Genomic DNA, 72,089 nt, shown 5'->3' with positions numbered 1-72,089 from the left:
CCACCACACTGTTACGAATGGGGATCTTAAATGGTTACATGAATCTATAGCTACTTATCACAATGTTCGCATTTCATTTGTAAGTCGCAATAGTGTAGATCAAATACCGCAAACGAAAAATAATCAAATAGACAGCCTTTTCACCGAAAATCCCGTGCAATTCAACTGATTTCATGCTGAAACATTCAATTAAGTTAAACTTGACGTTTAGCCAACCCGAGTACCGTTACTGGAAGAATTTTCATAATTGTACATAAAGAGCGATAAAAAAAGTTTATTATCTCATAAACGATCATTTGACTGATCATCGAGAAAAAAAATCAATTCGCATCACGGAAACAATTTTTCATAAAAAAATGTTTTCCTTTTCATAAAATGTACTGCATGGGCATATAATATTTGCTTACAGTCATTTTTAGCGTTACTCCTGATTGCAGTTGCGCTATTAGAAAAAATACTGCGGTTACAATTTAAAGCATTACTTACTGTTCTAGCAGCAACTGTAGATCTATATTTCGGAACTTTGATTTCATTGCTTATTCGATATTTTAAGGAGCTGCACTTGCGTACCATTCACTCAGTTTCAGGAAAGATGTTAATTTGGTGTAATAAAAATAAGACTAGTGCGGGTGGGGTTCGAACCCACGCGGACATACGTCCATTGGAACTTAAGTCCAACGCCTTAACCACTCGGCCACCACACTGTTACGAATGGGGATCTTAAATGGTTACATGAATCTATAGCTACTTATCACAATGTTCGCATTTCATTTGTAAGTCGCAATAGTGTAGATCAAATACCGCAAACGAAAAATAATCAAATAGACAGCCTTTTCACCGAAAATCCCGTGCAATTCAACTGATTTCATGCTGAAACATTCAATTAAGTTAAACTTGACGTTTAGCCAACCCGAGTACCGTTACTGGAAGAATTTTCATAATTGTACATAAAGAGCGATAAAAAAAGTTTATTATCTCATAAACGATCATTTGACTGATCATCGAGAAAAAAAATCAATTCGCATCACGGAAACAATTTTTCATAAAAAAATGTTTTCCTTTTCATAAAATGTACTGCATGGGCATATAATATTTGCTTACAGTCATTTTTAGCGTTACTCCTGATTGCAGTTGCGCTATTAGAAAAAATACTGCGGTTACAATTTAAAGCATTACTTACTGTTCTAGCAGCAACTGTAGATCTATATTTCGGAACTTTGATTTCATTGCTTATTCGATATTTTAAGGAGCTGCACTTGCGTACCATTCACTCAGTTTCAGGAAAGATGTTAATTTGGTGTAATAAAAATAAGACTAGTGCGGGTGGGGTTCGAACCCACGCGGACATACGTCCATTGGAACTTAAGTCCAACGCCTTAACCACTCGGCCACCACACTGTTACGAATGGGGATCTTAAATGGTTACATGAATCTATAGCTACTTATCACAATGTTCGCATTTCATTTGTAAGTCGCAATAGTGTAGATCAAATACCGCAAACGAAAAATAATCAAATAGACAGCCTTTTCACCGAAAATCCCGTGCAATTCAACTGATTTCATGCTGAAACATTCAATTAAGTTAAACTTGACGTTTAGCCAACCCGAGTACCGTTACTGGAAGAATTTTCATAATTGTACATAAAGAGCGATAAAAAAAGTTTATTATCTCATAAACGATCATTTGACTGATCATCGAGAAAAAAAATCAATTCGCATCACGGAAACAATTTTTCATAAAAAAATGTTTTCCTTTTCATAAAATGTACTGCATGGGCATATAATATTTGCTTACAGTCATTTTTAGCGTTACTCCTGATTGCAGTTGCGCTATTAGAAAAAATACTGCGGTTACAATTTAAAGCATTACTTACTGTTCTAGCAGCAACTGTAGATCTATATTTCGGAACTTTGATTTCATTGCTTATTCGATATTTTAAGGAGCTGCACTTGCGTACCATTCACTCAGTTTCAGGAAAGATGTTAATTTGGTGTAATAAAAATAAGACTAGTGCGGGTGGGGTTCGAACCCACGCGGACATACGTCCATTGGAACTTAAGTCCAACGCCTTAACCACTCGGCCACCACACTGTTACGAATGGGGATCTTAAATGGTTACATGAATCTATAGCTACTTATCACAATGTTCGCATTTCATTTGTAAGTCGCAATAGTGTAGATCAAATACCGCAAACGAAAAATAATCAAATAGACAGCCTTTTCACCGAAAATCCCGTGCAATTCAACTGATTTCATGCTGAAACATTCAATTAAGTTAAACTTGACGTTTAGCCAACCCGAGTACCGTTACTGGAAGAATTTTCATAATTGTACATAAAGAGCGATAAAAAAAGTTTATTATCTCATAAACGATCATTTGACTGATCATCGAGAAAAAAAATCAATTCGCATCACGGAAACAATTTTTCATAAAAAAATGTTTTCCTTTTCATAAAATGTACTGCATGGGCATATAATATTTGCTTACAGTCATTTTTAGCGTTACTCCTGATTGCAGTTGCGCTATTAGAAAAAATACTGCGGTTACAATTTAAAGCATTACTTACTGTTCTAGCAGCAACTGTAGATCTATATTTCGGAACTTTGATTTCATTGCTTATTCGATATTTTAAGGAGCTGCACTTGCGTACCATTCACTCAGTTTCAGGAAAGATGTTAATTTGGTGTAATAAAAATAAGACTAGTGCGGGTGGGGTTCGAACCCACGCGGACATACGTCCATTGGAACTTAAGTCCAACGCCTTAACCACTCGGCCACCACACTGTTACGAATGGGGATCTTAAATGGTTACATGAATCTATAGCTACTTATCACAATGTTCGCATTTCATTTGTAAGTCGCAATAGTGTAGATCAAATACCGCAAACGAAAAATAATCAAATAGACAGCCTTTTCACCGAAAATCCCGTGCAATTCAACTGATTTCATGCTGAAACATTCAATTAAGTTAAACTTGACGTTTAGCCAACCCGAGTACCGTTACTGGAAGAATTTTCATAATTGTACATAAAGAGCGATAAAAAAAGTTTATTATCTCATAAACGATCATTTGACTGATCATCGAGAAAAAAAATCAATTCGCATCACGGAAACAATTTTTCATAAAAAAATGTTTTCCTTTTCATAAAATGTACTGCATGGGCATATAATATTTGCTTACAGTCATTTTTAGCGTTACTCCTGATTGCAGTTGCGCTATTAGAAAAAATACTGCGGTTACAATTTAAAGCATTACTTACTGTTCTAGCAGCAACTGTAGATCTATATTTCGGAACTTTGATTTCATTGCTTATTCGATATTTTAAGGAGCTGCACTTGCGTACCATTCACTCAGTTTCAGGAAAGATGTTAATTTGGTGTAATAAAAATAAGACTAGTGCGGGTGGGGTTCGAACCCACGCGGACATACGTCCATTGGAACTTAAGTCCAACGCCTTAACCACTCGGCCACCACACTGTTACGAATGGGGATCTTAAATGGTTACATGAATCTATAGCTACTTATCACAATGTTCGCATTTCATTTGTAAGTCGCAATAGTGTAGATCAAATACCGCAAACGAAAAATAATCAAATAGACAGCCTTTTCACCGAAAATCCCGTGCAATTCAACTGATTTCATGCTGAAACATTCAATTAAGTTAAACTTGACGTTTAGCCAACCCGAGTACCGTTACTGGAAGAATTTTCATAATTGTACATAAAGAGCGATAAAAAAAGTTTATTATCTCATAAACGATCATTTGACTGATCATCGAGAAAAAAAATCAATTCGCATCACGGAAACAATTTTTCATAAAAAAATGTTTTCCTTTTCATAAAATGTACTGCATGGGCATATAATATTTGCTTACAGTCATTTTTAGCGTTACTCCTGATTGCAGTTGCGCTATTAGAAAAAATACTGCGGTTACAATTTAAAGCATTACTTACTGTTCTAGCAGCAACTGTAGATCTATATTTCGGAACTTTGATTTCATTGCTTATTCGATATTTTAAGGAGCTGCACTTGCGTACCATTCACTCAGTTTCAGGAAAGATGTTAATTTGGTGTAATAAAAATAAGACTAGTGCGGGTGGGGTTCGAACCCACGCGGACATACGTCCATTGGAACTTAAGTCCAACGCCTTAACCACTCGGCCACCACACTGTTACGAATGGGGATCTTAAATGGTTACATGAATCTATAGCTACTTATCACAATGTTCGCATTTCATTTGTAAGTCGCAATAGTGTAGATCAAATACCGCAAACGAAAAATAATCAAATAGACAGCCTTTTCACCGAAAATCCCGTGCAATTCAACTGATTTCATGCTGAAACATTCAATTAAGTTAAACTTGACGTTTAGCCAACCCGAGTACCGTTACTGGAAGAATTTTCATAATTGTACATAAAGAGCGATAAAAAAAGTTTATTATCTCATAAACGATCATTTGACTGATCATCGAGAAAAAAAATCAATTCGCATCACGGAAACAATTTTTCATAAAAAAATGTTTTCCTTTTCATAAAATGTACTGCATGGGCATATAATATTTGCTTACAGTCATTTTTAGCGTTACTCCTGATTGCAGTTGCGCTATTAGAAAAAATACTGCGGTTACAATTTAAAGCATTACTTACTGTTCTAGCAGCAACTGTAGATCTATATTTCGGAACTTTGATTTCATTGCTTATTCGATATTTTAAGGAGCTGCACTTGCGTACCATTCACTCAGTTTCAGGAAAGATGTTAATTTGGTGTAATAAAAATAAGACTAGTGCGGGTGGGGTTCGAACCCACGCGGACATACGTCCATTGGAACTTAAGTCCAACGCCTTAACCACTCGGCCACCACACTGTTACGAATGGGGATCTTAAATGGTTACATGAATCTATAGCTACTTATCACAATGTTCGCATTTCATTTGTAAGTCGCAATAGTGTAGATCAAATACCGCAAACGAAAAATAATCAAATAGACAGCCTTTTCACCGAAAATCCCGTGCAATTCAACTGATTTCATGCTGAAACATTCAATTAAGTTAAACTTGACGTTTAGCCAACCCGAGTACCGTTACTGGAAGAATTTTCATAATTGTACATAAAGAGCGATAAAAAAAGTTTATTATCTCATAAACGATCATTTGACTGATCATCGAGAAAAAAAATCAATTCGCATCACGGAAACAATTTTTCATAAAAAAATGTTTTCCTTTTCATAAAATGTACTGCATGGGCATATAATATTTGCTTACAGTCATTTTTAGCGTTACTCCTGATTGCAGTTGCGCTATTAGAAAAAATACTGCGGTTACAATTTAAAGCATTACTTACTGTTCTAGCAGCAACTGTAGATCTATATTTCGGAACTTTGATTTCATTGCTTATTCGATATTTTAAGGAGCTGCACTTGCGTACCATTCACTCAGTTTCAGGAAAGATGTTAATTTGGTGTAATAAAAATAAGACTAGTGCGGGTGGGGTTCGAACCCACGCGGACATACGTCCATTGGAACTTAAGTCCAACGCCTTAACCACTCGGCCACCACACTGTTACGAATGGGGATCTTAAATGGTTACATGAATCTATAGCTACTTATCACAATGTTCGCATTTCATTTGTAAGTCGCAATAGTGTAGATCAAATACCGCAAACGAAAAATAATCAAATAGACAGCCTTTTCACCGAAAATCCCGTGCAATTCAACTGATTTCATGCTGAAACATTCAATTAAGTTAAACTTGACGTTTAGCCAACCCGAGTACCGTTACTGGAAGAATTTTCATAATTGTACATAAAGAGCGATAAAAAAAGTTTATTATCTCATAAACGATCATTTGACTGATCATCGAGAAAAAAAATCAATTCGCATCACGGAAACAATTTTTCATAAAAAAATGTTTTCCTTTTCATAAAATGTACTGCATGGGCATATAATATTTGCTTACAGTCATTTTTAGCGTTACTCCTGATTGCAGTTGCGCTATTAGAAAAAATACTGCGGTTACAATTTAAAGCATTACTTACTGTTCTAGCAGCAACTGTAGATCTATATTTCGGAACTTTGATTTCATTGCTTATTCGATATTTTAAGGAGCTGCACTTGCGTACCATTCACTCAGTTTCAGGAAAGATGTTAATTTGGTGTAATAAAAATAAGACTAGTGCGGGTGGGGTTCGAACCCACGCGGACATACGTCCATTGGAACTTAAGTCCAACGCCTTAACCACTCGGCCACCACACTGTTACGAATGGGGATCTTAAATGGTTACATGAATCTATAGCTACTTATCACAATGTTCGCATTTCATTTGTAAGTCGCAATAGTGTAGATCAAATACCGCAAACGAAAAATAATCAAATAGACAGCCTTTTCACCGAAAATCCCGTGCAATTCAACTGATTTCATGCTGAAACATTCAATTAAGTTAAACTTGACGTTTAGCCAACCCGAGTACCGTTACTGGAAGAATTTTCATAATTGTACATAAAGAGCGATAAAAAAAGTTTATTATCTCATAAACGATCATTTGACTGATCATCGAGAAAAAAAATCAATTCGCATCACGGAAACAATTTTTCATAAAAAAATGTTTTCCTTTTCATAAAATGTACTGCATGGGCATATAATATTTGCTTACAGTCATTTTTAGCGTTACTCCTGATTGCAGTTGCGCTATTAGAAAAAATACTGCGGTTACAATTTAAAGCATTACTTACTGTTCTAGCAGCAACTGTAGATCTATATTTCGGAACTTTGATTTCATTGCTTATTCGATATTTTAAGGAGCTGCACTTGCGTACCATTCACTCAGTTTCAGGAAAGATGTTAATTTGGTGTAATAAAAATAAGACTAGTGCGGGTGGGGTTCGAACCCACGCGGACATACGTCCATTGGAACTTAAGTCCAACGCCTTAACCACTCGGCCACCACACTGTTACGAATGGGGATCTTAAATGGTTACATGAATCTATAGCTACTTATCACAATGTTCGCATTTCATTTGTAAGTCGCAATAGTGTAGATCAAATACCGCAAACGAAAAATAATCAAATAGACAGCCTTTTCACCGAAAATCCCGTGCAAATAAAATGTATTTTAAAGCAACACTTTATGAGATGACTAATCATATCTTAAATGAGATATAAAAAAACTGGTTCCCAGAACGTTAGGTGTACCAAGACAGGTACCTCAGATCTGACAAACAGACAAAACGTACCCGTTTTTAAAAACTTCATGCAATATTTTTGTGATTTAAAATTATCAGTCCAAAGTGTTCTACAATGACCAACAGTCAATCCGCTTTCATTTGATACCCAAATTACCTAAATATTCTGCATATTTTGAAAGTTACACCCATGCGTAGGAACTATTTTGTGTTAAATATGTACTACTTTCTGGTATGTGCTTTCTGGCCGGGCCCGAATTTTACTTACCAACACCAACATAAAATCTGACTTGCAATTTGCGTAGGTATTTCAATAATATTAGTACCGTTTGTTTGTCATAGGCAATTATACTTAAAAACTTACAACGCTTAGACATACATCAAAGTAATACAAAACCATTAAAAGTAACTACATGATGATTATTAAAGGCATTGTAATGACGAACGGGTTTTAGATAATCAAGCGGGAATCTTTCAAACCAGTCAATTAAAGCTATTATATCTAATAAACTACAATTTCGAAATAAATGTTGGTCGCTTGAATTTTTGCGTTTTCATTTTATAGATTTCTTTAATTTTGATAATTAAAATTAGTTTAAAACTGAAAATGATTTTAAAATCGATCGTATATCACTATTTTATAACAATCAATAAATAAACTATCAATAAGCGTATCATTTACAACATATCTTAGTGTCAAAACAACTAAATTTTGTCATTTTCTACAATGGACATGCTTTTTTTCTATAATATAATTTAAAAACCTAAGGCTTATATTACTGAAATGGCTCCACCACAGTTACAGCTGCAGAGTTCAGTGAAAAACAACCCGGAACGTTCCAAGAACAATTGAGTTTCAAAAATAATAGAAGTTCCAGGCAAAATGCTACTATGAGTGTCATTATCTCTTTTCCAGCACCATTCATAATAACATTATTATATTGAAATGCTGTTTACTTGCAAAATGGTTATGGCGTGCATCATTTACTTTATCATTACTGCTGGATTTGTCGTCAATAAGGGCCCCAAATTCCTCAGTTATGGAAGTTTTATCGCAGCGTTTGTCACTCTATCCAGTAGTTGTTTGAGATGCGGTAATACTTCAGTTGACACTTTTAGGAATTTTTGGTCCTCAATGCTCTTCAACTTCATAGTTTCAATGATTGTATGCCCTGAACTTCTCCAAGTTTAAACTAACACTAATTTTCTTAACAACCCCTACCTAGAATGAAGAGTTACCACAGATTTCACCATACACAATTTGCACATGTAAATTTACAGGTTCAACGCACCATTTTTTTTCTCATAAAACGCCCTATACAAAATCAGGAAAATGGCCATTGTTACATTAAAGTTCGTTTCTGTGTGTGTTACATTTCGGTGATGTGTCTCTGTTGTGTCGTAGTTCTTTTATATTTGAAACGTTCCCTCGATCAGCGTTAGTTTGTAACCCGGATCTGTTTTTTCTCTGTGGATTTATGAATTTTAAACAGTGGTAAACTACTGTTGCCTTCATTTATTTCCCCTGGGGTCGCAAATTTCCTAAATTATTCTGCTGTTTCTAGCAATTTGGAATATTAAGTACATATTTAAGATAGAACACACTATTGTAAGTTTTGTTGAGATATTTTTGTATTTTTCATGCCATGGTGACAAAAAAAGGCATATTTAGGTGTTACAGCTTACTTTTGGGTTATCGACAGGACACAAAACACCCATAGATAATATTCAGGAAGGATCTATGAGTTTCAATGACTGCAAAGAGTAAATATAAGAACTTCTTAATAATATAACTTACATGTATGCAAATATTATGAATTATTTTACATTCAGGACATTAGGTAAACTATGCATACTGAAGAACTATGAATCTATGCTGAGTCATCATATTTCAAGCCCAGGGTTCTATCAATCTTCATGAAATATTTATAAAACTTCATATTTGAGTTAATTTCTTTAAAATCTGTTTTGTTAAATTCTGAATGTTCTTTTTTTTCACCAAATATAGATACATCACGGTACATAAATCCCAACGACAATCACACCAGTATCAGTGTCTATTATAGTAATATAATCATTCTGTCATCTATAATTACTGTATGATAGATATACAAAAACAAACGTGTGCCAGCCTCCTTGTGAGTGAAGGGAAGGGTACAATCTAGTCAACATCGACTGCTTTATTCTGGAGAACATTCTCTTCAATAGTGACAGTAATTTTGCTTTCTGTTTTTACTATAAAAAAGTTTTGTTTTCATCACGTCGAAGACAAGTTTCTCGTAACCTTGACGGTCCACCATGTCCTGTATATTTTTTTCTGGGGCCAGCCAGCCTATCGATGTTTCTTTTTTGTTCCAACTTTTACGCTGTCGACGTACTACATATCAAAGACAACACCAATTCGGGAATAGCATCACGCGAAAGATTTGGTATTATGTAGATTTCCCATCAGTAAAATCAGAAAAAAACGTCTGGATAGTCCTGCTTGTTTGCAATTGCCAATCATGTACATTATATAAACTGTTTCTTTATCTGGCATATCTATAACACCTTTTAACATGGGCACCAACTAAGATTTTATCCCCAAAATAAATGAAACTCGTTTGTGATAATGATGGAGGAAAGTTATGTTGGTTTTGAAGAAATTTGACATTGACTACTTTGACATGAAATGAATAACATAGTGAATTTTGTGTTTACGCCAGACGTGCATTTCGTCTACAAAAGACTCATCAGTGACGCTCGAATACGTTTCGGTGTTATACTTTTTTTTCAGACTGTCAGGTTATAGTGATTTGGATGAGAATTGTCTCATTGGCACTCATACTTCACCTTCTTATATATAATTTATCATCACTGGTATCAAAATTTCTTTTTAAGAAAACAGAGCGCATTCTTGTTCATTCCTTAAAGGTCAAAATAAACCTCTCTTAATTATTTACAAGCCATACAATTACCCTGTGTAACCTATTGATGATACCAATTTGGCTGTTTCATTATCAATGCATTTTTTTTTTTTATTTCAAACATAAATGTTGGATGATACTTCTTGACAGGAATAACCTGTTCCTGAAAGTTAATTCTCATTTTTAAAGGAATATCCTATTTCTGAAACATTGATACGTATTCTTTTCGTTTAGTCAAAAATAAATCTTTATATACATCATGAGTTTCGTCTTGACATTTTTGTTTTTGTTTGTTTTCTGATTCAACATTTCCATTAGCAGTCGAAAATTCTTCAACTAGTCTACTTTCCTCTGGATCCGCAACATTCCTCACCTCGGAACTGAAGGATTTTCAGTTTAACCGATAGCATGTGGCAATCACATTTGGTGAGTGATTTGTTTTGTTCATCTGCTTGGTTAATCATAAATGCTTGAAAAGTGCTGGCATTATTTTCAAACGGAAAAATTCCCCGAAGACAATTTAGAATAAAAAGCTTAGGTTATTGTGTCTATGGCAAGCATATTATAAGGGTGGACATACACCCAATCACCATACTCAATAGAAAGGATAAAAGATAAAGAAATATTTGATAATGATAGTTCCTTTAGAAGGATACTCTAGAAATGCGCTTCATACACAACCAATTCATAACTTTTAACTCACATGTGTGTATAATGTCAAAGTATCAATTATAAAAACTGAAAAAAAATATTCAGATTCTATTTTCATTTACCGTCTTAATTTAAAATAAAATTATCAACAAATATGAAATACTTTAGAACAATGATGATAAAATTTAAAGCACGAAAGATAAGGCTTTGGGAAATAAAACTTCTGTCAACTTGTAGATTTTAAACATGTTGCACTATGCATTGTTTATTTTTGCTGTAGTTTTTGGTGAAGACCATAAACGAATTCTACTAAATGACAATGATGGGCTATACGCAAAGTTTCGTCAAATGGAGCTAAAACTTCAAAATCTTGAAAGACAGATGATTACGAGGATGCAAAAAGGTATTTTGTCTTTTTACTGTTTAGTATATCAGAAGATATTTCACTAATTTCATAAAATGTTATTTATCAGAATATTCTCAAGGGGCACTATATGTCAAATTCGTGTTCACCGATTTGACTAAAATTCTTATATTTGAATTATGATTATGTAAAACATTTTTCAAAACTATTAAATAAACAGTTCACAGGTCATGAGCTCGATTATTTGTAGGTTCGTATCGTGGTTATTTTAGTCTAGACGCCATCTTAATAACTATCAAGTTGATACCCACACACCTTCCATGGCATATAAATAAAGGCAACAGTAGTATACCGCTGCTCGAAACTCATAAATCGATTGAGAAAAAAATCCGGGTTACAATTTAAAACTAAGGGAAACGCATCAAATATAAGAGGAGAACAACGACAAAACAGACACACACCATTAAAATGTAACACACACAGAAACGAACTATAATAAAATAATGGTCATTTTCTGGACTTGGTACAGGACATTTTAAGAAAAAATAGTGGGTTGAACCTGGTTTTGTGCATGCTAAACCTCCCGCTTTAATGGAATTGTTGAATATACTAGAAAATACACAATAACATCAAAATGACAACATTCCATGACATGACTACAGTACAAATAAAGGGGAGAACATATAGGACAGAGAAACATACGAATAATAGCTAACAAAAGGTATCAAACTTTTGTATCTGGGCGTCACCAGTAAGTCTTGTGTGGACAAAATGCACTTCTAGGGTATTAAATATAAACCTTTTGTTAGCTATTATTCGTGTGTTTCTTTGTCAATTGTGTTTCCTTATTAATTTGTATTGTTGTCATGTAATGTAGTGTTGTCAGTTTAATGTTATATTTCACATTGCCATAAAAGAGGAAGGTTTGGCATTCCACAAAACCAGGTTCAACCCACCATTTTTTTCCTTTCAAAAATGCGCTGTACCAAGTCAGGAATATAGTCATTGTTAAATTATAGTTCGTTTCTGTGGGTGTTACATTTTAACGTTTTGTTTCTTTTGTGTCATTTGTTACCCCTTATATTTGAGTGTGAATTCACATTATTATAAGACGTGTCACGGTACTTTTCTATCCCAAATTCATGTATTTAGTTTTGATGTTATATTTGTTATTCGCATCTGATTTTGTCCAATGCTTAGTTCGTTTCTGTGTGTGTTACATTTTAATGTTTTGTCGTCATTTTCTCGTATTTAATGCGTTCCCCTCGGTTTTGGTTTATGACCCGGATTTGTTTTTGTCTATCGATTTTTGAGTTTTAAACATCGGTATACTACTGTTGCCTTTATATGCCCTTCTTTTTAGATAGTACTGGGTTGTTAACACTTCTTTTCAGATTGTTTTTTTCTCCTTTTAAGTATATCCATATATCATATATCATCGGGAAGAGGTTTAAACATTTTCTATGTCGATAACGAATCGATATCGTATCGCTGTTGTCGATATAAACGATATCGAAGTCTTGTTTGTTCAAACATTTTTTAATTCAGAAATTTTCGATATCGACGATATCGACAGTATATATTTTCATAATATCTTCATTCGATCTTATTTAGTCTTGGACATGTATGAAATGAAGGGGGTGATTAATTATCTTTACCATAACATACGAATAAAACAGAAAAGACGTTAAGACAGTTGAAAAATGAGAATAACAAATATAATATCACAACTAAATACATCAATTTGGGATTGAAAAGTACCGTGACACGTTTTATAGCAATGCGAATTCACACTCAGCAAAACAGTCACTATCGTGAATAAGTCATATTCGGTTATTAAAAGATCAGACAACGCAATGACAAACTACAATCTAACACGTGGTAAAAATGGCCTTAGTTAGTTTGGACAGAGACACATCGTATGTGATGGTGTCCGTAAAATTTACGGAGTGTCATTTTTAATTTGTCCTCCTTCTAACTTTGTTGGAGCAGTTTCTGCGTAAGGAGCACACTACTGTATATTAAGTCCGTATAGTGTGAACAAGCACGAGAAAAAACATATCAATTGAGATATGTTAACACCATACGAAGGGGCAGAGGGTATGTTACTGCTGAGAAATAAGAAATTTATAATTGCGAAGTTGAAATCGTCCCGTTTATCATAGATTTTCGTGTGAAGTCGTCCATCTGTGTCAATATTGAGGAAAAGATCAAGGTATGAAACAGTCCTTCTAGTATCAGTTGTATCCTTAATTTCAAATTATAAGCGATACAAAAAACATAAATATAGATATGAATAGATTAAGCAACTTGTGCAATTAGATTTTTAATGGTATGTTTAATTTCATATTATAGATTAAAACTATATGTTGATCATCGTTTTAACCTGTAGCAGAATTTTGTTTTGAGGATCGAATCAGTCAATAAATGATTTACTTTTGTTTCAATTTAAATGTTGACATTCTGTTCCTTTGAATAATTTTATATGCACAATCTTGCGTTATCCATGTCTAGCTAAATGGTTACATTGAAGTTCACATGAATACGGTTTCAATGTGGTCGAACATTTCACTTGCGAGTGAAAAAATCATCATCAATGTTTTTTAGCTTATTTTGACAAAATTGAACCATACTGGCTGCTCAAAGCGAACAATTATTTCACTATTTCACTTTCATTAATGATTGACAAAATCATACTTTAGATTTGTTACATAACTCATAGCTAGTACTCCTTTAAATTCTATATAGTGGCCTCAAGAATAAACTTTGAAGAAGATTCAAAATTATTAAAAAGAATGTGAAATTAATAATTTATTTTATTGTTTTTCCCGTATGTATTTTTGATATTTGTTAATAATACACATAGCTGTACATATAGTAGTTACAAATTTTAAAAAGTAGTAAATGAAATATTTTAGTATGTTTATTTTCCTAACTTTGTTTCTTCGATTCTATTTTGTTAGTTTTTACCTATTTTATTTTCAATTCAAAACGTTGTTCTGTGTTTTTGTTTTTGTTCCTGTTGGTCTTGGTGCATTGTTTATAAATTTTGTTTTGTTTATAAGATTTTAAGATTAAAGAAGTTATCAGAATTTCAATGCTAATTAATTGTGAACCACAAACTGCCCGACTTGTTTTTGAATTGTAACGAGTTACAACGAATGACTATAATTAGTAAAGACCTATTGAAACAACATCTGATACAAAAATGTATAAATTTATACTGGCTCTCTATAATGACGACTACAGTTTTTACACTAAAGAGATGCAGCTTGCTGAACTGATTTCAAATAAAGCCATAATAAACACTATCCTTTTCTGGATCTTGATATCTTTATCCATAAACCAGAAGCTAGATACCTAAATTTACGATACAAGGGATGATTTTTTTTTATATCCTATTGTTTTTGACATTTTTACTCTATGAGTATGTTTGTTTTGTTCATGCATCGTTGACAATGTAACGGAATTTGATACGACTGTCAAACAAGTGAGAGGTTTAGCTAGCTATAAAACCAGGTTCAATCCATCATTTTCTACATTAGAAAATGCCTGTACCAAGTCAGGAATATGACAGTCGTTATCCATTCGTTTGATGTGTTTGGACTTTTGATTTTGCCTTTTGATTTTTGATTTTCCTTTTTGAATTTTTCTCGGAGTTTAGTATTTTTGTGTTTTTACTTTTTGTTACTTATTGTAGTGTGTTTCCATTGTCACACTCTTATGGTAAATATATATTTCAATTTGCTAGAGTCACTCTAGTACGTAAAAACCCATCTGATTTGAACGAAAGAAATCTCTGTATTTCAAAAAAGATTTTCATTCGTAAATATAAATCAATGTGCATACATTATATACGTTTTGTCAGGTTAATAAAGATGATATTATTTGGAATTAAGATTTGTTCGCTCAACGGGTCTTTGTGTCGGCAAACGATTTAAGTTATTCTCGTTTATTTTATGGTGGTACGACACTAAATTTTTGTCATATTTTTTTTCTTTTAAGTTTTAAGTAATTTGTACTTGAATCTAAATCTTAGACGTCACTCCAATTAAACGAACTCGCCATACGAATAGGCCGACTGAATATGCTCATCAAGAAGACAAAACTTAAAAGAATAAGAAAGTTGTCTCAGTTGAAATAAAGGTTGACATGAAAAAAGAAAACATTAAAAATATTTAATTTCGAAAAACAATGACTTTTATTTTTCATTAGTTTTCAAACGAAACGTCTGGAATGAAAAGAAACTAATGCAATAAAGTTTGGAATGTGTTTGTTATGCGTTAATGATGCCTTCAACTCAAAAGGAATCCTGATTAATAATTTCAGGCTAACAAATTGTAATTTTTATTTATTTTAGGCGCAATTTACACTAGATGGGGACGAAAAACCTGTCCTGGAAATGGAACTGAATTAGCTTACACAGGTATTTTCTAATTTTACATTGGTGTCGGAAAACGGTTTTATATCGATCAACACCAGTCTTTAAAATAAGGTCAAATGTTCAGCTGAATGTTACTTAAGCCCCGGTAACAACAGATCGTACGATTTTTTGTCGTGGAAGATCTCGAGAATAGTTGTCATGGCATTGTCGTGCAAAATGTCAGAAAGTATTTCGAGTGGTCATCTTAGCAACGACATGCCCACGATGGTTCCACGAAGGGTAGACGACAGATAATAAAGAATTGTAATTGTACTGTAGTGGGTTTGTCGCAAGTCAGTCGTTCGACAGTCGTGCAACAGGCGTACGATAATCGTGAGTTGCTCGGGGTTATTTGTCAGGTTTTTATGTCGTGGGGAGCGCGTTTCACTATCGTGTCGCTGTCGTGCCACTATCGTATGACTGTCATGAAACTGTCCTACGACTGTCGCACAACAGTCGATGTTCACTCGTGCGTTTGACCCTGAACTACTAGTATATTAAGAAGGCCCGCTATATTCCATTTGTCTTTGCTTTCAATATTGTTCAGTGTCATTATTCATAAGTTTGGTCCGAGTAAACGACGTTTTTCGTACTCTTTTAATTTATATTTAAATATAACTGTTCATCGAATTTAAACTAGGATGCCCCGAAAAGAAAAACTTACAATGTCACTATACAGTTCACGGTTTCTAATCAACGATAATTGGACCATGCTCTTGTTGGAGTCCGGCAAGGCGCCTATTCACCAGGACCAAACGTAATCGTTCTGGTGGAATAGCCATCTGTTTTTTAACGGCAGTCTGTATGTTTTTTTCAAACATTAATTCCCGCCGAATTGTATTCTTCTATATAAATCGAACATATGTTGCTTGACGAAGAACTTAGGTACCATTATCGTAAGACAGACAATCAATGTTCTGCGAGCATCGTACGACATTTTGGTATTCGTGATACAATTGGGCGACTGAATCACGGGTGTCCCAAGTCTGATAAAAACTGTTTAGTTGCCATACTGGTATAGAGAGAGGAAATACATGTTATATGCCTCACAATGTTGATCACCGCAACATGAAAAATAACGGATTAAGACAGTTCTTTTCGTCCAAATCTAACCCTTGACAGAAATTGTTGGCTCAATCAAGTTCATTCAAGCAACAAACACAATTTAACCGTTAAAAGTAAAGATTCAACTAGTTATCAATATTATTTCATATAAGATAAGAATAAGCTTATCTTAGTGAATAACAAGGTGCCACATGACATTCATAAGTTCTTTTACAATGACCAGTGGGATGTTGTTTCTGTGATAAGAGTTGTGTCCCTTTAATAAAACGCAATTGTGTTTAATTAATTATAAAATTATAACCATATTTTGTACTTATAAATTTTTCTTAAATGATGGCAGTGACTAATGGTTATCACTATGACTGGTCTTTACTTTTTTCTATAGAAATCGTACAATAACCGGAGTTTACTTAGAACAATTCAAGTTTGTGAGAATTTTTAAAAGCATGGTTCCTCAATGAAATAAACATGATTAATATTGAAGAACCAGTCATTATTGTGATACATGGACTGGCCGTAGGACAGTGGTATCGACTTCGACAAAGATAATGACATCGCCTATGGCTTAGTTATTATTGTTTTCTTAGTCAGTACCAATGTCTTGTGGACAGTTTATATATGACGATAATGACCAGATTTTCAAAAACTATCATTTAACAATAATACTGGAATAAAGCAATTACAAGTATTTCAAACATATCTATTTATAGTGGATAAGGAAGCACGTTATTGCAACTTTTATTAACAAAGTTATATTATACATAACTGAAGTTTACTTTTATTACACAAAACCAGGTTCAACCCACTTTTTTTTCCTTCAAAAATGTCCTGTACCAAGTCAGGAATATGACCATTGTTAAATTATAGTTCGTTTCCTTTGTGTGTTAAATTTTAACGTAGTGTTTCCGTTGTGTCGTTTGTTTTTTCTTATTTTTTAGTGTAAATTCACGTTACTATAAGACGTGTCAAGTTACTTATCTATCCCAAATTCATGTATTTGTTTTGATGTTATATTTGTTATTCTCATAGGATTTTGTCTAATGCTTGGTCCGTTTATGTGTGTGCTACATTTTAATGTTGTGTCGTTGTTCTCCTCTTATATTTAATGCGTTTCCCTCAGTTTTAGTTTGTTACTCCGAATTTGTTTTTTGTCCATGGATTTATGAGTTTTGAACAGCGGTATACTACTGTTGCCTTAATTTATCAATATCTTTCCACATTAAAGGTGCGGCATTAGTCTGCTTTTTTTTTTATCAAAATCTACAAGGGTGTCTTTTACGTGCAAGACATATGACTCTCTCTTAACACGGGTCAACAATTTACCGTCGCTTTCTAGCGGACTGTCATCGTTTCTCACGACCATTTTCGCAAATGATGTTAAGGGAGAGCCGAAAATTCAGTCCCTGAAATGTTCTCCATGGAACGGTGATCGAACAAGACTTTGTGTTAGTAGTCCAAAAGTTGAGGAGGGGGATGCAATTAGGACACACATTCCTTAAAAACAAACAAACATCCTTTTCAATTAAGTTGCAGAAATTAAATTTCATCTAATATGGGAAATTAATTTCTCACCTTCGTCTATGAGATTCGAAGATACAATTTTCTTGATATTGGTTTGTACACTGGCAGCTTTTACAAATACACCACTCGAAAAATAGGTCAACATAGTCTTATATTAATATTTAACACTACTATTAACAAAGTGAGTGAAAAAAAATCTAGTCTGTATTCGTTAAGAAATAAAGTGTCGAGATAACATATAATCGTATGCCAATTCCGTCACTTTAAGCAAAATTAGAAGGTTATCATATTTTAGTCTGTCATTTTTGTCTTCACATATGTCTATTCCCTCACTTCAACATATAGTTGTTTTCACCATAAGCAATCCATCAAGAAACAATGTTATGTTATATCTGTAGGACTCGGAACCGCGATGGTACTCTGAACCGCGATGGTCACGCTGAAGTGCGATGGTCTACGCTGAAGTGCGATGGTGACATTGTGACGTTAACTTGTTGATATTTACGCTGAAGTGCGATGGTGGTTACGCTGTAGTGCGATGGCCAACCTAAGAATGTGTTCAAAAGCAAAATGTATGAGCTGTTTCATTAAAATAACACCATTAAGATTTGACAAAATAAGCTGCTAGCCTCTAATTTGGAAGATGGTTTAATATCTGTTTAGATCATACCAAGGACTTTTATTTTTGTTTTAATCTAATTTTCCAATTCTCCTTTTAGCACGCAAGAGTAAAGAATAAGGTTTTCAAGTTAAAAATTAAAAAAAAAAGATTTAGCGTGTAGGTTTTTATAATAGTACTTAGAAGTGTCAATATCATTTACAGAGGCGAATTAAGGGGGGCAGGGGACCCGATCCTCCTTTTCTGTGGCTTATATAGGGAATCACTGAAGCATGACTGGAGCGGACCCCCTCTTAAGCAGTCAGCGGGCCCCCGCTTGTGGAAATTTCTGGATCCGCCACTGATTTACTTAAATATTATGATAAAACTTAGTAATTGTTCACAATAATTCTTCATCAATTCATACATACCTGATGACGAAACAGTATCCACGAAGTAAAATACCGCCAAGTAAATCTATGCTTCACTAATAGAGAGGCTTGTCAATTATTTTACGAAAAATAAATTTGAGGATAATCAATTGGGAAGTACAAATAGGGTTTAGTCAGGTTAATTAATGTCTAACATGTTGTAGACCATCAACACTGAAACCATAAACAAATAAGACTAGAGCGATTGTGTTCTTTCAAAACTAAATTTATCTCGGGAATAAAACAACATTATATGAACTTTTTTTATAGATTTGCCCATATAAAATCATGTGCCGATTACGTAAAGATAAATTAAGATTAGTATACTGTATTTGTCGTACAAAAATTTTGCGAAATAATTCAGAATACTGGTTAGCCCATTTGGTGACCAAGTTCCTTTTTTAACCGCTTTTTTGCCTAAAATGTTTAAACATATGTTTTTAACCTCAACATGTAATGCTTAAAACTGTTCGGAATCGTTCGTTTCATTCCCCCTTACTTTCCTTTATTAGCATGAAACCTTATTCTACAAAACCTATTTTCCTGCCTTCGAATCCATGTTGAATTTTGAAAAAGTCACATTATTCAAACGTCATACACAAAACCATCGCACATCAGCGAAAAGGACCATCGTACTTCGGCGTGGACCATCGCACTTCAGCGTGACCATCGCACTTCAGCGTCCCCATCGCACCTCCGAGTCCTACATATCTATTTGGATTCGCTTAATTATTTCATGTTATTTTAGTTTGTTTTTTTGTCTCTTTTTCAATTAGTTTGGTAGGGAAAAAAACACCAACTTTTAAGTCCATTTTTTCTATTGTATGATTGCGTTGATACACTTTGAATCACTAACATGTATCTAAAATGTGTACAAATCTTAATAATAAGATAATACCAACGTACACGGTAGTGTGAATTAAAAAATGTTATATTTCCCCAAATTAATAATCTACTTTACCAGTCTCTGAGGAAAATTATATCTAAACTATTAGGGAAAACATATTGTTAGTTAGTGGCGATTTGATATCTAATTAAGGCTCAATGAATAAAGTAAGTTGTGATATAGAGCATTTATTAATTTAAACAAACAACCACCACTGCTGTATTAAAGTTAAACAATGTCAAAGATTTAAGAATTTAAGCCAACAACGAGTAGTTGCTCGAAAAATTTACGAAAGTACCAATGGAAATAAAAAAGGGTTAAGGACTGATAGAACGTGAAACGTGAATTCGAACCCATCAAAATATTTGTGAACGTCCAATAAAAATTGTCGTCCTAGACCAGTTGTTTAAGAAAAGCATTGTTACAGCATCAACTTTTGTTTCTTCTAGGTATAGCAGGTGGCGGTGAACACCTACAAAGGGGTGCAGCATCAGAATACATTTGTCTTCCTAAAGACCCAAACTTAATAACAAACAGTAAGATACAAAATCCTTACGGAGAGGCTTCTTACTTGTATGGAGCAGAATATGAAGATAACGTGTTTGGTCCGAAACTTCTGCAAAATGATGTGCCATGTGCTGTATGTTACACACCTCATCAATCTGTTATTTTGATGATCCCTGGTAAAACCACGTGTTATGGTGGATGGAAACCCGAATATTTTGGAAAACTTGCAGGTGGAAGTAATACTCAACCAGCAGCTTCACAGTTTGTCTGCCTTGACAGCCATCCGGAAACTATGTATAATGGGATAGCAAACAAAAATGGTAAATTGTTTTATGCCGTCAAAGCACGTTGCGGTTCACTTCCTTGTCCTCCTTATACCAACAATGCTTTGATGACATGCGTTGTTTGTTCTAAATAAGACTGTTTACAAATATTGTTTTAATAAATCTAAAAGAAATTTGAAAAAAAAAGATTGCAAATACATGATAAAAACTGTGCTGTAATAGCATGTTGACGTTTTTTTCATTATCTACCATTTATCAATACTTCTTTGTTGGCATACATTGTTTGCTCGAAATACTCATCTTTTTAGACTTTATCAAATAGATTGGATTTCTATAATGCTTAAATAGATTGTGCAATGGATTTAACATAGATTGTCTAATTCTAAAAGAGTGACGAAAGATATCATAGTAACAAACAACCTCGTAAATCGAAAATATACTGACAACACCATGGCTTAAGACAAACAGACAAATGGGACAACATCACTAGTGCGCCTCGAAATGAGGAACTCAAAAGTCACGTATAAGGAAAAAATCTCTTTGTAGTGATATTGGACATGTTTCTATTTTTAACAAATGACTGAACTTAATTATTTGTGGTGATTAGGAAAGTAAAGTAACATAGAATAAATGTGTAAAAACTATGGAGCTATTGAATGTGTTCAAAGTATTAAATTTTCAAAGAACTTATTGTGTTAAAAAGGGGATATTTCACCATAAGGAGCCGCATCACAAAAGGATGTTCGGGGTTTGCTAATTTACGGAAAAAATAATCTCACTTCGTACCCCGAAAATTTAACCACATATGTCAAAATGTCACAGCTTCGAAACGAGCTATCATACATATCCAAGTTTACGATATGGACTGAGCTACAGGAGTAAACGTTACCATTACCGCCTATGTAAAAACAATTAAAGATATTGAGCCAAATGATGTACACAAGAAAAAACATAGAAAACTAAATATTGAGCAACACAAACCTTACCAAAAATGAGGGTCATCTAAGATGCTCCGGAAGGGTAAGCAGATTCTGCTCCACATGTGGCACTTGTCGTGTTTCCCATGGTATTACAAATCCAGTAAATAGTCTGATTCAGTAGGTCACATTCATGAAAACGGAAGGGAATTGTAGATACGACGTAAGAAACATATCCGATATCGTATGTGAAACGTTTATTTCAAAACGTTTTTATTGTATTCCATGATAAGACTTTATTCATCTCCATATATTTTTTCTAGAAGTGATGTAAACTATAATTAACATACGATTTTGTACTTCTGCATCTAGTTCAGTATACATATTTTAGATAACGTTATGAAAGCGTCTTCTCCCTTATCCTGCATGGTTCAGACTGCAAAGACATGTTTTGCTTTCAATCGTTTAGGAATGAATAACATCGATATCAAAAGGATTTCGCTTGAAAAATGTATAATCGACATAGGGATATTGAACAAGATAAATAGTTATCAAAGGTACCATGATTATAATTTAAAGAATATGTCTAATCTTGTTCATTTACATCCATAAGTATATATGCAATGAATACTTAACTATTGAACACAAAAGTTGACTTTTGAGGATTTCTTTATTTGTGCAATACATTTAACACTATCAAGTAAATACAGTGCATTCAAACTTGTGCATATGACGTTTTGATATATACTTTGAAGGAAATTAACAAAAAAAACGCGGGTTACATAATAAACCCGAGAGAAGTACATCAACCATAAGAGGAACACAAGGGAACAACATATTGTTTTATCTTATGTTGTACGTATGATACGGTGCTTTTTGTCCGCTTTTGCTTTTTGTCCGACACTTTTGCTTTTTGTCCGTTGCTTTTTGTCCGTTTTGTTTTTTTGTCCGTTTTGCTTTTAGTCCGACAGTTTTGCTTTTTGTCCGTTGCTTTTTGTCCGTTTTGCCTTTTTAGCTTACCTGGACCAGAGGGTTAAGTGAGCTTTTTTCATCACGTGGCATCTGTTGTCGTCGATAACTTTCAGAAAATCTGAAATTAATGGCAAAAATTAAAGCAAATATGGCCACAATCATCCTTAGGGTATATAGTTTCATAAAGGTATCCGATGACCCCGCCCAAAAGTCAAGATGGTCGCCATGTCTAAAAATTGAACATTGTGGTAAAATGTAGATTTTTGCTTATATCTCTGAAACAAAAGCATTTAGTTTTGGGATAAAAATATTCATCAAGTCATAATCTATATATATGCCCGAGATTTTTCAGTTATATAAGACAACGCGTTTTGGGGTTGCTGCCCCTGATATTTTAATTTTCAGGTAAATTTGCTTTTTAGTTTTAATTTAATTAGAAGTTTTATTTTAAATCGTTATAATGAGTAAGCTTACTTGTTATAACGACATGACTAGCAACACATTTTACTTGTTTTAACGGCTTAAGTAACTCGTTAAACCACTTGACTAACTTGTTTACTTAAAAATTACTTGTAAATTGTAAATACACAATTTTTATGTGATGTTTGATAATGATATAATGATTAAATTTGTTGCTATTAGATAATAAATAAAATTGAGTATGGAAATGGGTCTTCAATGTAGCGAGAAACTTCCGCACCCGGAGACGATCTTCAGCTGACCCCTAAACAAATATGCAAACTGGTTCAGTGATAATGAACGTCATACTAAACTCTGAATCATACACAATAAACTATAATTAAAAAGTATACCAGACTAAAAAAGGCCAGGGGCTCCTGACTCGGGAAAGGCGCAAAATTGCGGCGGGGTTAATCAAGTTTTTTGGAGATCTCAAAACTACCCCTATACATCTAGCCAATGTAGTAAAACTCAGTTTAAGATGTCCGATTTCAATGTCAGAATATGAAACAAAAGAAAATAAACCAAATGACAATAAAACATAAATAACAACAGACTACAAGCAGTTACTGACATGCCAGCTCCAGACCTCAATTAAACTGATTGAAATATTATGTCTTCATCATATATCAAGCACAATCCCTCCTATTAGGGTTTTAGTATTATACCATCATGAAAAATATGAGAAGAACTTAAACCATGTCATGCCAACAACTGTTTTTAGAATAAATGTGTTTAAATCCGATGCAAAGACCCTATAAGTGAATCAATATTAAAGCCAAAACATGCAATCTTAAATAACCTGACGACAGTATCGTAACTATATCCCTTCTTAATAAGTCTGTTTAAAGGTTTTGTTAGCTTTTGCGGTGAATACTGACACTTTTTGTGCTTTGTGAGGAATATTACCATAAAAGATTGGATGTGAAATATCTGAACGTAGAAGATATCTGCATGTTGAGTTATATTTACGAATTATTTCCTTGTACCGATGATAAATTTATTAGATATTTTGACTAGTTTGTGATATCAAAAACCTGGTGTAATAATTTTTCAGTAATACATAAATTTCTTTCGATAAAATCTAATACGTTGTAACATACACGAGCAAATCGTACAAGTTGAGATATATAAACACCATAAGATGGTAACAAGGGAACGTCACCATCTAAAAATGGATAATTAACGATAGGAAATAAAAAATCATCTCTTTTATCATATTTTGTTGTATTAAGTTTCCCGTTAATGATATAGATATCAAGATGAACGTTATACAAAGTTTATTGCACAATCATATTACTTTCTACAAATACTTATTTTATTCTATGCCAGATAAATAAAAACACCAAAACCATTGTGCATGTTTCATTTGCTGTCACATATATAAACACTCTCCTGCACAAACTGATACATCTTATTAAACCACTCCAAATGACAAAATATCTTCATTTGTTTCTTTGAGTGCTTAATACATATCGTGCAAGAATTCACCATTAAACACGAAGGCAGGATTAACTTTTTCTAAGGGAGAGTTCAATAGTTCGTTCAAGAACGTTGCATGCAAAATACAAGATTGAAACTGTGCGAATTTATGAATGATATTTGGTATGTAATCAAGGTTTGATTTAATATCTTCCAGCAAAATCTGTCACTACAGAATATAAGTCTTTAAGCCTAAAATTTCTACGTAAATGTTTTGAATATAGAATAGTATCTCCTCTACTACGAGTTAACCCTTTCCTGCCATCGGTGTGCGGATTAATTTGGGAGAGAATTTTAGCGTTCCAGACTTCCATGGTCATAAACTCCAATTCCTTGCTTTGGTAAGAAAATAAAATAAAGCCAATTAGAACAGATTTAAGAAAGTTATTGTTAATTGGAGGATCCTCTACTCTTGCCCAGTAGACCGTTATCATTAGAAATACTAGAACACACCCGTGATATCGCCTTATTTTTTAGTCCAGATTTTGTAAGTATCTTTATTGTTATCTTAGAAAGTCTTACTGATTAAAATACTACAATAGACCTGTAACAATTTGACAATTTAGTAGTGTCAACCCTGTGATTATGACCCGTGTATATAGCATATTAATCCTGAATACACCGTTTGTTGGTGCGCCTGTCAGATGCGGACCGTACAGATAAGGTTATAGGTAACAGGTGAATATACTATTGGTATCGGTATCGGACTCGACCCGGAACTTCTTAATTATTGACAATATTAATTACGTGGAAAACAAAAGGGCCTGGAGTGGTGTAATTTTTAATCTTCTCCTTTGTACTATATTAGTTATATATATACAGTTGAATTCTTTGATTCGTCGTTTTTACGTGATGACGGCTGACAAATTGGACCTCGTAATTTTAGTATTATAGATGCGTGTTTGATCATGTGATCCACAAACCGAATATGAAGGCACTGGGCAGCATAGAGCTGCACTTAATAGTTTTATTTTCAATTCTTGAGACATATTTGGTAAGTCAATATCACTGAGAACACCCGTCATGCATATAACACCGGATCTTTCCAATTCACATAAACTGATTTTGAATCGGTCATGTTCTGTTACGCTCTGCTCTGTACCTAGCAATAAGGCATATATGACCTTCCGAATGGAAAGACTACATTCGTGCGAGGATAATTCATAATTAAGGCAGTGAGGTCGTTAATACAAATCAGAATTAAGAAACTGAATGGGTCCATCAATGCCCATGCTACGTCAATCTTCAAAGATCCAAATGTTGCTAAACACCTATCTGACCTCCATGATGAATATGTTGTTGTCCCCGCAGACAAAGCCCCAAATAACATCGTTTTTATCTGTAAAAGTCATTACATTAATTGCTTGATAAACGAATTAGGTATAGACAATTTACTTGGAAACCCAACATATACCCTCACGACACTTACCAAAGAGGAAATCATGGATAATCATAGGTCTGTTCTTTGTTCCTTTGGTATTTCAACCAAAGATGAAGAACTGGATCTTCCATCACTGTATTGGATACCTAAACTACATAAGTGTCCTTACAAACAACGGTATATTGCTGGGTCTTCCAAGGGCTCCACGAAACCCCTTTCTAAATTATTAACATCCATTTTATCAGCAATCAAAGACGGGCTTCAAAGTTATTGTGAAACTGCCTATTCTAGAGGTGGCGTGAATCAGATGTGGATACTTAAAAATTCCAAAGATCTTTTAGAGTACATACAATCTAACTCTCTTTCATTTTGTAACAGTATTAAAACATTTGACTTTTCTACTCTTTACACAAGTATTCCACATTCCAAACTAAAAGACAAATTAAAAGAGTTGGTATTACTTTGCTTCATAAAACAGAATGGCCAACGTAGATACAAGTATCTTGTCTTAGGGAGGGATAAATCATACTTTGTAAAGAATCATTCTGATTCAAACAAAAAATTCTCTGAAACCGATATTATCAAGATGCTTGATTTCTTGATTGACAACATATTTGTTACGTTCGGAGGACGTGTTTTTCAACAGACTGTCGGCATCCCAATGGGAACAAACTGTGCCCCTCTACTTGCTGACTTGTTTCTTTATTATTATGAGGCTGACTTCATGCAGGAACTTCTTAGGAAGAAAGATAAGAAGTTAGCAATATCCTTTAACTCTACTTTCCGCTATATAGATGACGTTCTTTCACTAAACAATTCAAAATTTGGTGACTATGTGGATCGCATCTATCCCATCGAATTGGAGATAAAGGATACTACAGATACAGTTAAGTCGGCTTCATATCTTGACTTACATCTAGAAATTGACAATGAGGGTCGGTTGAAGACAAAACTTTACGACAAAAGAGATGATTTCAGCTTTCCAATTGTGAACTTTCCATTTCTAAGTAGCAACATTCCAGCAGCACCTGCATACGGGGTATATATCTCCCAATTGATACGATATTCCCGTGCTTGCATTTCCTATCATGATTTTCTTGATAGAGGGTTACTGCTCACAAGGAAGCTATTAAACCAAGAGTTCCAAATGGTGAAGTTGAAATCATCCCTTCGTAACTTTTACGGACGCCATCACGAGTTGGTTGACCGTTATGGAATAACCGTTTCACAAATGATATCGGATATGTTCCTTACGTCGTAACTACAATCCCCTTCCCTTTCATGAATTTGACCTACCGAATTAGACTATTTACCGGATTTGTAATCACATAAGCAACACGACGGGTGCCGCATGTGGAGCAGGATCTGCTTACCCTTCCGGAGCACCTGAGATCACCCCTAGTTTTTGGTGGGGTTCGTGTTGTTTATTCTTTAGTTTTCTATGTTGTGTCATGTGTACTATTGTTTTTCTGTTTGTGTTTTTCATTTTTAGCCATGGCGTTGTCAGTTTGTTTTAGATTTACGAGTTTGACTGTCCCTTTGGTATCTTTCATCCCTCTTTCATGAGTACCTTCTACCTGTCTTAAAAGAAAAACTCTTTTGTGGATAAAAGTATTCAATACAAAATCTGGAATTGCACCTATTCTGTGACTGTCAATAATCCACATGGGTACATGCGATGGAATTACGGACCAATTCAAAACATCGGATTCTCTGCCTTGTAGAAGATCACGAAGATTATAATTCGTATAGTTGTCTGGATCTGTATAAGCCTTTATTGAACGGGTTATCATTTCTTCTGATTCTCTATTCCTGTTGCAAAAGTATAGCAATTGTTTTTTTCCTCTCTCGGGATCAGGGATCATTATAGCGACATAACCAGTACAATACTTTTCTGATAGTTATAAAATATGGTTCGCCTGGTCTACACGGAAGTTCAAATAAATCTGTCACTTCTGTCTTACAATTAGGAAGTCTAAAATTATCACTGCGATACGCATTTTGTTACACATTGGAGTGTTGGCTCAGATAATCGTTCCCAAGGACAGTTGCTAGTAAGGCCATATTACGCCTTAGGTACGGGAATTTTTTCCATAAATTCTCAATAACATAAATTTTTATCTCAAATTGATGAGCATCACTGCCATCAAATATGGAGATAAAGGGCAAGGAGTCAAAGGGTATATAACCATGATGTAAATCGAAGATGAAAAAGTCACTGTCACGTGACAAAACTGGACATTTCAAATCATTGGCTAGTCTTTGTATGTCTCTATCAGCTTCAAAATCACATGTTATGTACTGAATTTTAAGTTTGTCTAAAATCTTAGTGAAAGCTATCCTCGCAAGAATAGACCACTTTCGAGTTCATCCGTCACCGGCAAAAACTCGTCAATTATGCACGCCTTTATGACGTCATTTACCAGATAGAGGGGGTCGCCTATATCCTTGCACTATTTACGTTCATCAAGCGTCTTAGTGATCGTCTCTGTGCAGGATAAACTAGAAATAATGGTTGCTCTGTAGATACTTACTGACAATTCCCTAATGACAGCAGTGTTGATTGTCAATTTTGAGAATTCAATTTGCCGAATAATTCGTATAATATAGAATTATAGTTTTCCAACCACTCGCTCAACATTGGAAGGGAAGTGACAATACAGGACAATACTACAGGGCTGATCCAAGTTGAATTGCTATTCATGATGCTAAATTGTAATCTATTTAGAAACTTGAAAAAAAATTAATTACTTGAAAAAATGAATGACTACTTTTCCCCAAGCCACAATATATATTTGTTCAAAAAAAATACACTGTTTTCGGTGTATTTTAACTCTAAATTATAAAATTGAGAATGGAAATGGGGAATGTGTCAAAGAGACAACAACCCGACCAAAATAAAAAACAACAGCAGAAGGTCACCAACAGGTCTTCAATGTAGCGAGAAATTCCCGCACCCGGAGGCGTCCTTCAGCTGGCCCCTAAACAAATATATACTAGTTCAGTGATAATGAACGCCATACTAATTTCCAAATTGTACACAAGAAACTAATATAAAAATAATACAAGACTAACAAAGGCCAGAGGCTCCTGACTTGGGACAGGCGCAAAAATGCGGCGGGGTTAAACATGTTTGTGAGATCTCAACCCTCCCCCTATACCTCTAACCAATGTAGAAAAATAAACGCATAACAATACGCACATTAAAATTCAGTTCAAGAGAAGTCCGAGTCTGATGTCAGAAGATGTAACCAAAGAAAATAAACAAAATGACAATAATACATAAATAACAACAGACTACTAGCAGTTAACTGACATGCCAGCTCCAGACTTCAATTAAACTGACTGAAAGATTATGATTTCATCATATGAACCTCAGGCACAATCCTTCCCGTTAGGGGTTTAGTATCATATCATCATAACATATATGAGAAGAACATAACCCGTGTCATGCCAACAACTGTTTTTAGAATAAATGTCTTTAGTTCCGACGCAAAGACCTTATCAGTGACTCAATATTAACGCCAAAATATGCAATCTTTAATGACTTGACAACAGTATCGTAATTATATCCCTTCTTAATCAGTCTATTTAAAGGTTTTGTAAGTTTCTGAGGTGAATACTGACACCGAACACCTATCCCATTAAATCATATCGTGTAACCTTTGAGCGTTGATACTGTTTATACATTATATTGCCTTCGATTTAACTATTACATAAGGCCGATAACAGATGTCTAGATAAACGGCATTTGTTATAATTTAAACATGATTAGCAATGAGATATACTAAGTAATGAAATCATATTTAATTTTCTGAAAATCAGGGAGGAATAACATCGATATCAAACAGACTTTGCTTTTTTAAAATACATTATCAAAATCACGATGATATACAAAATTAATGTACATGATGTTATCGATGTAAAGCTCCGCATAGTATTTGAATGTCAAGTAAAGTTAACTATTGACAGCAGGAAATAAATGTAGTTTATTGATTTCGTTTTTATGTGCAAAACATAAAACAATGTATGAAACAATATACAGTACTCACAGAAAATTAAATATGATTATATTGATCGACCATGTTTCCGATTTACTAAGATTTTTTGCCTACAGGACAAATAAACAGTGTAAAGGCTTGACTACCTAATAATTTAATTTTAGAAGAAATGCGTTTTTTGATTGGCTGACGTTGTTTTGTTTATCAGCTCATACGCTTAATTTAGTCATAAATATTACAGTGAATAGATTACCTAAGCATTATTAAGAAAAGCGTTAAGGAACTTTTGGTCCTCAATGCTCTTTCACTTTATACTTATTTGGCCTTTTTTAACTTTCTTTGATTCGATCGTCATGCTCTGATGAGTCTTTTGTAGATTAAACGCGCGTCAGGCGCAGAGACAAAAATTTCAATCCCATTATATAGGATGAGTTTTCTTACAACGTGTATTTCCGTGGTGTTTATGTCCCCTTCAATGGAATATTATCTCATCAAATCACCCTTCAAGTTTATATGTATATGATAACCCGTCGATTTTAACTTTTACAGATTATTTACGATAACAATTTTCTGGATATACAGCCTGTGTTATATATACGTAGTAAAAAAAATTATATGCATTTTCAAATTCATTTTCTGAATATCAGTAATGAACAAAATTTATATCAAAGGACGTTGCTTTTAAAAATCACCAAATTCATGATGTCGAAGAGGATTGATTTACATTGCTAACAGTTTCCCGTATACAGTTTTATTTAGTAACTGTAAGTACATGTCAAGTAAAGTAAACAATACAACGCGCGAATGTCTTTTGACAATTTCTATGAAATCTGCTATACATTTAACCCCGGCTATATGCATCACTATATAATACACGCAGGGCATTCACACTTTGTTTATTACGTTTTAGTCTGTCGGTAAACGCAGGGACTTTCTATACTAACATAGTATAGAAAGTCCCTGGTTTACGTGATAGAAAAGTCAAAATATGTGATGCCTTATTCCTTTCACGTTGTATAAAGTTTATCATAATTCCTTAATGATTTACTACAATTCTTTTTTACAGTCATTTATACATTTGTTCAGTTTCAATCTTGTATTTTTTATACTTTTATACAGCCGAGTCAATTATTAAACAGCCCTTTGGAAATAGTGAATCCCGCCTTTGTGTTCAATGGTAAATTCTTGCACGACATGTATTTGAGAAGAATCATCTTGGGTGGTTAAATTATATGTTACATTACTTACACATGATGATGTGAATGTAGGCGACAGTGCCGAGGCATACGCACTGTCTAATTAAGTTTTTGTGCAGACTGGTATTCTATGTGACGATGAACTGCTCGATAGAAAGTATTTTCTTTTTGTTTAGGATGAAAGTTTCGATTTGAACGTCAGTCATGTTCAAGTAATACTTTTTACGAATATAGGTATGCGTTAACACTTCAATTTATTTTTTCGTAGTAAGTATATATAAATTTATATGAAGTCGGTGTATTTGTGTATGCACACTAAGTGACCTTAATCCAAAAGAAATATTACTTGTTGCAAATTTATCTATTTTCTTGACATGTTTTATTGCTAAGTCTTATTTGGTATAGTTTCATAATATTAACAATCTTCAAGCTGTATTTGTACATTTTCCCCCTCAACTCCCTGAAGTGTTAACTAGTGTTAACTAACATATACAAATACACTTGTATGACGAAATATACTGATATTGAAAGTAAAAGTAAACATTTGTTTAAATAATGATAGTACATTATAAAATCAGTTGACTTCTTGTAAATTTGTCATACACAGCTACTTTTGCATGTTTACTTTTGTAGTTTACCTACAGATGAATACCCTATACCTTGCTATATAGATCTATGCATCCCTTTTAAGCTCACCTGGCCCAAAGGGCCAAGTGAGCTTTTCTCATCACTTGGCGTCCGGCGTCCGTCGTCGTCGTCGTCCGTCGTCGTCGTCCTGCGTCCGGCGTTAACTTTTACCAAAATCTTCTCCTCTGAAACTACTAGGCCAAATTTAACCAAACTTGGCCACAATCATCATTGGAGTATTTAGTTTAAAAATTGTGTCCGGTGACCCCGCCAACTAACCAAGATGGCCGCCATGGCTATAAATAGAACATAGGGGTAAAATGCAGTTTTTGGCTTATAACTTAAAAACCAAAGCATTTAGGGCAAATCTGACATGGATAATATTGTTAATCAGGTTAAGATCTATCTGCCCTGAAATTTGCAGATGAATCTGACATTCCGTTGTTAAGTTGCTGCCCCTGAATTGGTAATTTTAAGGAAATTTTGTTGTTTTTGGTTATTATCTTGAATATTATTTCAGATAGAGATAAACTGTAAACAGCAATAATGTTCAGCAAAGTAAGATCAACAAATAAGTCAACATGACCAAAATGATCAGTTGACCACTTTAGGAGTTATTGCCCTTTATAGTCAATTTTTAACCATTTTTCGTAAATCTTAGTAATCTTTTAGAAAAATCTTCTCCTCTGAAACTGCTGGGCCAAATTATTTGAAACTTGGCCACAATCATCATTGGGGTATCTAGTTTAAAAATTGTGTCCGGTGACCCCGCCAACTAACCAAGATGACCGCCATGGCTATAAATAGAACATAGGGGTAAAATGCAGTTTATGGCTTATTACTCAAAAACCAAAGCATTTAGAGCAAATCTGACATGGGTAAAATTGTTAATCAGGTGAAGATCTATCTGCCCTGAAATTTTCAGATGAATTGGACAACCTGTTTTTGGGTTGCGGCCCCTGAATTGGTAATTTTAAGGAAATTTTGCTGTTTTTGGTTATTATATTGAATATTATTATAGATATAGGTAAACTGTAAACAGCAATAATGTTCAGCAAGGTCAGATTTACAAATAAGTCAACATGACCAAAATGGTCAGTTGACCTCTTTAGGAGTTATTGCCCTTTAAAGTCAATTTTTAACCATTTTTCGTAAATTTTATATATCTTTTACTAAAATCTTCTTCTCTGAAACTGCTGTGCCAAATTGATCCAAACTTGGCCACAATCATCTTTGGGGTTTCTTGTTTAAAAAATGTGTCCGGTGACCTGGCCATCAAACCAAGATGGCCGCCACGGCTAAAAATAGAACATAGGGGTAAAATGCAGTTTTTGGCTTATAACTCAAAAACCAAATAATTTAGAGAAAATCTGACATGAAGTCAAATTGTTAATCAGGTCAAGATCTATCTGCCCTGAAATTTTCAGATGAATTGGACAACCTGTTTTTGGGTTGCGGCCCCTGAATTGGTAATTTTAAGGAAATTTTGCTGTTTTTGGTTATTATATTGAATATTATTATAGATATAGGTAAACGGTAAACAGCAATAATATTCAGCAAAGTAAGATCTACAAATAAGTCAACATGAACGAAATGGTCAATTGACCCCTGTAGGAGTTATTGACCTTTGTAGTCAATTTTCAATCTGCTTCCTTTGTTTAATATTCACATAGACCAAGGTGAGCGACACAGGCTCTTTAGAGCCTCTAGTCTATCACTGCTACATTATTTATGTATTTATTCAAAAGTGGTTGTGAAGTAACGTATTTCCGTTTAGCATTTTTTTCAGAACAATTACAGTCTTAACCTAAAAATAAATAATCAAAATAACTTTAAAATCTTTCCAGTATATTTTCCTTCCGAATACATTTTCAATTTCGATTATCAATTGGAATAATTTTCGGAAAGTTGCACCGTAACATTTCTTATTGATTTTCGGAAAATGCATGTTCAAGACATATTTAGAAAACCGACATTGTTTTCTAATAATGATTGTTTAGTGTATGATTAGATTATTATACTTTTGTTTCATAAATTAATGGTCACACTGAGCGCTAAAAGATCTTTAGAGAATGCATTGATGTAATATTGGATACAAATATAACATGGTAGGTTAAATCATACAGACACAAATATGGTTCTGCAAAAGATTTGGTAAACATCAAACCTCTCAAATGTATTTTTATGCACAAACTGATCAGTGTGATATTTTATTCTCAGAATAACAAAATCTTAATATAAAATACATCATTTTGTTACGTAAGGGACTTATCAATTTTACCTGGGAATGGAGCTGGTCATTTTAAAATCAAATATACAAAATTTCTTGACCCCCCTATAATATTTCACTGTTTTTATCTGATCCCCTCAGTAAAAACATTCAAAACATGTTGATTTCCCCTCTATCAAACATGCCAAAATTTTAACATGCAAAAGACTGATAATGTTATTTCACGAAAATATTGAAAATGATATATTCTCAGTGGATTTAGTTAAAAAACATATTTGAGGGAAAATTCTCTTAAAAGAGGGCACTTCCATGAGGCTCTTCCATGAATATGAGTAGGTAGCGCAAGCCAGTGCTTTGAGTAATTTTTTTCTGACTTTTTTTCTTATATCCTGTATTGCGCTATTAACAAAAAAGAAAACTTGATCATAAAAATATCTTTTTGAAACAGTAACAACACATCATTTACTAAGAGGAATCTGTTATATGTCCTTACGTTTTATGTAAGGCCTTATTTAAATGTCAATTGATTCACTAAACTTTTATATGGAGATAGTTCATGCTTTCAGCTTGAACACTTAAGTTACTCATTTATTGTCATATTTCATTCATTAATGTGTGATAGTACATAAAGCCTCAAAATTTTGATTTATTAGCCTAAAAGTACAAATTTTGCGGGAGTATAAAGAGGTATAAATGGACCAAAACAGATCTTGTAATGAAAACAAAAAGTAACATTAGTGGTGTTCATCATCTAAAAATCAATTTGTTTTCAATATTCAACTGTTTGTATGATTCTAAGATGAATTGTTAATCATTTATTTGAGAATTTATTACTCTACACAATAGTCTTTCATGATGCGTTATGCTTTGTATTTTTGGACAACGTTTTGCACAAATCGCTGTAGATTTCGCTTTAATTTATTCTTAAATTCTTTCAAACTATTATGCTGATTAAAACAAAACTTGGCAGTAATGGTTGTTGATTTAGTGATCAAAGAGAGTGAAATACATGTAAATATGACTGAACTATTTGGATTATGAAGCAAATACATTACCAAATTCTTGTGATGTCTTACTTAACTGTATATAAACTGTGCTTAAAATATATTTCGATTTGGCAATATGCTTCTTGACATGTTGTCTCTTGAAGCATGTGAAATACTATTTCCAAGTGTAAGTGATACCCCCCCCCCCCCACTTTGAATTAAATTAAACAAATTGAACCCCCCTTTTCCACACACAGAAAAAAACTTGACCCCCCCTTGTATTTTGACCAGCCCCCTCCCAGATAAATAATTATAAGTCCCTAAATAGGATAAGAGGAATCATACTAAATATGTGATGGAATACTGGCCAAACGCCCCTGCAGTTTTAGTTCGGATCCGCATGCTATTAGACCCTCAAATAGGGAAGGAATTATGTTCTGGAAGTGTTTGTATATTTGTACATCCTGCCTGCTCAAATAAATGTTTCTCTATAGCGTGGGTTAAACAGACGCATTGGCGAAATTAAGATATGACCTTTCAAAATAGCGTAGAATTAGACTGAAAAGAATTTATCATCTGATAGTGACAAGGAAAAATAGCAAAAACATTGTCTATAGTATAGCTAATAATCTAGCAAAATTGGCAATAGCCAGTGATATTTCTATATACTGAGTTAACAGGTCATATGAATTCTATACAACTCAAGGATTTAATGTTGCTTAATACATGTATAACGATACATGGTAATGTACTGTATCCGCAAGCGAAACAGAAAGTTTTAACTTAAAATATACTAGTATATCGACATTAATAACAAAAATGACGGTTAGCTAAAGATCGTGTTAATATATAAGCGATTTTATTTCATACCAAAAATAAGAGCAATACATACCACAATTTTAAATCAAATAACTCTGTATAGATAAATAACAAATACAAACATGATTGTGTAACGAAATGATACCGAGAATAAATAGATAACAATTATGATAAATTTTCAAAAAACATCCAAAGTTTATTCATAACGATAATAAAATTACAACAGAACGTTAATAACACTAAAGCTGTATGCAAAATGCCAAATTTTACAAAAATCTGTTACATAACTCGTTAACTGTACCTTGACCTCGGAATTCTGAGATTATGATCGTATTATAAAATAACAGTAATAACCTTACAACGTTTTATAGATTAGTTTCCACAAAACAGAGAAGGATATCCTAGGCTTGTTTTTATAAAGCAACAGTAGCTTAACAAGTATGAGAAGACGATCGACGTTATAATTCCTGAAGAAACACGTCATCAACGCCAATAACAAGGCTTCATTTGGACAGTGAAATACAGTAAAGTAATTATATTAGCTTATATTTATTTGTTTGTTGTTATTTAGTGTTTTTTGTGATATTGAACAATGTTGTGTCTTCCTGTACATATAATCACGTTTTATAAGTAATCTAGGGAGTACAAAAACCTATATAAAAACGAGGTATACGTCATGTATTTATGGTTGCTTTCCGTAACTGCCATAATTTACCATGTCTAAAGTACATGTACTCCGGTGAGTCGCGATAGTATCTAATATCCTATACTGTGACGGATACGGAAGCCGATAAGGGCCATTCAAAAAAAAAATTTATGTCGTAATTACGACATAGCATGTCGTAATTTCGACATAATATGTCGTTATTACGACATCGCTATGTCGTAATTTCGACATCGCTATGTCGTAATTTCGACATAACATGTCGTTATTACAACATCGCTATGTTGTAATTTCGACATAACATGTCGTTATAACGACATCACTATGTCGTAATTTCGACATATCATGTCGTAATAACGACATCACTATGTCGTTATAACGACATCGTTATGTCGTAATAACGACATCGCTATATATAAAAAATATGTATTATGATTGCCAAGAGATATTAACACCTATACGTCATTATGATGCCCCCAATAATTAGAAAAGCCCCCAGCATAGTCAGCTATAAAAGAGGGAGGAAAGATACCAGAGGGAGGGTCCCCGAAATGCTGTGTTGCAGACAGTGTTATTATTCAATTATTAGCTCCCTTGGTAAAACTCCAAATTTCATATTTAATGCATTTTATTGTTAAATAATTTACATGAAGCTTAATAAGTATATATTTGTTAATTGCATAGCTTTTGCAATTTGAATTCATTGGTTAAAGATATTTATTTATATTGTAAAGTTTAATATTTGCATCGTCGCAAAATCTTTGGATACCTTCTTTGAATACCTTCAGTGAGAAACTTATATATTTTATTAAATACAAAATCAATAAATTAACGTTTTGTCAAATGGTAATATAAACAAATTAGGTACACAATCCTATGTGAATATGCGAGCCTAACTTGCCAGCGAAGCATCCCATATCCCTTCAAATAAGCGCATACTCCATGGCTTCTTGTAATAAGTAGAATTAAAGTATCAATTGCTCTAATGCTAAGTTATTTCAACTTAAAATGCAGTACTGTCGCAAGTAATGTAGGAAGGAAAGATGGGACGGAAGTACATGTATACGGTTTTCATATTTTTTTTTTATCATATAGGATGTTAAACATTCAAGTTGCATATCATCTGTCATTGTAAAATTTCTATATCCTTATTCATCCCCAATACAAATATATCTGACACTCTGCAAGTAAATCGAACATTTTTACTCTTGGTTAAATTTGAATAGAATTGTATTTTCCCTGACACATAAGTTGTCGAAATACACCCCTTCAATTACTTGAACCTTGGCTTGAGAATTATTTCCCAAGTCATCTTCATATATATACATTTTGAAATATAGTTATCTACTCCTGGGTCGTCCGCGAAAACGGCAAATAAAAATATAATCCTTTTTTTTTTTAATTCATTGAAACGGTTTTCGTTGCTGTTTGGGATTCGTCTTTCAATTATCTCCATTTCATGCACAAGTTTATATTGACGAAAAGTTCCGGCTTCGCTAGTACAGGAATTATTTTCATCACGAAATAGCAGGACAAATCGCGAAGTAAAACATTCCGTGAACTGGTATTAATTGTTTTGATATTGGTAATTGCACCTTACTGAAGTGAAGACTTTAAATGATCTATTTCGGAGTACTTTCGTAACATAAATTTCAATTTATTTTATAAAATGGGATTTTCCCCCCATTTCCAAATTCTTTCCCCGGGCGGAGTCTTTAGCAACATGCATTATTTTTTTTCCGGCAGCAATCATTAACATCTTTCTCCAAATTTCATAACACGATTTGTTTTAATTATCATAATCATTTAATTGAAACTTTAGCACATTTAACGTCGGAAATCAGCGTCTCTAGGATTTTAGACGTTTTCAGACATTTGGAAAATATGGCTACCGTTTTGTAATGTATGGAAGCATTTTATTCCTTTAAGACCCAAATATGTAGTTAATAAGGAAAGAATCTTGGCATTTTTTACTCTTCGTATATCTAACTTTTGTTTTGATCAATTATAAAAAAATACACCTTAACTGCTTTGAAAAATGAAATATCAACTTGGACAAAATGGCTACCGTTTGAAAAACGACTGTGGAGAGAAGATTTTATTGAATCAGCAATATTTGAACTCACATGAGGCAAATATTTGTACTTTTGTTAGATATTATTATTGTCTTACTATTTTTATTCATTTTCTACTTTAATATGCAGTCGAGTCAAATGAAATTTGGTAACATAACGGCTTTAACGCCACAAAGAACCGACACATGTCGTTGTTCCTGTTAAGAGTCAAGAAGATCAGAAAATAAGAAATAGGATCACTATACATAAGAGTTAAAACAGTTTTTCATAAATGAAACGTTGGATGGGGACATCCGTTTTTTTCACATAGCTTTCTTTTTTTAATCCTCAAATATACTAGATATTACTTAGGAGATGATCAAGAGCTGTAAAAACATAATTCAAAACATATATTGAATTTGTTTTAATATTGGTTCGTGTTTTCGAACATTTTTATTTTGTTTTGCGGATGAAATTTCGAAGATTCTGTTTTAAATCCTAGGGGTTGTAGGAATACGCGCACGCCCAACGTTTGAAAGTAGAAAAAGAGCTATCAATACTTCAATACACCCTTATACCAAGAAGACATGTAGTTTGCGCTTATTTAAAGGGAGATGGAAAGCTTGGCTTGGCTTGGCTGTACAATTTCAGTCGTCTTTTATTTCCACATTTCATTCTTGACTGCATAGCTATTCTACGACCGGAATCGACTTTGTCGGTCTGTTCAGCCCTAATATTATGGGCCAAGTTAATTTAAATTGGTATCTATAACATATTTAAGTTTCTCACTGAAGGTATCCAAAGAAGGTAACCAAAGATTTTGCGACGATGCAAATATTAAATTTTACAATATAAATAAATATCTTTAACCAATGAATTCAAATAGCAAAAGCTATGCAATTATCAAATATATACTTATTAAGCTTCATGTAAATTATTTAACAATAGAATACATTAAATATAAAATTTGGAGTTTTACCAAGGGAGCTAATAATTGAATAATAACACTGTATGCCACACAGCATTTCGGAGAATCTCCCTCAGGTAGCTTTCTTCCCTCTTTTATAGCTGACCATGCGGGGGCTTTTATAATTATCGGGGACATTATGATGACGTATAATTGTTAATTTCTTTGTCATTTAGTCTCTTGCCAATCATAATACATATTCTTTTAAATATAGCGATGTCGTTATTACGACATAGCTATGTCGTTAAAACGACATGATATGTCGAAATTACGACATAGCGATGTCGTAATAACGACATGTTATGTCGAAATTACGACATCCTATGTCGTAATAACGACATAAAATTATTTTTTTGAATGGCCCTTATCGGCTTCCGTAGACGGATAACCGATAGTCAAAGAAATGTAGAATTTCCCTTTTATGTATCTGTTGTTTATCTGAAATTGAAGAAAACAAATATGCATATTAAACAATTTAGAATGGGACATAAAATAAACTGACAACGCCATGGATAAAAATAAAAAGACAAACAGAAAAATTATAGTACAGAAGACACACCATTGAAAACTAAAGACTAAGCAACACGAACCCCACCAAATACTTAGGGTGATCTCAGGTGCTTCTGAAGGTAAGCCGTTCTAGACATAAATAACGATACGCTTCAACTTGATTATTAGAGTGAAGCTTACCTCGAATTAGTTTAATTCCTTTCTTTATTAAGCACACTGTACAGAGAGAACATACAGAAAGAAAGATTTATACAAAAAGATTGCAGGATTAACAACTTTGATCATCTCGATAGATTTTTTCCCATGTAAGAACCAAAGAAATTGATCAATTCAAATATATATCAGTGTTCACAGTTCAACGATGAATTAAACAAATTCGAGGCAAAGTTAACGCTAAAGGAATTTCTACATTATCTTTGTCAGTATATTAGATGTCCAGATATTCGGAATCCTCTGATTTTATCCAGGGAGTGCCAATAACAGTTTGCCCGCTAACTGCTTCTTGTCTTTTGATCATTTTTAAACAACGTTTAGGTGCTAGGTAAGGGTTATGTTGCACAGGCTTAAGTTTTCTATGTTGTGTTTTGTACACTGTTGTTTAACTTTATTTTTGATCATTTTTGTTTTGTAAGGTTAAAATGAGATGTTACAATAGTATCTTTTTCTATTTTTCAGATTGCAAATGGGAGTTCCAAGTATTATTGTTCTTGCAACGAAAAATCCAAGCTTCTGGGAAGTATGCGATTTTAGGGACATTAAGTTAGTTATTGACGGTAACTGCTTGTACAATTTATTGTATGCATACTTTAATATAGATACCATTGGAAATTTTAGTGAATATGCTGAGAAGGTAGAAGTGTTTTTCATGTGGCTTTTCGACCGTCGAATAACCCCCTATGTTGTGTTTGATGGAGCATATGATATCGATGATAAGAAAATCGAAACAGTCAAAAGCAGGTCTCAACAACGTGCAGCAAATCCAGAAGAAAAAGTACCCATTCTGGCGAAGATAACGTTTACTAAAGTTTTAGAAAAACTTAGAATCCAGTACATAAAATGTGATTTTGAAGCTGATAGAGACATACAAATGCTAGCCAATGATTTGAAATGTCCAGTTTTGTCACGTGATAGTGACTTTTTCATCTTTGATGTACATCACGGTTATATACCATTTGAGTCGTTGCCATTAAGCGCGATATTTGAAGGCACTGATGACGATAAAATAAAAATTTATTTCATTGAGAATTTATGGAAAAAATTCCCATACCTAAGGTATAATATGGCCTTACTAGCCACTGCCTTAGGGAACGATTATCTAAGCAAACACTCTAATGTTTTACAAAATGCTTATCAAAGTGATAATTTTAGACTTCCAAGATGCAATACAGAAGTTTCAAATTTATTTGAAATTCCGTGTGAAGCAGGTGAACCCTTTTTTATAACTATCAGGAAAGTTTTGTACTGGATATATCGTTATAATGATGCTGAGAGAGGGAAAAGACAACTGCTATACTTTTGCAAGAAGGATAAGAGAGAAGAGGAAATGCTAACCCGTTCCCTTAAAGTTTTTACGGAACCAGACGACTACACGAGCTACAATCTTTATGATCTTCTACAAGAAAGACAATATGGTGGCCTACATGTACATAGGTCCGCTGTTCCATCACATGTACCAACTTGGATTATTGACAGTCATAGAAGAGGTTTAATTTCAGGATTTGTCCTGAACACTTTAATCCACAAGAGAGTTTTTCTTTTAAGTCAGGTAGAAGGTACTCATGAAGTATCCTCGCACGAGTGCAGTCTTTCAATTCGGAAAGTAATATACGCCTTATTATTAGGTACAGAGCCGAGTGTTACCGAACACGACCGATATAGAATGAGTTTATGTGAATTCAAAAGAACCGGTGTTATATGTCTAACTGGTCTTCTTCGTGGTCCATACATACCTAATATGCCAAGAGAACTGAAAATTAAGATACTAGGAGCAGCTTTATGCTGCCAAATCCCATCTGAATCAATATGTGGATCACTTGGTCAAACACGCCTATTTCTCATGATAACGACTTACTGGGCAAGAGTAGCTGAACCGGCTATAAACATTTACTTTTTAAAATCAGTTTTGATAAGCTATCTTTTGTTTTCAACAATCAAACGTAATGAATTTCGAGATTTAAAAATTGATTTCCGAGACGATCATTGTTTAAACCAAATGAAATCTAACCTAGTAACAAATAGTTTTAAAGGATCGACAATTATTTATTCGAAACATGTCTGCAGTGACGTTAGACTTAAAGATTTGTATTACGCAGTGACGCACTTCGCTGGAAGAGATTTTAAAACAAAAAGGGATTACATACCAAATATTATTCATACATTCGCTCAGTTCCAATCTTGTATATTGTATACAACATATCTTAACCAACTATTGAACAGTCCCTTAGAAAATGTAAATCCTGCCTTCGTGTTTAATGGTAAATTCCTGCACGACATTTATTATACAATCAGAGAAATAAAAGAAGACATTATTGGACACTTTTTAGCATCGGAAAAGAATCATTTTGAGAGTTTTAATAACATGTTACAATTTGTTCAGGAGAATGTGTATGTAGAAGATAGGGAATGATACTTACGCATTGTATATAGCTCCGGAATGTCATGAAACATGACGTGATGATTAAGATTGTTGTTAAATTGTTGACACAGGGTACTTTTTAGTTTCATATTTTTAAATTTACTACTTGGTATAAATTTGTTTCGAATTACAAATTGATAGATTGCCTATTGTATTATTGAAAATGTATATAATATAAATGACTGCATCCAGGACATGGATCGGATCCATTATTTGTACATCTCTGTAAGTTCCTTTAAATAAAAAAATAACTTTTAATAGTTGTGCTCGAAGTTGTGGGTTGATATGCTAAAGGTCTTGAGTTCAAATCCCAGCATATACACTTGATTGTTTTTACGTAAATTTTAAAAGATATCTTCTCCGTAGAATTAATTATAAATTTTATAGTGGATAAATGGGTGTCTTCCTCGAATGCCAACGTTTTATATGTTACCTATTCCTTGAATGCCTACAAAAATATTCAGATGTTTATATAAGAACAATAGGTGTTTTTATAATTATTTAAATGATTTTCTTGGTATTTAAATGTAAAAGTTAATTAGAGAACTTGATAAAACATTTTATCTGTTTTTTATAAGAATGTACAGCAGATTTTGGGGTTAAAATTATCATGAATTCTAAAGAAATAAAGAAAATAAAAATATTTTTATTACTTTTTATTAAAAAAAATATATTTTGGGATTGAAAATGTTTCTCAGAATAAGATATATTCAAAAAAAATATTAATGATATTCTAGTTAAATACAATTAAAAAAAAAAATATTAGAAATTTAACTAAATCCATATCATATTGAATATTTTATTAGTAAATATAAATTATATTAACTTTTTATTTGAACAATTAATTAAATTTTTCACTTGAAATAGACTGTTAAATGAAAATGGCTTGTATAAAATTTTCAACAATATTCAAATATGAAGAATTATAGTGCTTTTTTATCTGCTTATATGTTTACTTATATAAATGTTATGTGTATTGTTTTCTGTGTTCTCTGTCGGCAAACAAATAATATATTTTTCAAAATTTTCTTCTTGTTATGCTGCGAGAATTATACAAAGTTTCGAGAAATTCCATCAACTAAAATAGGAGAATATTACGTCACACAAACCTATAGAAATATTGAAAAAGCATCAAAGTCCAAAGACTTAGTGATACAACAATTTCAAAGTTTTATACTTGGAAAAGAGCATATTGGTTAAAGCAGCTACAGCAAAATCTGAATTTTCAACAATTTTACAAACATGGATATCACCTGGAATTTACCTTTTTGTTTAATTAGAAGGATTGTTTTGAAAAGCATCCACGTTTGTTGTGATAGCTTCTTGCACCTATTCCTCGAATGCCAACATAATTTTACAGGTAAATTGTCGGTAGATCAGAGGATGTTGGCATTCAAGGAATAAACCGATAAATGCTACAGAACAAAGGAAAGCATGCAACACAAAGAAACTCAAACTGGGGTGATCTGGTAGGGGTGATCCGGCTCAGATCATCCTGGTTACAACAAAGGATATGGGATGTAACATGATAGTCAAATCGAAATTTTCACGCGAGTTTTATGTATAAACTCGTATGAGGTTAATCTCACGTGAAAATTTCACCTCAATTTCATGTGAAATTCATGTGAAAAGTTTTGCCTGTGTAAATTGTGATGATATTCATGTAAAACATTTTGACATTCAACCTAACCATACACCTTTTTCTTATATTTTTTTCTACATCGAATTAGTTCCGTAATCAGACATTTCATTCACTCATTTAAGTAGCAATTTCTTAATTTTAATCACATAAACAATCATTTGACGTTGACTTTTAAATCCTCCAAACATAAGCAATTTTGTCTGGTTTCTTTTAATCAGTATGGACTATATCGTTCTACCAATGTAATTGCAGAGTTCAATGTCCCTGAGTGGATAATAATCTCTCTGCACAAGGGCAATTACTGAAAAAAATCTTTTAGCTTTTAGTTAATATCTATGAGATGTATGCTAGCGATCACTTGTTTCATCCATTGTTTGAAAGAATCAGAAATAATAGAAAATGACTCCAATTTGGAAAACAAAATGGAAAAAAGTATTTTCCTCACCACCACTCATGGCCTTTAGAAGACAAAAGCATCTGAGACAAATTTATGATAGCTGTTTTAACAAAGCAACCTACTCTTCCTCCTGGTAGCTACAAATAATGAAGAAGAAGGAATTGCTTATGCTGTAATGCTGCCAATACTAGCAGTTCTTTCGTTAGCTTCTTTACAAAACAAAGTTAAAAAAAAATTCACAAATTTCAACTGTAAAACGAGAAACTTAATTTCTGTGTTAACATATAACAACTGTTGCATTCAAAACGTGTGCGAAACAATGGACAATTTTAATATTTGGCTATATAACCATCGTTCATGGTATAAATACAACAAAAACTGATCAACCTTATTTTGTAGTTGGTTTTGGTGTTGTTTTTGGGGTTTGACTATAACTCGACTTGGTGTAGCCCAAGACATCTTCCCTCAAAGAAACATACTAAAGTCTTTTGATAATGTTACTTTCCAAATCATAGAGGTGAACACTGAGTGGGACACGACGACGAGAAAGAGAGAAAACTTACAAAACCACCAAGGTCCATATACTTAAAACCTGATAGGTTTAATAAAAATAAGAGAAAAAAAAGATACAGGAAATGTAAATTCTTTTAAATATTGGCCAATGGACGTTGCAAACTTCAACCACAATTTTGTATTATGAATAAAATAATCTTGAACTTTATCCAAACTTTGAAGTTTTTACAATGCAGCAACATGCATGTGCAAATTCAATGAGCTGTACACATTTCTCACCTGGATAGAATGTGTGTTGTCGAGCGACTACTATTAGTGCGTTTAACATGTTTAATTTTATCGCATTGTTATAGTATTCATTTACATTTTAATATTAACATACTGAATATAAGTTTGTTAAAATTACTTTTGATCGGCAATTTATGATTGTATTTGTGTTATTGTGTTAATCTTATTACTGATTAATCTACACTTTTAAAATATATGTATATATGTTACGTTATTCTATTTATATTATAGAGTAAGACACTTTTATACAATTATGTATTGCAGTTTTGTGAAAATCATGGTCCCATTTATACTTTCAGTTTCATAGTAAAATCAAATTGCATACATGTACATTTCACAGGTATCACGCATACAATCTGTGACCCACTGTGTGACATCTTAATTAGATTTCAAAGTTTGGTTTAATTGTGTCAATAAAAGTTTCAGTAAATAAAAGTTACCCATTATAAACTCGAGATTTTCTTCATAATAATAAGACAATAGAAACAGTGCACATTATTAAGTGACTTCAAACCTCATTAAATGGGAAATCACAAATAGACATACTATAAACAGCTACCAAATGATATATTACCTCGGTGTATTTAACTGATCTTAACTTAATTCAAAAGGGAGTGGTAAGTTTTTTTTTGTCTTAGTCAGAAAAAAAAATGCCTCAAACTTATATTTTTAGTCTTGCAATGCTATCAATCAAATTATTTGTTTTCAACATTTAACACTATAAGGTATTTGGGAAATTGGATTCAGATTTCCCTCCCCCATTCAATTTGGGGTATTAGAACATATCTCTCTTTTTTTTAAAGTTAAATAGTTGTTCACTAATCATTTACATATTAAAAGTGCGTATACACCAAAAAAAAGTGATCAAAAGTCTAATCACTCCCCGAGTCACTCATTTCCCCTTTCGGTTTGATATTCAGCTGAAGGGGAGATAACCGCGAGACATTGACTTGCATTTTCTGGAAATTACTTTTTACAATTTTCTGGAAATCAGTTTATGTACACATATTGTAAGAGATTCAAAGGAGATAATCATGCGATATTAAAAAGTGCATCGAAGTTTTATTGTATAATATGTATGTCAAGGAAATGATTGCATCTACGCATTAAGATAAATACATGTAACTATCTAAATTTATAATAGGTAAGTTTATCATATAATTAACAACTGTAATTTACAATCTGTACGCTTCTGAATCATATAAAAAATTGCCAACTGTGTTTTATTCACATATCATCAATGAAGACGTTTTGAATGGAATGTAACAGGAAAGGTAAGGTTGATTTTCAAAATAATCTACACGTACAGTCTTTCCTGGCCAGTACAGGAAAACACGCACATGAGTATAAATGTACCTTGCTGCAAGCATCGAAGAACTGCAAATCATGCACGATACTAAAATTTGACTTTTTCTTTATATGCAAAAATATTAAGAGGTCTCTGGCTTTTCCTTTTTAACTCACCTGACCTGAAAGGTCAAGTGAGCTTTCTCATCACTTGGCGTCCGTCGTCCTGAATCCGTCGTCCTGCGTCCGTCGTCCGTCGTCCGTAAACTTTTACAAAAATCTTCTCCTCTGAAACTACTGGACCAAATTCTACCAAACTTGGCCACAATCATCCTTGGGGTATCTAGTTTTAAAAATGTGTGGCGTGACCCGTCAAACCAACTAAGATGGCCGCCATGGCTAAAAATCGAACATAGGGGTAAAATGCAGTTTTTGGCTCAGAACTCAAAAACCAAAGCATTTAGAGCAAATCTGACATGGGGTAAAATTGTTGATCAGGTCAAGATCTATCTGCCCTGAAATTTTTAAACGAATCAGACAACTTGTTGTTGGGTTGCTGCCCCTGAAATGGTTATTTTAAGAAAATTTTGCAGTTTTTGGTTATTATCTTGAATACTAATATTATAGATAGAGATAAACTGTAAACAGCAATAATGTTCAGAAAAGTAAGACCTACAAATAAGGCAACATGACCAAAATTGTCAGTCGACCCCTTAAGGAGTTATTGCCCTTTATAGTCAATGTTTAACAACTTTTCATCATTTTTTGTAACTTTTCTAAAAATCTTCTTCTCTAAAACTACTTTGCCAAATTTAACCAAACTTGGCCACAATTATCATTGTGGTTTACAGTTTAAAAAATGTGTCCGATGACCCAGCCTACCAAACAAAATGGTCTACATGGCTAAAATTAGAACATAGTGGTAGAATGCATTTTTTGCTTTATATCTTTGAAACTAAGACATTTAGGGAAAATCTTTCATGATTGAAATGTCCATCAGAATAAGATATATTCCCTCACAAATTTTCAGTTGAATCGGACAACCTGTTGTTGGGTTGCTGCCCTAAAACTGGTGATTTTAAGGAAATTTTGATGTTTTTGGTTATTATCTTGAATACTATTATAGTAAGAGATAAACTGTAAACAGCAATAATGTTCAGCAAAGTAGGATCTACAAATAATTCAGTATGATCATAATTGTAAGAGGACCCCTTAAGGAGTTATTGTCCTTTATAGTCTATATTGAACAACTTTTCGTCATTTTTGTAACTTGTATAAAAATCTTTTCTAAAACTACTTGTCCAAATTTAACCAAACTTGGCCACAATCATAATACTAGGGTATCTATTTAAAAAAAAAGTGTCTAATAACCCGTCTACCAACGAAGATGGCCGACATCAGTGAACACATTAACAGGTGAGCGAGACAGGCTCTTGAGAGCCTCTAGTTCTTTATGTAAGGGGTTTTTAAAATTATTTATTTAATAAAATGCAATATGATCAGTGTCAATAAAGACGAAATATCCCATACATAACATGACTTGTGTGTAATACAAACATGACAAATGTGGTGGTCGATTGAATCACGTAAATACTACGCGGAAGTTTTAATGAATATACTTTCTTTTTCAATGACGAGCTTACCATTGAGATCCACAGACAGTCAAATTATCCTTCCGATTCTGGCTAAAGCAAGCTTCCACTATCCACTTGCGTTTGTGGTGCAGTGGATAGAAGAGATAATCCGTCTGATAATCCGTTATAAAAGTTATCCATTTTTGTTTACCACATCTCAGTTTCTTGTCTGCTCTGTTTACTATCTCTACTATGTATTGACTTCCTTGACCACTTTTTTGTACATACAAATAATCAAATGTAGCTTTAAGTATATCTTCTACCCCTTGATTTTTTTGGGTCCTTTTTTCCCCCGTTTTCTACATAAGAAAATGACTGTACATAGTCAGAAATATGACAGTTGTTACCCATTCGTTTGGCCGTGATTGAGATCTTGATATTTTAGTTTTTACTTATCTGAAAAATTCAAAATCGCAAATGAACTGATTGGTATATCGGACGGTCGTGTTTAGAAGGGGATTACCATTTGATTTTCGGGGATGGGGTGGTTATTCTTGACTGGTAGATGAAAAATAAACCTGTTTGCTAAACATGATTAATATGCACCACACACAAATTTGCAAGAAAAGAAAAAAAACTGCATAAAATGGTCGTCCTCTAATAATGTCTTTCGCAATCCAATAATCAAATGATTTCTCAAAAACCAAAATGAAAAAGAAAACTGTTCTCGTCTTTGTTTTTTTTTATTTCTCAAAAACCAAAACCAATATCGAAAGGAGTTTTCGTTTTTTCCAAAACCAAAATGAAAATCAAAAGGAGTTTTCGTTTTTCTATTTCGATTTTCGATTTCCCTGTCCCTGAACAAGAAAAACATCTACATTTGGATTCAATTTCTATATTAGATTTTATTTAACCGTATTGTATTTTTATGCTTTAAAACATACAGATACAAAATTATGTAATATTGATTCTTTTCATTGAAATCAACATTAAATATAGATGATCAGTCAACCTTTTCACATGTCAAAATTCTTATTGATTTTGACGTCGTGCTTTTTTTAAATAGAACCATGCATGAGCCGGATTCTTCCTTGGTAACAACCTAATATGTTCCTTATTGCTTGGACGTGTCATGAAAAACTACAAGCATTGGATCCAAATATTACTGTTTTATGACCGTAAAGAAAATAATGTGAAAGTTTAGGTAAGAAGGTTGTTTTTAACTCTCTTACTCGCTCACTGACCCAAAGGACGAGTGTGATTTTTTCTTATTACACTGCTTAGCGTCTGTCGTCTTCGTCGTCACGGTTAAATTTTATAAAACCCAATTGAGTTCTACAAGGCCAAATTGAACCGAATTTATCCAAAATCATCCTGAGGTCATTGAGTTTTTTATGCTCCACCTACGATAGAAGCGGGTCATTATGTTGTCTGGTCCGTTCGTCCCGCTTCAGGTTAAAGTTTTTTGGTCAAGGTAGTTTTTGATGGAGTCGAAGTCCAATCAACTTGAAACTTAGTAAACATGTTCCCTATGATATGATCTTTACAATATTAATGCCAAATTAAAGTTTTGATTCCAATTTCACGGTCCACTAAATAGAAAATGATAGTGTGGTGGTCAGATTAAAGTTTTTGGTCAAGGTAGTTTTTGATAAAGTTGAAGTCGCGTCAATATGAAACTTAGTACACATGTTCCCTATGTTATGATCTTTCTAATTTTGTTCCAAAATAAAGTTTTGACCCCAATTTCACGGTCCACTGAACATGGAAAACTATAGTGCGAGTGGGGCATCCGTGTTTTATGGACACCTTCTTGTTTCTCAATATGGCAGATTGTTTCGCCCCCGCCTGTCATTGCTGCAAGTGTAGTATCTTATTTTGAACACCGTTATACATGAACATAGATAGATTGATAGTTTGATAGTTTATTAGAGAAAACTCAGCCGCAGAAGACTGCGTAACAGGAGCATATTTATATACACAATATTAATTACAACATAGTTCATCATACAAACATAATACATTTTTAAATTATACATCTTCAAAAATAAGTTTGTGTTTATTACAGTTTTGAATTAGACAAGCATCTTTTCTACCTTTTGAATAAAAATTGACAGCTTAGACAGCACATTACTATTACTATATTTAAGCATGCCAAGTACTTTTTTTTCATTTGGATATTTTAAATAATATGGAGGTATGAACTTCCCCCTTAAATCCTTAACTTCATAGTTGGTACATTTACATATATAGTGGTATACATCTCCAAGACCAGCTTTACAAAGTGGACAAATCCTCTCATTTCGTGGTACATTTCTCCATCTTCCTGTTTCGATGGGAAACTTTGTATTACATACCCTTAATTTACATTTGTTTACCCTATGACCCCGCCTTAATTTTAACTGATATGGTTCCAAGCAAAACTCTTCTTTAAAGTGTAGATAAAATTCCCCCCTTGATGAATTGTTTATATCTGAGAACCATTTTTGAATAAACTGGTCCTGGAGACGCTGCCTTACATTAATTTTAATATAATTATAATCAACTTGCTCCGGAAAATTATATAGTTCACAAAAGCCACAATCATTAAACACAGATTTTACATAGTTAAACCACTTAAAATTACAACCTTCATGCTCATGCATGTACCAAAGTAACTTATAAAGTTTACCCGATAGTTTTTTATCATTTGTTGCTAGCTTGTGCCAAAAACATACCATTTTTAACTTGATCTGCAGTTCAAGCGGAAATCTTCCAAGTTCCCCATATACCATAAAATTTGGCGTAGATGATCGCACACCCAAAGTGCGCTTACAAAACTGTAGATGTAACTTTTCAGTATTATTTTTATTTTCAAACCCCCATATTTCCGAGGAATAGGTCAAAATAGGAACCACCAAAGCATCAAATAATTTTAGCTGTAGATCAATCGGAAGTGAGATATTTTGTATCTTCTTGTAAAGAGTATAAAGTGCTTTTTGAGCTTGGTCTACCAATTTTTTACGAGCTTGAAAGAAATTTCCGTTGTAATTAAACAGCAGACCAAGATAAACATATGAATCTTTAATTTCAATAATTTCATTACATAGTTTAAAAGTAACATTCTTATTATACTTTCTCTTTGAAAAAATTACAATTAATGTTTTTGTAACATTAACAGTGAGTTTCCACTCAAAACAATATTGCTCAAAAACATCCAGAGCCTTTTGTAACCCTTCTGCCGACTCCGCAAAAATGATTGTGTCATCGGCGTACAGAAGAATAAATAACTTGATATACAAATCAAGATTCTCTGTAAATTTTCCATTAATACATTTTAGACCATCCACAGAGTTTTCATCCAGATATTCCTCCAAGTCATTAAGGTATAAGGCAAAGAGAATAGGTGACATTTTTTCTCCCTGTCTTACACCTACCTCACACGGGAAAAAATCTGTTTTCAGTTCTCCATTTTTAACACAAGACTTAATATCTGTATACATGCTCAATATAACTTTAAACATTTTCCCACCAATATTATATTTTAATAGTTTTTGCCATAGTCCCACCCTCCACACTGTGTCAAACGCTTTTCTAAAATCTACAAAAGCGCAAAATAATTTCTTTCCCGAACTCAAATATAATGAAATTAAAGCATGCATGATAAACATACTATCTTGGACAGAATATCCCTTACGAAAACCACCCTGGGCATCAGTTATAATCCCGATCTCGTCTGACAGAGCATTAAGTTTTGAATTAAGTATAGAGGTGAACACTTTTCCTAAATTCGATGTAAGACAAATAGCTCTGTAATTATCCAAATTGTTTGGATCCCCCTTATTTTTAAATAACGGCTTAATGATACCAATAAGCCATGAATTTGGAACGATTCCAGAATCAAACACTAAATTAAATAACTTAGTGTAAATAGGCAAAAATTGATTCACCGTGCTTTTTATAAATTCGTTGACAATCTCATCTTCCCCTGGGGCTTTCCCATTACATAACTTTTTTAACAGCTGACAGTATTTCGTCCTGTGTGATTTCCTGATCTATAATTTCAATAAAACCCTGATCTTTTATACTTTTAGCTAAATCCTCAAAATCAATATCATCATCTGGAACATCGCTCTTATTTAATGACTTAAAATACTCATATAATTGATCAATAGTAATTTTGATATCTTTATCAGACCCCCCTCTATCAAATCTTTTCAAGATTTTCCAAAATTTACCAGAATCTTTTTTCGAAAGTTTGCGCATGTCAGATTCTAGTGCATGTTGAAAACTCTCAAAACTTTTATTCATTTCGGTTCTATAAACTTTCCCGGACTTTTTCATCTCATCTCGGTTCTCTTTATTCTTATTTAAACTGTAACGGTTTTTCGCTTTATGGAAACCCTTTCTCTTATCTCTGCATTGTTTATTAAACCACAGTTGGTTAGAAGTACCAGGTGGATAGAATCTTCCCTTTGGTTTAAATACACGATTAGCGGTGCTTTTAAAAAGATCACATATTTTATCAACGGCGGTGTTGATTCGTTCTTTTGGATCAGTACTACTGTCCTCCGACAAAAGCAGTGATATCTCGTCAAATTTAGTAACGTCACCAACGAGTGTCTCAGTCTCAATAAACCGGTTTTCCTTGTCTGGGACCCATCGTGCATGACCACGCTGACTACTACAATTATCATCGGAATGTGTAGTAAAAATGTTCACTGAAGCATGAAAACAAAAACAAAGACCACAATGAACGTCAGAAAAAAGTGGGTTGAATTCGAGAACATTGAATTCTTTTATCAATGGAAATACACTGGATGACAGTAATAAATAATCAATAAGAGATACACTATTACATGTAGTCAAACCTATTGCATGACCCGTTGACAGACACTTCCAGAACGTCAAGATCAGCCTTCTGTCCGTAAAGACCAAAACCTGTCCGATTCTGAAGACTCCTTTAAGTTGTTATTGTCCGTCTTATTAACACCGTTTTTTTTTTTATCCTTGTTTTACCATTTTACAAATTCAAGGTTCTTAGAAAGAAACTATATATGACAACAAAGACCAAGATTACAAAATGTACACGTCTAAAATTGTTAGTTGACTCATCATAGGAGTTTTTGCCCATGAAAGACGCATTTTACCCTCTTCTGTATTTTTTTGTTAACTAGAAAAAAGAAGGTGAAAAATTGTCCAGCCGAATACCAATGATCAAAAGTTATAGATTTTTCTCATGCTTAATTTTTAAAATAAAAGAATTAGTCAACACATTTGGAGTTACTGCTCGACGAATCGCCAATTAACCCCTTCGAGCAGTAACTGCTTTTGCAAGACATTGCACCCATTGTTTGCCTTTTATGCAGAACTTATGTTGGGTAAGGAAAAAAAGATAACCAAAAGTGTAAAGTTAAAAAAGATCTACAAGTAATTCACTTAGCCTTAATTGAAAATTGGCAGCTTATGTAAGTTCTTGTTCCTTGAAAGATGCACTTGGTATCAGACAATTTCGAGGTCGGTTGCCCTCCGACGCCAATCTGACCAATTATTTGATTTCGGTCCAAAGAATATAAACCAAAACAGTTGTTGTTGACTGTACGGCGAATTTCAAAATAATTAAATAATTGTATTGATAACAACATTGATAATAACGGTCAAGGGTAAAAAATGGTGTACAAAATCGTGCATTTGTGTCGATTATATATACACAGTGATACATTGTGTCGATTATATATACACAGTGATACATTGCGGTTTCTCTTCAACTGTTATGCCGTATTTGTAGTTTTGGAAACATGACGATTTACACGACAGTAAGTGAGAACAGTGTATTCTAGAAATATCAACAACTTTTTATTTTTACTCTATATTGCAGGCTGAAGAATGGGAATTCCAAGCATAAGCAATCTTGTACAGAAGAACCCAAGCTTTTGGACGATATCTGACTTCCAAGACATAAGACTGGTGATCGATGCTAACTGTTTAGTCGAATTTCTTTATAAATATCAAGATATTGATACCATTGGTAATTATAATGAATACACAGAAAAAGTAGAAATATTTTTTAAATGGCTTCAAACCCGCAGGATAACACCTTTTGTTGTTTTTAGTGGAGCTCTTGGTATGGATGACAAGGAAATCGGAATTGTATTAGGCAAGACTAAACATCGGATTGGAAAACCAGACGAAGGTATGCCAATTCTTGCCAAGCTTACTTTCATTAATGCATTAGACAAACTTAGAATCAACTACGTAAATAGTGATTTTGAAGCTGATAGAGATATACAAAAATTAGCTAACGATTTGAAATGTCCGGTGTTGTCGGCTAATAGTGACTTTTTTGTCTTTGATGTCCAGTTCGGTTACATACCATTCGATTCACTTCCGTTTAAGTCAATTTTGAATGGAGTAAAAAAATCCTTTGGTGAAATCAAAACATATTTCTATAAGAACTTATTGAAGAAATTTCCTTATTTAACGCATAAAATGGCGCTACTTGCTACAGCGCTCGGTAACGATATCTTTCCCAAAAATTCAAAAGCGCTACAACTAGCCTACCTCAGTGCTAATTTTAGACTTCCCGAGTGTATGGCAATAACTTCAGATGTATTAGAAACGCCATGTGAACGTTCTAGTGAAACCTTTTTTATTACAACAAGAAAGATTTTATATTGGATAAAACGCTGTAAAGATGTTGAAAGAGGGAAAAAACAGTTGCAATATTTCTGTAAGGAAGACAAGAAAGAAGAGAAAAAACTCTTCCGGTCCATAGAGGTATATACAGAAACTGGAAACTATACGAGTTACAACCTTCATGACCTTATTCAGAGAAGAAATGATAAGGGTTTCTGTCGATCACCATTTCCATTCGGTATTAGAAAGTGGATAATTGAACATCACCGCAGGGGTAAAATTCCAAACTTTATAATTAACACAATAATACACCAGAGAAACATTTTTATGTGTCAACTAGAGGGTACACATGATACCTCCTCCCACGACTGCAGCCTGTCAATTCGAGAGGTTATATATGCCGTATTGGTTGGAACTGAAACCACCATTACAGAATATGATCGACAAGAAAAGAGTTTATGCAAAGTTTTAAGAAAAGGAGTTATTAGTACTACAGGAATACTCAAAGATTTGCATATTCCGGAAATGATGTCTGCAGTAAAAATCAAAATATTGAGCTCGACTTTGTGTTGTTCAGTACCTTCTGATAAAGTCAGCGGACAACTCGAACAAACACGCCTATTTTTGATGATTACAGCCTATTGGACAAGGGTCGCTGAACCGTCTGTTAACACCAACTTCATCAAATCTGTTCTCATTGGTTACGTTTTATTTTCTGCACGACACAAAGAATTTCAACCTGGTACCAAAATAATTGGAAGGCTTGAAAACTTGTCCGCCGAGGTAACAAAGTATGCTGATAGACGTATAAAATCGTACCGAGATTTTGTACAGAATATCACATATACATTTTCACAGTTTCAGTCTTGTATTTTATATACAACTCATCTTAACAGACTTTTACAATGTCCACTCGAAAATGTTAATCCTGCTATTGTTTACAATGGCTCATTTCTACACAAAATGTATTTTATCCTGAATGAGAATGACCGGTATGAGAATGATGATATCATTGAAAAACATTTATATGGGTGTAACGTATATGTTTGGTTAAACCAGATGTTATATTTTTTGCAAGAGAACGTTTACATAAAAAGTGCAGAAGTTGCAGCGAAAATGTGAGAGATAAGATGACATTCATTGTAATAAATTCAAAAAATGCTGACAACTGCAATACTTATGTTGGTAATACTGAATCATTTACCTTTTACTTGCTTGTCATCGGCTATCAATTTCAATGATTTTCCGTTCTCTCAGTCTGTATAAGAGGCCTCCCATGCAGTTGGGATACAAACAGAAAAAGAGTGTAGTTCAGGCATTAAAATGAAAAGAAAAAAAGAATGTTCAAGTTTTCAACATTAGAATCAGCACATAAGGTTAAGTCCTCTGTTAGTTATTCCTTCTTTTTTTATTTTTGCGTTTAGAACCTTTGACGATCCCAAATTTTAAATGTCTAAAACAAGTACGATGTGTTAGTGATAATTCATTGTAACAGAGGAACGGTTACCTATTCTGACCAAGTCCATTGCTAGAGCGTTAATAAATGGTCTCGTACACACTGTGATGATCAAAATAGTTAGAAATCCAAACAAGAACAAAGTTGAAGAGCATTTAGGACCAAAAATACCAAAATATTGTTCCAAACACGATAAAAGAAGTCTATGCCTGGGTTATAAAATCCTAAGTATTTTGAAAAAATTAGACTTTTGTAGACAATAAAATACTAATGACCCTATAAAGTCATGTCAGCACTGAAGTGTTGACTACTGAGCTGGTGATACCAACACCAAACTTTTTTTCCAGAGAACAGTTATTGTACATTTGAAAAAAAATACGAATAGCTTGAAAGACCATTAGCGGCTTTATGTATAAAAACAATGAGTAGAAAAAAACAAAATAGTATGTACAATTTGGTAGTGAATATCCTTTTTAAATACAATCAGCAACACACAAAAAGAAAAACTGTATCAAACAACACCGGTTCAAACAACACACAAAACAGAAAACTACATGTCTATCAAACAACACGTTTTGTACGTTTATCAAACATTATAAATAAATGATATTGATGCTGTCTTTACCTTTTTCAAACAAAAACACAATCTGTTTCGTCTGTAATTATAAGTGTGAGTTCGTGGTCTAGTGGTTAAGACCGATGGCTACAGTGCTGAAGATCCCGAGTTCGATTCTCACTCGGGGTGCTGAAAATATCAGTACATTAGTGTCGAGAAGACCGCGGGACCGGCAACGTATCGGAAGTCACATTGTATCTAAGGGCGACGTCACACGGCGACGTCTCCTTATATTTGGTTAGTAACTAGTAAACGTCAAACTACAAAGCTGTTGTGTATTTTATCAGAGTCATATTATAAGATATCGTCCCCACATTTATGGTGCCGTGACTAATGGAGCTACCAAAGCTGAAATCAAGAAGAACGGGCAATCGTAGTGCCGTTACCAGACTTTTACGAAAATTTGCCGATGCAAAAGAAAGTTCTGAATTCGACCGAGAGGAGCTGTTAGCCACATACGAAAATCTACAACAGAAGAAGAAGTTACTCGACACACTGAATGAACAAATTGAGAACGCATCGGAAACAGAGGATATAGAGACGGAAATCGTAGACACAGATGAGTATACTACAAATTTTGTTACTAAATTGAGACATTTTAAGATATTCATAGATAAGACATTACAACCTATTTCCAATCAACCATCACATTCGTCTTATCAAGTTTTAAATGTAGACAGTCCACCGTTCATCCCTACTAGTTCACCCGAAATTGTACAGACAAGTTATGTCGCCCCGTCATTGCCACAGTCAAATGATGCCGCTCGAATTTTAACAGAGACAAGCCAAATTGCCACATCAATTCCCACGTCAAGCTATGCTCTCCCGTCCGCTATATCCAGCAATCACCGTTTGCCAAAATTAACTTTGCCTACATTTAATGGCAATATATTAGAATGGCCAAGCTTTTGGGATTCGTACGAATCAGTAGTTCATCACAACCCAACATTGACAGATGTTCAAAAGTTTAGTTATTTGAAGGCCCAATTAGAAAACGAAGCCGCTCAGACAATTGCCGGATTTTCTCTAACTAACGCTAATTATACCGAAGCCGTTAATGTTCTGATAGAGAGATTTGGACAGACTCATAAAATCACACAAGCACACCTACAAGCACTGCTTGATATTACGCCACCCCGAGGTGACCTCATAAGCCTGAGAATGTTTTATGACAAAATGGAGAGTTTAGTTAGAGGACTTGAATCGCTTGGACAGACACAGGACTCATACGGTAATTTATTAGTACCGATTATAATCAGCAAACTGCCCGGAGAAATCAGAAAGCAACTCGCGCGGGAGCATGGTACGACAAATTGGTTACTACGAGATCTTAGAAAAAGTATACTTAAGGAAATACAAATTATGGAAGCCGGACAAGTTTCACAGACGGAAACTGATATTTCGACTTCAACCTTTTTCGCCGGTGCTAAATCACAAAGAAAACACAACGCAAGTACTAGAAATGCAAATCACCATTTAACAGCTAAGCCGTGCATTTTCTGCAAAGATATTCATTCACCTGCCAATTGCCCGAAAATACGCGATTTAGATAAACGCCTCGCTATCGTTAAACAAAACCATTTATGTTTCAACTGCCTCGGTAAACATCACATAAAGGAATGCAAATCAAAAGGCTCATGTCGTAACTGCAGTAAAAGACACCACACTAGTTTATGTAGCGAAGTTAAACACACCGCAGACCCCGAAAAGAGAAGTAACGCTGACACTAGAAATTCTTTAAACAGTTGTAATAAGAACGAAACTACGTCATCTACATCAACTATAGTAAATCTTGTGAAGGACACCGAGATACAAGAAGATTCCACGATTTTACACTCGTCAGCACAATTTCACTCAAATGTATTGTTGAAAACTGCCGTGGCCCCCGTTTGGTCAGATCGTCATTGCACTGATACTAATATTTTGTTTGATGAAGGCGCTCAAAGATCTTTTGTAACGGAGAGTCTTGCGCGTAAATTGAATTTACAGAGAGAAGGAGCCGACAATATTCAACTCTCATCATTCGGAGAAACCAACGCAAATGCTAGGCGACTTGATAAAGCTACAGTTTATGTTGAAACTGAAACTGGACATAAAATCCCAATACAGGTTTTAATCGTTCCCATGATAGCTACGCCGTTACAGAACCACATTCGTTACATTGACAGGAACAATAACTATTTGAAAGGACTAAAGCTCGCACATCCTGTTACGCAACAAGATACTTTTGAAATTTCGTTATTAATTGGAGCCGATTTTTATTGGGAAATTATTGAAGATAAAGTTGTACGCGGAAACGGACCTATCGCAGTCAAATCGAAACTAGGATACTTACTTTCAGGACCGTTACACTCAGGAAAATCTCAGTACTCAACAACATCTAGTATTTTCAATGTGCTTATTTCACGTAAAACTGAGGAACACGACTTAGAAGCGTTTTGGAAGCTCGAGGCTATAGGGATTGAATCTCCGGAAGTACACGAAAAAGAGAATGATTACATACGAAATTACCAAGAATCTTCAATTGAGTTTCGAGACCACAAATATTACGCAAAGTTACCCTGGAAAACTGACCACGATGAGTTACCATTAAACTATGCTGTAACAAAGAAAAGAACAGAAAGCGTAATAAGAAGACTGCGCCAAGAACCAAATATGTTAAAGAAGTACAGCGATATCATAACGGATCAAGAAAACCGCGGATTCATTGAAAGAGTATATGAAACTGAACCGATTCCGAACAAAATTCACTACATTCCACATCATCCAGTAAAAAAGGACTCAAGCACGACGCCAATAAGAATAGTGTATGATTGTAGTTGTCGGATTTCATCAAACCATCCCAGTTTGAATGACTGTCTCATGAACACTCCGCCGATACTTAATGATTTAACGAAGATTTTAATTCGATTTCGACTCAACCGTTATGCCATATCAACGGACATTGAAAAAGCCTTTCTACATGTTGGACTACACGAAGACGACAGGGATGTCACACGGTTTCTATGGCTAAGCAATCCATCAGATCCTGATAGCCATTTGATTGAATACAGATTTAAAGCTGTACTATTTGGAGCAACTTGCTCACCTTTCATTCTGAATGCCACGTTATTAAAACATTTACAGCAAACCAACAATACAACAACGAAATTATTAGAAAGGGACCTGTATGTTGACAACATATTGTCTAGCTTAAATACAGAAGATGACGCCATTGTTTATTTCAAAGAAGCTCGTACATTAATGAACAAAGCCGGTTTTAATCTGAGATCTTGGACTTCAAACAGCGAAAAGGTTCGTACATTAGCAGCAACAGAAAACGTACTCGATACAGATGAAGAAACAAAGATTTTAGGAATGCGATGGAACAGCGTAACCGATGAACTGTTTTACCCAAAACGAGAAATTCTTAATTCTTCACAAATAGTAACTAAGCGTGAAATTTTGAAACATTCGTCACGAATTTATGACCCTCTCGGACTATTAAGTCCAGTCACAATTAGAAATAAAATACTTTTACAAGACATATGGAAAAGAGGATTTGACTGGGACCAAAAAGTTGATGAAGACATACGTATTTCATGGATGGATCTTGCCAAAGACGTAGAACAAGTTACACATGAGGTATTTAATAGATACTTATTTTCTAAAACTAGTTGTAACTCAACAGAAAATAATTTACATGTATTTGTTGATGCTAGTACAAAGGCGTATGGTGCAGTAGCATACTTGTGTAACGGAAGTGATAGTACACTCGTGATGGCAAAGTCAAGAGTAGCCCCGCTTAAAGAACTTACGTTACCACAACTTGAATTAATGGCCGCCGTTATTGGGGCACGTTTAGTAAATCACCTTAAATCAACATTAGAATGTTCAAGCATAACTGTTTGGTCCGACAGCCAGATAGTCTTACATTGGTTAAAATCAACAAAAACGTTAAAACGTTTTATTACAAATCGAGTGAACGAGATAAATGATTTGACGTATTCTCATATGTGGAAATATTGCCCAACTGACTGTAATCCAGCCGATTTGTTAACCCGTGGTATAACAAGCGAGAGGTATAAGGAAAGTACATTATGGAAAAAAGGACCCAGTTGGCTTACGGACACTTCTAAATTTCCAAATACCACAATTGTAAGCGACGCCTCATTATCTGTTTTAATCAATGACCAAGAAAACAGTCAAGCGACAAGAGACATTTCAACTGATAAAAATGAAAATCAACCAGGACTTCACGTTATTATGGAGATAAACCGATATGGATCGTATAAGAGACTGTTACGTATAACTGCTTATGTACAACGTTTCGTTAGTAAGTGTCGTAAGCAATGCAATTCAATACAAAAAGGACAATTGAAACCACCAGAAATACAGAAATCCGCGGAATTATGGATAAAGCACTGTCAGGAGACGAGTTTTCCACAAGAATATAAGGCGCTGAAATCGAAAACGACAACAAATTTACCTAGAATAAGACAACTACGTTTATTCTTAGACGACAACAATCTTATGAGATGTCAAGGACGAATACACAACGCACCAATATCGGAATTCGCAAAATTCCCGTATATACTACCATCAAATCACGCATTGGCTGAACTCATCATAATGGACGCGCATAGGCAAGTTTTACATTCAGGCTGTAATATGACAATAACTCACATAAGACAGACATTTTGGATACCTGCAATTCGACAAGTTGTTAGAAAAATGCTGAGAAGATGTGTTACATGCCGTAAAATAATAGGAAAGCCATATTCAGCACCCGACCCTCCTCCTTTACAGAAGATAAGACTACAAGAAGCGCCACCGTTTACGGCTACAGGAATAGATTTTACAGGAGCACTACATATAAGACAAACAGACAAGTTAAAGCATACATTTGCTTATTTACGTGCGCTTCAACTAGAGCAATACATTTGGAAGTGGTAACAAACTTAACAGTGGATACGTTTTTACAAGCGTTTAGGCGTTTTGTTAGCAGAAAATCTTTACCGCGATTGATTCTATCAGACAATGCATCTACTTTTGTTTCTGCTTCAGATGAAATAACACGACTATGTAAATCTGAGAAATTACAGGAAGCATTTTCTTTACAAGGAATTGAATGGCGATTTATACCGAAACGCGCACCATGGTTTGGAGGCTGGTGGGAACGTCTCATTGGTTTAACAAAAACTAGCTTACGAAAGGTACTTGGAAAATCGCTAATTGATTTAGAAACACTTCAAACAGTAACAACGGAGGTTGAATCTATTCTCAATGATCGACCCTTAACTTACATTTCTTCAGATGTAGTGGATTCGGAACCTCTTACTCCAGCTCATCTTTTATACGGACGACGCATTAATACACTGCCATATCCTCGTGGAGAAGATATTGATATTGAAAACTATGAGTTCATGAACATTACGAATTTAGATAAACGTGCAAAGAGACAATCGTTAATAATTCAACAATTTTGGAATCGATGGAAATCAGAGTACCTGACTTCTCTCAGAGAATTTCACCAAAAAACCGGGAATAATAAAAGAAGGATTGAAATTGGAGACTTAGTACAAATTCACGATGAGAAACCTAGAATTGGATGGAAAACCGCAATTGTTGAGGATTTAGTTAAAGGAAATGATGGACATGTTCGTTCAGCAGTTGTAAGAACTAAGAACGGAATTACAAATAGACCAATTGTAAAGTTATATCCGCTCGAAATCCATATAGAGAGTGAAAACACGGACACGGAACAAAAAACAACACACCCGACGAAGAAAGACGATGTCACAGAACGACAGTTATCCACCAGAGAAGCATCTAAACGTGCGAAAGAGAACATTAAAACATTTTATGGACTTTCGAAGTAAAGTGATCGAGCATATTTGTTTAAAAATGCGTTGCGCCATGATTATGAACTATTAATGTTATGCGATTTTGTTTAATGAACTACGTTAGTTCAACTGTGAAAGAACTGTGAATTTTTTTATTTTGAGAGACTTTAATCTTAATTTAATGTTATTTATATATTGTATTTCAATTTTCTTTTCTACGTAAAGTAATTTTTTTTGAGGCCCCGAGAATGTCGAGAAGACCGCGGGACCGGCAACGTATCGGAAGTCACATTGTATCTAAGGGCGACGTCACACGGCGACGTCTCCTTATATTTGGTTAGTAACTAGTAAACGTCAAACTACAAAGCTGTTGTGTATTTTATCAGAGTCATATTATAAGATATCGTCCCCACATTAGAAGGGTAATTTTCACCCTCTCACACACATCTCTGGTACCCAGACCGGAGTTTAAACTAGAATGGGTACGTTGGGGGCTTCGGTTGGTCAAAGTGTTCCTTCTTTGACCTGGAGATCAATCTTCTGATATTTCTCTGGTTTGTCTGTTTCCACCGAGTGGCCCGGTGGTTCTCTCCGAGTACTTCGGCTTCCTCCACCACAATAACAGACTTTCCGGTGTCCTAGCACTCCCTTTGTGTTGGGTGGGGTTTGATTGTCCTTGTAAAAATAATTGTAGTATAAATATACGTTAGTGACACATCTCCATTAATCCCGTTAGGGAGTGTACATGGATGCCACTGTACCCTCGCAGTATTCGAGGGGTTCTTCGGATATCGGAGGCATTTACCAGTACATACATACATGTAAACCAGCACAAAAGCCGGTATTGTTTTGGTGACATGAATGATCAAATTATACGGAAAAAGCAACAAACGACAACCATTGAATTACGGGCTCCGGTCTTGGATATGCACATAAAAAAGATGCGTTTAGTAAAAAAAGAATAAGATTCATCAAAGTTTTACTTTACAGCGTATAACTTCAAACCATATCTATGCTATGATAAGTCTTTCAAAATTCATTTGGAATAGAATTACCTCCCTTAGGTTGAATTCTAAGTTTTTATCAAATACTTAAATAATAAGTTAATATCTAAATATTTCAAATATAAATCATAGTCTGGAAGATTTTCATTACAATTTTTAACCTTTATTTGGAATTTGTCATAATTTAAAACACTTTCATTTCGCAGTAATATGTCCTCACTTTTTCCTTACCGTATGATCGATCGTTTATAACTGTTGCATGTGATATGTGAAGTTGTTGTATCAATTATGTAAAATGGCTTGTAGTGGGATTTTTTTCTAGACTAGAGGCCCTAAAGAGCCTGTATTTAGAGCCTGCATTGCTGATCACCTACGTCTATTAGCATCTTTAACAATGGACGCTCTCAAACATTGTGGATTAGATATGAACTCAATGACAAGTCATGACCAAAAAAAATATTTTGTCGATCAGCTGATCAATTATTATGTCTACGTTTTCTTTCTAGTTTCTTTAAACGGTCAAATAAATCATTTAAAGTAATTAATCCTATAAAAAGCAAACCAAAGATTATGACATGTTTAACATTTGTTTACATCTTGTCTTTCTGGTCATTTTGCTATTTAAAGTGTTAATCTTTGATAATTTTCAAGATGCGGCTGATAATTGACTTAAATGATAGAATAATAGCTGCTTTATTTTAATTTTCATTTGGTCGAAAAAACTTCTTCGGTCTTTTTTTTTTTGTATTCTAGCCTGTTTTTCGGTATTAACACTCCTTTCTGTAAAAAATACCGATACATTTAAAATAACAAATTAATTACTCAACTTATAGCGAGGGTAGCACATTCATTTCTGATAAGATTGTCTTATTTTTTTTTGTCCGACTTCATTTTTATAGACTTGGTGAGGTTGTTTTTCAGAAAAAGATAAACTACATATAGGTACTTCGTTTGACTTGTTAAAATGTTTAATCGGTTATATATGGAGCATTTTAACTTGTATGTAATAAACCATAAAAGGTTCCGTCAAAAGAAAACATATACTTTAGTAATGTTTGTTGTGTATAAGCGGCCGGTGTTCTTAACTAAGGACACAAGTTCAACATTTCCATCAGGATTATTTAGTCAAGAGAAGTGTGACACTTGCTTTCATATTTTGTGTGTATTTAGCAACTTATACAGCATTTGAAAGATCTAAGTACTCGTATTACAGGAAGCATTAAAACATATCATCATACAAGGTATCCTCTTATAAGTACTTGAATGTCTTAAGTAAATAAGAATTCAAAACTCAAATCATAATAAAATAAACATATCGTAAAGTTTTATAATAATAAATCAGCCCTTGACCAAGCATTTTATTACTTCAATACTAATTCAACAAGACTTATTGTTTGTTTAAAACATTCAAATAGAAGAATAATAAAACAGGCGATTAAAACAGACCTCCACTACAGATATTATGTACAATAAACAGCGAAAACATATTAATTCGGTATAGTATTAATATCAAACGGACATTTTCCATCGCGACTTCACGTACTAACAAAACATTACAAAACAAAAACTTAAGTATTGAGGAGATGCGGAACATTTTTTTTTATCCCTAACGGTACGAGACAAAAACATACATTCATGAGTTACAAAGTTGGAAATTCAAAGTGAATAAATGCTTGGAGAAAGGCTCAGGTCAGGAGCATCTGTATGCCTTTGTTAGTCTTGAATGATTTTAAATTATAGTTTCTTTTGTATAATTTAGAGTTTAGAATGACGTCCATGATCACTGAACTAGTACACATTTTTTTTGTTTAGGGGTGAGCTGAAGCACGCCTCCGGGTGCGGGATTTTCTCGCTATATTGAGGACCCATTGGTGGCCTGCGGTTGTTTATAACTCTTTGGTCGGGTTTTATCTTTTTGACACATTCTCCATTTCCATTCTAAATTTTACTTAAAATATGTAAGCTGGTGACATCATGAATGTTACATTTCATTTTGAAATGAAGGTTAATTTGAGAATGAAGCACGATTGCTGTTATCCAATCAAAACAATGTAATAATAATGAAGCATACAGTTTATTACATGTTATGTACTATTTGTGAATAAAGCACGATTCTTTCTTTCATGTCAACCCAATTTACAGAATCTGTAGAAACTTGTGTATTTGTAATGTAATTATTCGAATAAGCAGCTAAATGTACTTGATCTTTTTCTAATATATATTGAAATTGGGTAATGCTTATTTTGTGATCCACCTCTTCAACCATTTTATTTGAGTATTTTCTCGCATTTCGTCAAACCCTGAAAATTGACTTCTCTGCTTACTGGTCAGTAAAGTCCATTTAACTCATTTAAAACTATCATCAAAGATCTATAGAATTCCTCAAACAAGATTCCAGGCAAGCTTAATAGAAACAAAATTAAAAGGAGAAATGGAGACAACATCTACATATGACTATAGACAGTTGTTAATATGGCTTTAAAAATAATCATTCATATGGAAGTATGTACACACTTAGTTTTTTCATTCATACATTCGATAGTATAGCAGGAAGCGAATGAAGACAACGAATCTTAATTGGAAAAAGCAAAATTTATGCATGTTAAGTACCATTTAAAAGGAAAGTTGAGGTTTACAGTGTAAATGATACCAAGCAGATTTGAGAAAATCATATCTAACTGTCAGTATACAAGATTTTCTTTGTATTATTTAATGTTAGTATTTAAAAAAAAAAAAAAATTATGATAAAACTTGCGGTGACCAAACTTGCATACTTCAAAAGTTTAAGATTGGCATTCATTACTATCAAAACAGTCATTTATGAATTCAATACTAATTCAACAGAATCAGTATTTATATAAAACATTTGAATGAATATGAATATGGTTCAAAGCACCTCTATTTGAAAAAAAATATATGTATAATTTCGTTTATATCTTATCAAAGAACTATATATTCGTTCCTGATGGCACGTATTAAAATGTGTTTTTTTTTTTATCTTTTATCTAAGAATAGAATTAAAGGTCAAAGGAAGTCTAACAACTTCGACAAATAGACTGAATAAAGAAATTTAACCTTATTAATAATTTAAAATAAATACCGAAGAACCCTGATTTGTTTGTAATGTGTAAATTAAAGAGAAACCATACATGTACAATTGTACAATGCATTATATATCAGTTTAACTAAGGCAGATATCTGTTTGGCTGTTAATTATAATTTTTGTACTAAAAATTGACTTTTGGCAATAGTTTTAGTTTTTATGGCACCCTCAACGGAGTTGGGGTGACGTATTGTTATTCTACGTTTCTTTTTGTTTTTATTTTTATTTTTCTTCCACACTTTTTTGTCCACTCTGGATCTCGGAATTGAATGAACCCAAGTTGATGGAACTATACCATAATGTTAACCACCATGTGAAGATTTGCTTTTTGGGGTTGGCACTTTCAAGATGTCCGCCGTTACCATGGAAACAGAACAAATGTAAAAAAATCCAGTTTTTTGTTTTGGTGAACTGCTTGGATATGCTTTAACTTAGAATCATTATATTTTGATACAATGTAGGTGCCCACTATATACAGGTGTTGGATGATTTTGGCACTCATTGGAACTACTATGTTGCCATGGAAACTACTCCAAAAAATTCAAAAATCTCAAAATGTTCCAAACTTAATGAAACTTCACAGTAACAATGAGCAACATTGGAAGATGTGGAATTTGGCGTTGGAATTTCCAAAATCGCTGTTGTTACCATGGAAACAATACAAAAAGGTCAAAACTTTGAATTTTCACAGAACATTCTAGAACATCAATGTTTAATTTATTCTAGAGACATTAAATGGTATATGATTGTGGAGGGAAAAAATTGCAGCGGGGGTTTGACTTTGGAATATTCAAAATGGCCGCCGTTACCATGGAAACAGCAAAAATACAAAAAACTTCAAAATGCTTCAAATTTATTGAAACTTATAACAAATGTTGCTCAGCTAATGTAGACTTGACTTTTGAGTTTGGAATTTCCAAAATGGCCGCCGTTACCATGGCTACCGCTCACCTGGCAATAGGGGAAGGGTGCCATCCGCTATTGCTTGCAATCGCAAATCTAGTTAACTTTGACCTTCATCGTTTACCCGAATCATTCGTTTCAACTCGGCAGGTTCCGTACCCTCATCTCTCATTGAAGGAGGGTAGCGGATTCTAACGAGGATTGCCGCATGTTACCGAATGTCAACATAGACATAATGGTGTCTGCAGCATATTTATTCTTTGTCATATCATTATTAATTATTTTTATAATATTTTGATTCTTGCGTCAAATCCCGTCATCATTGTTTTTTTTCTTTTTGTGTGGTAGGTTTCGGGGTATTTTGGTGTGCTTTAAATGTAAAGTTTTAAATATACACTTTGTATGAGTTTAAAATATGTCATGATACAGTACCTCTGTAATCCGATAATGATGAAGACGCGTCTTCATCATAATATTTCAGTCCCATGAAACTATGTTTTTAAATATCGTATATGACGCTTCAAAATTTTTATCAATATCGTGCTTCATAACTACATTTTTAATCCCAAATTTTCCATTCATTCTTATAACATAAAAATGAAAACCCAACGTAAATTAATGGGACGCTTGTTTTAGTCATGTAAAATAGAATTGTTTGTTAAAATCAAATACTTTCTTCAATTTCATATTCGTTAAAAGCTGCAAGTAAATTACAATGCTATAGACTTGTCAATTCTTTATAGCCTTAATGGTTAAATATATCTGTTTGTCTGCTAAGTGATTCGTTTTCTACTTAATGGTTCATATTAAAGTGTCTGAAAGGGGATGGAAACCCGTTAAAACAAAGAGCAGAATAACAACATATCGAATGTAAATCAAATACGAGATGTTTTAATTGCTAAAAGTTTCCTCGATACAATCCATAAGTTTGACACCAATCCTACTAGTTTATTTATTCTAATATTTACTGGTATCAAGTGCTATTTAATTGTTGCTAATTGCGTTTTACCGAGGAGAGTGATATAGAATCAAGTCAAAAGTGGGAGTCGGAAAAGAAAAGGTCAAGGGCGACAAAAAAAATCCATTGACAAAAAATGCTGTTTGATTGTTGCTTATTGCGTTATACCAAGGAGAGTTGTACAGAATCACGTCAAAAAGTTGAAGACAGAAAAGGAAATGTCAAGTGCGACAATGAAAAATCTATTGACAAAAATATAAATAATCAGAACGTGCAATTTTTATATAAAAAAAAGAACATGTGATATGATTGCCAATGAGACAACTGACCACGAGAAACCAAAAGACGAGGAAATAAACATTAATAGTTAACCGTTCCACCTTCAAACATGTCAAACAACAATACTGTACTGAGCTATACAAGGTCACGACATATTAATATGTGAAACAATTCAAAGGAGAAAACCCAAAGGACCGCGATTTCCGTAAAAACCAAAAGCGAAAAGTTTTAAACGCAATATGACAGACGGCAAACAACTACAGGTTTAAGACTTAGACCGACACATTTCAAATGTAGCAGGATTAAAGTGGGAGAGCTCATTTTGAGAATGAACAGCTAGCCTTGTTGGAAAAATAGTGGATTTTTCCCGATGAAAGTGGATAAAGCTGTTCATGACCAACACTAGAGAAACAATTCAAATGATTTACTGTTGTAAATGCAGCCAGAAAACCTCAATTAGATATTACGATTCACAGGAGTCGATAAGTAATGCATTTCCTTAAAGTTAAACATGTATCAAATATGCATCTATTTGAAAAATTTATCGGGTAGAATTTATTTAAGCATTTAACAAAACTTAAAGTATCATTAATCATGTAAAACTATTTCTGCATGACATCAATAACGTAAAAAGGATGTTACATTTAAGTGGTCTTCTAATTGACCTTCGATAAAACGTATCTTACGTAACTCTAAAATCTGAATGCAGCAGATCAATCATTTAAACCATCGTCAAGAACGGACATGATGCATTAACTTATCATGTCCTAAAATTCCTACAATTTTTGATGTTGCTATACCTTAAATCACAAGTCAAAACGAGGCTTTTATCACAGACCCGAAGTAAATTATGATAGGTAAATAAAGAAATTCGACAATCATTTTGTAAATTTCAGCAAATTGCCACTGCTGTTGTTTTTTTCTTCGTTCAATTACTTATGAAACGTCTAAATAATTTTCCAATTTTAGTACTGTAATACTGATGAAGAAATGTGGGTCAAGTTCGATATTATCAAGTGTCACTTGTAATGGTTCGTGAGAAATTTGAAACTAACAATTTTTGTCGTTTCCAATTCCGTACTATAACTTGTCAATCATTAAGCCAATACTATTGAATTTTTATATTTTGTTACTGATGACCAAATAAAGGTCAAGTTTGATATTGACGATTTTCTGATGCCGTCTTTGATTGGAAAGTTACATATCCCAAACCCCGCAAAAATCCTCAACGTTTTTTATAATATATTAAATAATATATCTTTCGTTTGTAGAAATGCACTATGTGATACAGATCGACCAGAATGCAACTACAAATGTATTTCTAATGGAAATAGTATGAATAGTTGAAAGACATGCATGTTTTTAGTGTATGTGTACATACATTATGTTTTAGTTTTTATTGTACCTATTCTGACATCGGACTCTAACTTGTTTTCGACTGAGTTTTACTATGAATATTGCTGTATGTTCGTTTATTCTACATTTACTAGAGGTTTTGGGAGGTTCGAGATTTCATAAAACATGTTTAACCCCGCTGCATTTTTGCGACTGATCCAAGACAGAAGCCTCTGGCCTTTATTAGTCTTAAAATTGTACTGGGTTTGCTTAGTTTTAGTTCATTTATATGTTTTGAAGTTTAGTGTGACGTCCATTTTCACTGAACTAGTCCACATTTTTCAAGTTATTTATGGGCCAGCTGAAGCTCGACTCCGGTTGTTGGATTTCTTGCTGCGTTAAAACAAATATTTGTGGCCTTCGGATGGTTTCTGCTCTTTGGTCGGGTGTTGTCCCTTTGACACATTCCCCATTTCCATTCTCAATTTTAATTTTACTTATACTAATATTGCAGCTGCCTTACACAATCAGAGATTTGATCTTTTTAACTTTTGTAAGCTCCTCCAAAATATATTTTCAACTATATATGCTTTGTTCCTCCAAGCGTTAGAGATGCTTGTAAATGCCGAAAGACAAATCTATTGCAGTAAATTTTACTGCCATTTATATTTCATTTTTTTTATTTCAATGTTTGAACATTTTTTAGAGAAATGCATTGTGGCTTTTAGTGTACTTTTATTTCAATAAACTATGTGAAGAAATTATTTGCATAAACTCGCATATATGTTATTTTATCTTTTTGCACATATACCATTTCGTATAACCATTGAGAGGCTATGAGGATGCTACCTTTCGCTTACACATAATTAGAAGTTAAACTATGGTACCAGGTATTCTTTCCAACAAGATTATCTCCGTAGCTAGTTTGATCAAAACGATTGGTTGTAATATGAAAAGCAGACATCTCCTATTTGTAAGCTTCCTATGTAATTAGTTAGTAATAGCTTGGTTTGTGATTGTTGCTAATAACAGCAAAACACCTTACTTTGTTATCAGGACCCGAAAAACTGAAAATATTACAAACATGTTTTTTTTTTATTTTGATGAAAAGTGCATATATAATTCTGTTGACAGTTATGATTTTTCTACTCTGTACACTACACTTCCACACAATCTTATAAAGAAAAAGTTTTTGTATTTGATAAAATGGTCTTTCGAAAAATCTCATTGTAATTTTATTTGCTGTAACTCGTTTAAGGCCTTTTTCTGTAACGAAAAAGGAAAGTATGCTAGATACACTTACTGGAAATGTGAGGATATGATTGAAGCTTTAAACTTTCTGCTTGATAACATTTATGTACGTTTCGGCGATAAAGTGTATCGTCAGGTAGTAGGTATTCCTATGGGCACCAACTGTGCCCCTTTAATAGCAGATTTATTTCTATATTGCTATGAATCTCAGTTTATGACCAAACTCAGTAAAGACCCATCATTGTTACATTTGGTTGATACATTCAAAAATACCTACCGTTATCTGGATGATATTTTTTCGTTGAATAATCCAGAGTTCTCTAAA

At 33.7% G+C, this 72,089-nt stretch overlaps 4 protein-coding genes and 11 non-coding genes across 16 annotated transcripts in view; 4 read left to right on the top strand and 11 right to left on the bottom strand.

Moving 5' to 3' along the window:
- Trnal-uaa (transfer RNA leucine (anticodon UAA)) overlaps positions 1–10 on the bottom strand; it is an 83-nt gene extending 73 nt beyond the window's left edge. Inside the window, exon 1 of the tRNA in view lies at positions 1–10. This exon is cut by the window's left edge and continues 73 nt beyond it. This is a non-coding gene — a tRNA (tRNA-Leu).
- A 611-nt stretch (positions 11–621) lies between these two features.
- Positions 622–704, bottom strand: Trnal-uaa (transfer RNA leucine (anticodon UAA)). Its single transcript has one exon. It is a non-coding gene; the product is annotated as a tRNA-Leu (tRNA).
- A 611-nt stretch (positions 705–1,315) lies between these two features.
- On the bottom strand, positions 1,316–1,398 carry Trnal-uaa (transfer RNA leucine (anticodon UAA)). The gene has a single exon. It is a non-coding gene; the product is annotated as a tRNA-Leu (tRNA).
- A 611-nt stretch (positions 1,399–2,009) lies between these two features.
- On the bottom strand, positions 2,010–2,092 carry Trnal-uaa (transfer RNA leucine (anticodon UAA)). Its single transcript has one exon. It is a non-coding gene; the product is annotated as a tRNA-Leu (tRNA).
- Positions 2,093–2,703: 611 nt separating this feature from the next.
- On the bottom strand, positions 2,704–2,786 carry Trnal-uaa (transfer RNA leucine (anticodon UAA)). Its single transcript has one exon. It is a non-coding gene; the product is annotated as a tRNA-Leu (tRNA).
- A 611-nt stretch (positions 2,787–3,397) lies between these two features.
- On the bottom strand, positions 3,398–3,480 carry Trnal-uaa (transfer RNA leucine (anticodon UAA)). Its single transcript has one exon. It is a non-coding gene; the product is annotated as a tRNA-Leu (tRNA).
- A 611-nt stretch (positions 3,481–4,091) lies between these two features.
- On the bottom strand, positions 4,092–4,174 carry Trnal-uaa (transfer RNA leucine (anticodon UAA)). The gene has a single exon. It is a non-coding gene; the product is annotated as a tRNA-Leu (tRNA).
- Positions 4,175–4,785: 611 nt separating this feature from the next.
- Positions 4,786–4,868, bottom strand: Trnal-uaa (transfer RNA leucine (anticodon UAA)). The gene has a single exon. It is a non-coding gene; the product is annotated as a tRNA-Leu (tRNA).
- A 611-nt stretch (positions 4,869–5,479) lies between these two features.
- Trnal-uaa (transfer RNA leucine (anticodon UAA)) lies at positions 5,480–5,562 on the bottom strand. The gene has a single exon. It is a non-coding gene; the product is annotated as a tRNA-Leu (tRNA).
- A 611-nt stretch (positions 5,563–6,173) lies between these two features.
- On the bottom strand, positions 6,174–6,256 carry Trnal-uaa (transfer RNA leucine (anticodon UAA)). The gene has a single exon. It is a non-coding gene; the product is annotated as a tRNA-Leu (tRNA).
- Positions 6,257–6,867: 611 nt separating this feature from the next.
- On the bottom strand, positions 6,868–6,950 carry Trnal-uaa (transfer RNA leucine (anticodon UAA)). The gene has a single exon. It is a non-coding gene; the product is annotated as a tRNA-Leu (tRNA).
- Positions 6,951–12,990: 6,040 nt separating this feature from the next.
- LOC134723050 (short-chain collagen C4-like) lies at positions 12,991–20,952 on the top strand. The gene is made up of 4 exons (XM_063586685.1): positions 12,991–13,022; positions 14,804–14,829; positions 15,464–15,529; positions 20,477–20,952. The coding sequence occupies exons 1-4, from the start codon at positions 12,991–12,993 to the stop codon at positions 20,950–20,952; spliced, it is 600 nt and encodes a 199-aa protein (XP_063442755.1).
- A 15,313-nt stretch (positions 20,953–36,265) lies between these two features.
- On the top strand, positions 36,266–42,776 carry LOC134723799 (protein asteroid homolog 1-like). Its single transcript, XM_063587348.1, has 2 exons — positions 36,266–36,417; positions 40,759–42,776. Exon 2 carries the CDS (start codon positions 40,766–40,768, stop codon positions 42,707–42,709), a length of 1,944 nt encoding a protein of 647 aa, XP_063443418.1. The 5' UTR covers positions 36,266–36,417; positions 40,759–40,765; the 3' UTR covers positions 42,710–42,776.
- A 3,820-nt stretch (positions 42,777–46,596) lies between these two features.
- LOC134721996 (protein asteroid homolog 1-like) lies at positions 46,597–56,182 on the top strand. Of its 2 annotated transcripts, none has more exons than XM_063585397.1 (2): positions 46,597–46,702; positions 54,277–56,182. In XM_063585397.1, exon 2 carries the CDS (start codon positions 54,285–54,287, stop codon positions 56,154–56,156), a length of 1,872 nt encoding a protein of 623 aa, XP_063441467.1. In that variant the 5' UTR covers positions 46,597–46,702; positions 54,277–54,284; the 3' UTR covers positions 56,157–56,182. The 2 variants fall into 2 exon arrangements, with proteins under 2 accessions (XP_063441467.1, XP_063441468.1); XM_063585398.1 differs by lacking the exon at positions 46,597–46,702 and adding an exon at positions 46,727–46,832.
- A 1,257-nt stretch (positions 56,183–57,439) lies between these two features.
- Positions 57,440–62,967, top strand: LOC134723049 (uncharacterized). The gene is made up of 2 exons (XM_063586684.1): positions 57,440–61,421; positions 62,153–62,967. The coding sequence occupies exons 1-2, from the start codon at positions 57,440–57,442 to the stop codon at positions 62,965–62,967; spliced, it is 4,797 nt and encodes a 1,598-aa protein (XP_063442754.1).
- Positions 62,968–72,089: the final 9,122 nt, after the last annotated feature.

Source organism: Mytilus trossulus, chromosome 6 (genome assembly GCF_036588685.1).
Source record: "Mytilus trossulus isolate FHL-02 chromosome 6, PNRI_Mtr1.1.1.hap1, whole genome shotgun sequence".
In the NCBI taxonomy this organism is placed as follows: domain Eukaryota; kingdom Metazoa; phylum Mollusca; class Bivalvia; order Mytilida; family Mytilidae; genus Mytilus; species Mytilus trossulus.
Note: the sequence above shows the minus strand (reverse complement) of the source record. Positions and strands in the feature narration are given on the sequence as shown.

What these genes read in the sequence shown, in the direction of transcription:
- LOC134723799 (XM_063587348.1), top strand. Translation starts at nt 40,766, where the DNA reads ATGGGAGTTCCAAGTATTATTGTTCTTGCAACGAAAAATCCAAGCTTC.
- LOC134723049 (XM_063586684.1), top strand. Translation starts at nt 57,440, where the DNA reads ATGGAGCTACCAAAGCTGAAATCAAGAAGAACGGGCAATCGTAGTGCC. An exon ending in TTATGTACAACGTTTCGTTA is followed by an intron (nt 61,422 to 62,152) that starts GTAAGTGTCGTA and finishes TTTCTGCTTCAG; the next exon opens with ATGAAATAACACGACTATGT.
- LOC134723050 (XM_063586685.1), top strand. Translation starts at nt 12,991, where the DNA reads ATGGCCTTAGTTAGTTTGGACAGAGACACATC. An exon ending in TCCATTGTCACACTCTTATG is followed by an intron (nt 14,830 to 15,463) that starts GTAAATATATAT and finishes TATTTATTTTAG; the next exon opens with GCGCAATTTACACTAGATGG. An exon ending in AACTGAATTAGCTTACACAG is followed by an intron (nt 15,530 to 20,476) that starts GTATTTTCTAAT and finishes TGTTTCTTCTAG; the next exon opens with GTATAGCAGGTGGCGGTGAA.
- LOC134721996 (XM_063585397.1), top strand. Translation starts at nt 54,285, where the DNA reads ATGGGAATTCCAAGCATAAGCAATCTTGTACAGAAGAACCCAAGCTTT.